General features: G+C 37.2%; 1 protein-coding gene across 1 annotated transcript; it reads left to right on the top strand.

The window, feature by feature from the left end:
• The first annotated feature begins 37,610 nt into the window (after positions 1-37,610).
• On the top strand, positions 37,611-51,509 carry LOC131041887 (BTB/POZ domain-containing protein At1g03010). The gene is made up of 2 exons (XM_057975118.2): positions 37,611-38,388; positions 50,327-51,509. Exons 1-2 carry the CDS (start codon positions 37,784-37,786, stop codon positions 51,309-51,311), a joined length of 1,590 nt encoding a protein of 529 aa, XP_057831101.1. The 5' UTR covers positions 37,611-37,783; the 3' UTR covers positions 51,312-51,509.
• Positions 51,510-72,089: the final 20,580 nt, after the last annotated feature.

Below are 72,089 nucleotides of genomic sequence, written 5' to 3'. Positions count from 1 at the left end.
AAACAACATTGTTGAATATGAAGCCCTCATCACATGTCTTCGCCTTGATATCTAATGGAAAATTACATATCTGCATGTGTATGGTGATTCATGATTGGTCATTAAACAAGTCATGATGAGTATCAAACCAAGAATAAATTTCTTCCCTATCATCACATGGTGGAATACTTCAAAAAATATTTCACTTCTATTCAATTTGAGAAGATCCCTCGAGCAAAAAATAAATCTATTGATGCTATGGCTACTATTGGCTCTCTCCTGTAGATGCCCGACAATAGTCATAAGTGTGAATTCTTGATTGAGCATCTTCTTATTCTAGCATATGTTGTGTCCAAATCCGAAATAGTATGTGCAATTATTGGTCCTGATTCCCCTTAATATCACGATATCTATATTTACCTCTATAACAACATCGTACTACCTAATCTCGCTAAAACCCAACAACAATCCTTCATCTTTCACACCATTCTTAGAGATACCCTATATCAGAGGCTCTTTGATGGAAACCTATTGCAATTTTTAGAAAAGGAAGAAGTTGAATGAAGACTTCGTGAGCTACATGAAGGTATCTGTTGTCACAAAAGTTTGAACCATTGATGACCAAAGAAACCTTAATCATCAACCTTGTGAAACATTGAATAAACATCTCAAGTGTGGGGCCTTGTGAAATGTGAGGTTGAATCTTTGGAGAAGGTCGTCTTCCTTTCAATTTGATGCAAAGTGTTGGACCAACCCAACACATGAAAGTTTAATCTACTGATCTGACAAGGAAAGGGGAGGGATATTGAAAGAGGGGAAAGTGGGTTTGCACCCAGACTAAAAACTGTGATCTTCCTGCCTATAACTGCACAAAAGACAAATGAAACCATCCAAGATATGCATAGACTTCTACCCTAATTAGCCACCTAAGTGCAAGTGAAGGTTGGAATCTATGAAAAGAGGAGAGGAACCAAGCTTAGTTCACAGTCAACATTCACAGAGGGGATCAACACAAACACCTACAATGAAGGAAAACAAACAAGAATGTATTCAAACAATGAGGTAAGAGAAATACACACATTATAACAATTGAAATCAAGCAAAAAAGTAAATTTCATTAATGAGGAGGAAAAGCAAATTTTTACAAGTGCAGAGAGACATAAGCCTTCTGTAGAAGAAAAAGAAGAGAAGATCCAAACAATATGTTACAATTTTTCCTTTATAGATTAGACATAACTCAGATGGTTTCATTTGAGAAAACAATAACCCCACCTGAGTTAGGTTTCAAAAATATTAGAGGATCGAAAAAGATCCAATCGACAGATCTAATGGCATGGTGAAATAGCTCTTAGAGCGTCCTTTGCCTTTGAAGAAACAAAAATCCCTGCAAATCAGGGAAAACCCTACATCTGAATGCGTCTGGGGGTACCTACAAAGAAAAAAGTCTCTGAATGACATTAAAGAGGGCATGGGTGGCATCTGGAATCAGCTGCAAGCGTCATGTCTAGAGTGAAGGTGAGCAAATCTAGTGGTTGGAGTGAGATCGGGTCCAAAATCGGGCACCGACTGAGCAAAGAACATCCTCGACCATCGAGTCAACAACCACCCTGCATAGAGCATTCAAAACTCAACGACCACCATGAAATCAAAAGTCCACCGTCGATCTAAGATATTTGCACGAAGATGGATGCGCGAGATCTCTCCACATAAGCATCCAACAGGTCCAATAGATGATTAAAACATGGCCATCGGATCAGGCCTTATGAAGATCTGACGGTCATTGACATCTGATGTGGCACCTTGCGTCCACATTTTCCTTACTGTGTTTGATCGCTAAACGGTCCTACATACTATGCAGGATAAGAACCCTAGCTTCTACTTTGTTTGCTTATCCTGAGGCCCTTTTGCACTCTTTGTTGTACTCTGCAAGATAAGGGTTTCTTTGTTTATGCTTTGTTTCTTATCCTGCAGGTCCCTCATAACCTCAATTTTACCTCATGGAATAAGATTCCTTGAGTTTACCCTTATTTCGTTAGCCTGCGGGAATGCGCAGGATAAGGAAGTCCTTCGTTCCCTTTATTCTCTTATCCCGCGACATCACCTATCTCCACTTTTAACCCTATGGGACAAGGGAAAAATCCTATCAATCATGTGACCCTTTCCTCATCATGTGTTATCCTTACAGGATAAGCCTTCTTGTTTCTGCCTCGCCTTCTTATCCTGCGGGCCTTGTTGAGCCTTTATTCCACTCCGCGAGACAAGGGTTTCTTTGTTTTTGCTTTGTTTCTTATCCCGCGGGTCCGTTGATGCCTTTGTTTTACCTCATGGGATAAGAGAGGTTGACCCTCTACTTACTTGGATCTTATCCCATGTGGCTTCCCTTGTCTGAAGATGTCAACTGAGACCCACCTTTGACTTTTCCTATCCTGCGCGATCTGTCTATTGCCTTTGGAACTTCACGGGATAAGCCAAGAGCCCCTTTTGCTCCTTGTTGCCCTTATCTTGTGCGACCACATGACTACTTCCAATGTGTTGTGGGATAAGGGAGTAACCCTTAGCCAACTGAAATCCTTATCTCGCGCTCCGCTAAGATTGGCACATAAATTGCCAACAATATCTATGGAGCATAATCAAATGGTTCAACTTTATCTAAGAAGGTCCTATGTACAAGATACTACTAGCCTATAATGGAGCAAGAGGCTTATCGCTTTGTGAAGAAACGCTTGTCGTGTCAACAACATGGAGACTTAATTTACGCACCTTCACAATAATTGCAACCTATCATTACTCCTTGGCCCTTCTCCTAGTGGGGGATTGATCGCATTAGCAAAATCCATCCCACCTCCTCTAATGACCATAAATTCATTATTACTACAACTGAATATTTTACTAAATGGGTTGAATCTATTCCCCTCACCTACACAATTGGTAAGGAAGTAGTTAAATTTATCCTAAATTATCTCATATGCCCTTATGGTATTCCAAGGACTATTATCACCGATAATGGACAACCTTTCAAAAATCAAGATGTAAAATAACTTTGCTAGAAATTTGACATCTAACAGTTGATGAATACTAATAGGGGGGGTGAATTAGTATGCCAAAAATCTTTGCACTAAAACACTTACACAGTCTAAAGATAAACCGGTAAAGCAGTCTGACAGTCAAACCGGTTACCACACATATAAACCAAAATGCGAATAAAACATTCACCCACAAGAGAAATACAACCATAACACAAGATATTTGACCTAGAAACCCAACTGGGAAAAACCACAGTGAGATGGAACTCACGAGTCACTATCTGCAGAATAGAAACCAGACCGGTTAAGGTCTTACAATGTTCTTCACTAGAATAGATCCTGTTAGGAATCTCAATCTCTGTTAGGAGATAAGTCCGATTAAAGACTACCTTGTTAGAGGATTTTAGATTCACATGTGTGAACCACCTTGTTAGAGGATTTTACAAAGGCTTTGAGGCCTACCCGGTTAGGGGCTACTGACTTGTTAAAGATATGAGTAATCAACAAGTGTTTGATCTATCTAATAGCACAAACTGCTTGGTTAGATCCAGTATTGCTCACAGCTAATGTATTCCAGCATTACTTCAGTCTTCTCTATCTCTCTCTCAGTTACAACTTGATCTTCTCAGATAAGATCGCTCTTCCAACAACTCAACATCCACCTTAAACCCTAGCTCAACATTAACCCTTTTTCGCAACAACCTAAAACCCTAGACATGATGTCCTTTTAAAGGAATATGATTTCATGTCGGTCCAATAGGATTTCTTTACAATTTCCTAGGTTCAATGAACCTAGACATACTTAGTAACACGACATAGGAATCACCGTTAATGTGTCGGCACTGTCAAACAATCGGTGGATTGGTAACTCATCACAAAATGTTGGTTGGTAACTCATCACAGAGTATTACCGATTCATACAAAATACCAGTTGCCGGTTTGACAAAAATGAAGACTGGTAAGAATGTGTTGTGCTGCTTTGCTCCCTCATACCGATTGCGATCTGCGAACCGCTTGGGGTCATCATGCCGCTTCAAACCGGGAAACACATTCTGCAAAATCATTACTAGTCTAAAGACTAGAATACAACATACCGGTTGGAACAAATACTGGTTGAGCATGAGCTCATACATATAAAGGGGATCTCAATACAAGTGTGTGTCCATCAATGACAATCACAACATAAACATCAAAAATGCCAACAATCTCCCCCTTTGGCATTGATGGCAACACTTAGGAAAATAAAATTTTGACATCTAAGTGTTTTACAACAAAAAACTTGCCATTAACAAAATTGCTCCCCCTAAGCATATACACTATCCCTTAGTCAACAGAGTGAATAGCAATTTTGCATTCAAAGCATAATCATCAGAGCATATAGCATATATCACAGCATATATCAAAATTTCAAAACAGATACTTCTCCCTCTAATATACTTCTCCCCTGATATATCAAAATTTTAAAATTTTAAAACCATATACTTCTCCCCCTTTGCCAACAATGACAAAGTACCACTGAAAAACCTGTTTCCATATATATATCTAAGAGTTTATGACAATAATGAATAATACTTGTCAAAAACCACTTTATAGTCCTGCAAAAATTGTTTCATGGAAAGAGACTAGGACTCAAGTAAGGAGGTCACCACTTCCTTCTTTGTCTGCATTTGTGATACCTGTTACTCCATGGCATCTATTGTGCTCAATTCTTGTGTGACTGTCAGAGCATCCAGGTTCAGATAGTATTTCTGGAGAATTTGCAGTCATGGAAGCAATACCAGTTGAAGCTCTTCCAAATCCCTGGACCTTGTGCTGATCTCTTGCTCTATCTTGGCTGACTGGATTTGGAACTGGTGAACGGTTTGCCCATATGTTGCAAAGGAGTTGTAAGGAGTCTTGAATGTGCTCAAGTAGGACTATAAGTTTGTTTGAAGTTGTTGCTTCTTGGCTAGCACATCATCACAGAACAGATGAGGTTGATAGATTTTGCTGAGTAGCAAGTTTCCCTCATCCAAGGCACTCCTTATGTCCTTTTGATCCTTTAGCAGTTCAGTCCTAAGCTCATTTAGTTTCTTCAAGAGAGCAACATTAAGAGCCTTTTGGTGCTCTTTCTTTACATTGGCCTCTGCTGCTTCTTCTAGACCTTGCACCTGATCATCCACTAAAGTACACAGAAGTTTGAGTTGTGCTAGTGATGAATCAGTGTCAGGAAGATTAGTACATGGGATTAAACCGGTAAGTGTGTCTACAGCTGCCTGAATGATGTCCTGTTCCTTTTTCCTGTGAATGATCTCAAGGCGCTCTTGAGCAACCTTGATGCTCTGCATAAGCTCCGACTCACTTGCAGATTGGAGATCAATAGGACTAGAGAGATCAACCGGTGAGGGTTGACTTTCGGTTGCCTTCGAAGTCTCCACCTGAGAGCTTTTTGCCGCTTATCGTTCCTTGGCATCTTTAGCTTTCTTCTTTTCCGCTTCTCTTCTCTTCTCTTCTTCCTTGTCTTCCTCTGCCTTTTTCCTCTCCTTTGCTCTCCTCTTCTGCTCTTCATTTTCTTCTTCTTCCCTCTTCTTCTTCTCTTCCTCTTCCTTTTTCTTGTTTTCTTCCTCTTCCTTCTTCTTCTCTTCCTCTTCCTTCTTCTTCTTCTCCTCTTCTTTCTTCTTCTTTTCTTCCTCTTCCTTCTTTCTCTTTTCTTCTTCTTCCTTCTTCTTCTTTTCTTCCTTGTCCTCTTCTTCTTTCTTCTTCCTTTCTTCTTCTTGCTTCTTCTTCTCTTCATCTTTTCTTTTCTCCTCTTCCGCTTCTCTCTTCTCTTCCTCTTTTTTTTGTTTCTCATCTTCATCCTTCTTCTTTTTCTCTTCCTATTCTTTTACCGCTTGCTATGTGTCCACAACTTGTTCACCACCCTGATCAGCCTGTTGCCCCTGTTCAGCTCCCTCAGAAGGTATGTCCTGAGTAACATCTTCTATATCTAGGGCATCGACATCTATGGTGTCAATTGGTTCCTCCACCAGGTTTCCTTCCTCATCAAAAACCTCATCCGGTTTGGAAATAACCGGTTCCTTTTCCGCTTGGAGGTTGGCCATTCGAGCTTTATGAAAGTTGATAGCATGGGCCATGTGTTGATGTGTATCCTTTTCTACATCATCAACTCTCCCCTCCAACACCCAGAGTCTTCTTCTCCTTGTGAAGAAGAGACCTTTATTTTGATCCAATACATCAAATAATTCTGAATTTGAGAGTTCGGGGAAGTACTGTGCAAAAACTTTCTCCCTAATCTCTTGTTCCTTTTCAATGGCAATGCGCCATTTGTTATCCAATGCTTTAAATAATGAATCCGGTGTCCGAGATTTAATCTCTGATGGTGATCGGTCATTTTTACATAAATAAAGAATGATTTCCTGCAATATTTCATCTTTTTCTTCACTATTGAATTCATTATAATAATCTATTAAATCATGAAGTAACTTTCTCCTGATATTCTTTACTGTTCTTTGACAATGTGTCAAAGGTTTGTAAGAGGAAATATCTATATTTACCGGTGCGGATGTTGCCGGTTCATTCTTCTTCATCTTCTTGGTCTCTCTAGCCTTCTTTGGCTGTTCATCAGACTCGGTTTCTTCAGAGTCCAGTTCATTTGCCTTAGTCTTCCTCTTTCTTTCGAAGACTTTAGCCAGTGTTACCTCTGGTTTCTTCTTTGCTGGTGACCGCTTGGTCACTCTTGGAGTCGTAGTGGTAGCTGGTGCTGATGTTGCAGGCACTGCCTTAGCTTTCTTAGTTGCCACTTCTTTTCCCTTCTTCATCGATGGTTCTTCAACTAGTGCAATCCTCTCCAAGTAGGTTCCGGTTCACTTAGCCTTTGGATCAAGAGGCGAGGCAATAAGGGTTGAAGCATACCCTTCCAACATGTCAAACATGACCTCATAGCCCATAGGCTCCACTTCCTCCATTCTAGTCTCAACAGCCTCCATCAGACATTTGTCCACCTAAACAGTGAAACAGATGTCATCTTCATACTTCTTCACTATGTCACCTGAGATTCATACCCTCTGACTCATCTTTCTTCTGAACTCATCAAAGTATTTGTTCAGTACCTCAGGGTAGCCAGTTCCAATGGCTTGCACACTTTCCTTTATCTGCTTGGTTACCGGTTGGTCAAGGGACCACTGGACATCTCCCACACCCAGAAAGTAGCCTTGGAAATAGAAAAACAACCCTACCATTAGCTGTCCAAACTTAAATCTTAGTGAATTGTCCTTTTTGATTTCCTTAAGATTTAACATAAGTTGCCTCTACATACCGGTGCATATGTCAAATGATTTATCCTCTATAATCATTCGGTAAGCGGCATTTACCGCTGCAGCAGATACAAAATTAATCCTGCTAGTTGAGAATGTTTTGTAGCCTATCACCATGCAGATGTATTTTACCAGTTCATCCTTGATAGGATTAACTGTCATACCTCGTGAATCACTTGTCGAACCAGTGAGCTTGGTCATTTCTGTTTTGCTTACCGTTCTCAGAGCTGGCACTTCCCCTTGTTGCAGAAACCGGTGACTGCATGAATTGCCTCAGGCGTGATATTATGCGTTCTCTCTAGGTACATCTTGTCACCATGCACCCTGCTCAAGATGATCTTGATGTGATCCTCTGTGAAGTCTTCCAGAAAATATATCACATTATGGAGTTTCTTCTTCTCTAAGATACTGAACTTCGGTTTGATCCTTTTGTCCTTTCTGCAAAATAGACCTAATTGAGTATGAATGGCTAGGGACCCTAGGTCTTCTATCTTGCAATCAATATAATCTAAAATTCCTTCTTCGACTATGACTCCAGCTGGAACTTGTGACAAAGCATTATACTTGGACTTCCTCTGAATGAAACTTTCTGACTCAATGGATGTGCTTGAACTGGTATGAGATGCAGAAGCCATTGAAGAGTATTTCAAGAACATGAAAAATACCTTTCAAATGCGGATTTAGGGCTTCCTGATTCTGCTTTGCTTCGCTCTCCGTCGAATGCCAAATCACCGCTTTGAGTTCTCCACTACCGCTTGCAAACTAGATTTGAATCCCTTTCAAAGTTATCCAATTTTTTGAAATCTAAGCTCAAATCGCCTTTTCTTCGCTCAAAAATAGATACTAAGAAATGATTTGAAAAATGCATTTATACATGTCTCTCACCTACCATCATTAATGCTCCTCTATTAGGTCGTAAACCCTAATTTGCCTTTTTACCGTTTCCGATCTTCTGCCAATCGATAGGTATAGCATACCGGTTAAGGTCTTTTACCGGTGTTAACCAGGGGTTTGAAAGCATTTCGCTATTTGCTCCCCCTAAGCCTTTGAGGCTTAGTTTGCCGGTTCCGATATTTCCACACTAGGTGCAGAAACCGGTTCCTCTTCTGACATTATTGGTTTCTTCTTCCATGTTTTCTTCATGTCTCCTTGAACTTTTTCAACATATATTTCTCCTTCCTGAGTGACCGGTATATCATCAGATATAGTTTTTCTGCTTCTGCAGAATCTTGCAATGTGACCCGGTTTGTTGCAGTGATAGCAAACAAGTCCAGGTGCTCTCCAAGGTCCATTGTACATGTTTCCAATCTTCCTTCTACATGTTGCAGCAGTGTGACCATGACCATGACAGATCATACAATTTTCTCTCCATCCGGTTGTCGCTTGATGACCACCGCTTCTTGACTGATGATTGAAGTCATTAAACCGGTTGTGGTTCCGGTTCATAAAAGATTCAGGACCAGTTCCTTGAGTCCTCTGAGGATATCTTCCAGTATTATCCACTACAGACCTGCATTCAAATGCTCTATGCCCAAACTTGTTGCATGCATAACAATGACCATTGAACTTATTGAATCTAGGTACATTGTTGATAAAATAAGGAAAATTATTGTAGGCTTTGCTCCTACATACATTGGCAGTGTGTCCTTCTTTAAGACAGTTAAAGCAAACAGGTTTAAATTTTTGCTTACCTTTTCCTTTGAGTGTCGGTTGCTTCTTTGATGCTTCAGCATTTGTTCCTGAGGATTCTCCTTCCTCATGTCCAGAAAAACCAAGACCATTGGTATTCTTTGCCGGTCTAGATGACTCAAGCTTTTGCTCTAGCTTGACTGTACTTTTGCCAAACTTAGCAAGTATTTCCTTTGACTCAAAGAGTTCTTTGGAAATAGCAGTGTTTGTCTCCATAAGACTTGCATTTTCAGAGATGGCAATGTTCAGTTCTCCTTGCATGTCTTCTTTTTCCATTCTACTCTCATGAAGGCGAGCAGTTAGTGCATGTTTCAACTTGGAGATCTCATGATCTCTGTCTTTTACCAGATCTTCACCTTTTCTTTGGTTCTCAAGCTCTTGACTGAACCGAATAGTTAGTCCTTCCAACTCCTTTCTCAGATTGGAGTTTGAATCATTCAGCTTATTTACTTCAGCAATCATAGCTTCCATGTTAGCTTCATCTTCAGAACTACTTTCAGATAGTTCCATCAGCTTTTCTGCATGTTCTCTTCTTTTTGCTTGAGATGCCTTGTATTTGACCATAAGATCATCATAGGCTTGCTCAGACTTAGTGAGCCATTCTGTAAGTTCCCTCAAGGTGTATTCCCCCATATCTCTTTCCAAGTGGTTAAACTTATAGAAAGGTTGGCTCTGATACCAATTGATGAATACTAAGAGGGGGGGTGAATTAGTATGCCAAAAATCTTTGCACTAAAACACTTACACAGTCTAAAGATAAACCGGTAAAGCAGTCTGACAGTCAAACCAATTACCACACATATAAACCAAAATGCGAATAAAACATTCACCCACAAGAGCAATACAACCATAACACAAGATATTTGACATGGAAACCCAACTGGGAAAAACCACAATGAGATGGAACTCACAAGTCACTATCTGCAAAATAGAAACCAGACCGGTTAAGGTCTTACAATGTTCTTCACTAGAACAGATCCTGTTAGGAATCTCAATCTCTGTTAGGAGATAAGTCCAATTAAAGACTACCTTGTTAGAGGATTTTAGATTCACATGTGTGAACCACCTTGTTAGAGGATTTTACAAAGGCTTTGAGGCCTACCCGGTTAGGGGCTACTGACTTGTTAAAGATGTGAGTAATCAACGAGTGTTTGATCTATCTAATAGCACAAACTGCTTGGTTAGATCCAATATTGCTCACAGCTAATGTATTCCAGCATTACTTCAGTCTTCTCTATCTCTCTCTCAGTTACAACTTGATCTTCTCAGATAAGATCGCTCTTCCAACAACTCAACATCCACCTTAAACCCTAGCTCAACATTAACCCTTTTTCGCAACAACCTAAAACCCTAGACATGATGTCCTTTTAAAGGAATCTGATTTCATGTCGGTCCAATAGAATTTCTTTACAATTTCCTAGGTTCAATGAACCTAGACATACTTAGTAACATGACACAGGAATCACCGTTAATGTGTCGACACCGTCAAACAATCGGTGGATTGGTAACTCATCACAAAATGTCGGTTGGTAACTCATCACAGAGTATTACCGATTCATACAAAATACCGGTTGCTGGTTTGACAAAAATAAAGACTAGTAAGAATGTGTTGTGTCACTTTGCTCCCTCATATTGGTTGTGATCTGCGAACTGCTTGGGGTCGTCATGTCGCTTCAGACCAGGAAACACATTCTGCAAAATCACTACTAGTCTAAAGACTAGAATACAACATACCGGTTGGAACAAATACCGGTTGAGCATGAGCTCATACATATAAAGGGGATCTCAATAAAAGTGTGTGTCCATCAATGAAAATCACAACATAAACATAAAAAATGCCAACAATAGTGTTTCTCCACCCCTTATTACCCACAAGGTAACCATCAAGTTGAGGTTTCTAATAAGACCCTTATCAAAATCCTTAAGAAAATAGTTAATGATGTTGGTTGTGACTAACACCTCCCACTTAGTCCAGCCCTTTGGGCCTATCGTACCAGCATCCACACACCTACAGGTGCCACTCCATACTCCTTTGTCTTTGATTTTGAAGCGGTCTTGTCAAGTGAGAATGAGCTTCCCAAGTGTTAAGGATTTCATTGCAAAACACATGAACGATGCCTCCATGCCTTGAATCATCTTCATGCTTACAAAAATCTCCTTCGTATTTAGTATGAAAAGAAAGCCAAAAATCGTGAATTTGAGGTTGGTAATCCAGTGCTTAAAGAAAAGCAGAGGAATCTTCAAGACTGTGACAAGAAAGGCAAGTTTGAGCCAAATTGGTTAGGCCCTTATATTATCACTGCCAAGTATGAGTTTGGGGCATATAAGTTAGATACACTAGAAGGAGAACCCTTGGATGAGCTTCTGAACATCATCCATATTAAGAGGTTATATGATTAATCCTCAAGGTATCCCCATTTTCAAAAAAATTGAAAAAAATCAAAAGGGTCAAAAAATCCAAAAAAAATTGAAAAAATTGAAATTAGGCAAAATAGTCAAGAAAAATAATTTCATCCACTTGTGAAAACCACTCAGTGGCACTATATATGGAGAAGTACCATGGTGAAAACGTGTTTACAGGTGTCATGTGTAGCTAGTTGGATCCATCATATATAATGAATTTGTTTCCACACATCTCCCCTTTTATCCTTACGCAATTGTCATTTCTTCTCGTCTATCATGAATCTTGAGTCCCAATTATTTCCCCACCTTCTGTGTTCGAGTTCATGCCTTTCCCCTCTTTATTTTCCACCTCTAATCCCCAAACCTCCCTTATTAATGATGAATTTGACCTTAGTCATGAATAAGAATCCACCCCGTACGTTGAGCTTAGCACTTAGCATGTCACATGCATTCAAATTATCATCAATCACTTCACAACACTAACATTTTATGAAGCATGTTGAGATGGTCTAACTAAGCTTACTCAAATGTCATATATTTATCATGCAATTTTGTCATCACAAAAGAGCACTCGGTTTTTATGAAGCAAGCTCGTGAATTAGTTTGTCAACTTAATGATCACAACCTAAAATGAACCTAAATCTAAAACTAATTGCCAAATGATGTTATGAAATCATGTATCTTACCAACAACCTACCTTATGATATGACTAAAAATATTTGCACTTCATCCCATCACAATAAGCTTTCATCCCATCACACTGAGTTTCTTTCCCATCATATTGATCTTCCCACCAACCCGAGCTTATTAGACTCGTGCATAATCCAAACACCTATTAGCCATATATCTCACAAATTAGACTTGCGATATCTTTGCTTGCATTTCTCAATAATCAATCGAATAATTCTTCACCATTTATCATATTCTCATCCTCATGCCCATCGCGATGTCTCCTTCCCATGCTTAGCAATTTTCATTAAATCCTTGTCCTACCTCTTGGCAAGAAATGTCTATTGGTCAAGAGTAATGTTTGCATGGTTAATCTCTTATTTTGACTTTATCCATTGTCCTATGACTATCCCTACTCTAGGCCACCTCAATCATTACATATCTTGGCATGTCTTGATTTTGGGTATAATTGGGCATGATCTATGTTGTATGGTGTGTCTATTGGTTTTCTTATGTATGATCCAACGAGTTTGCTATAATTATGAATATGTTGGCATGATCATGATGGTCCTTCTTTGCATATATCTACCAAGTCTTGTCACAGACTTGTGTGCACAAGGGTATCATCTTTCCCCCATACCTCATATATACCATCATCATTATATGTGAGCTTGCATGTATTATCTAACTTTTTTTTTGAAGAGTCTAGTCCACAAATTGGGAAATTCATGGCATCTTAGCTATTATAGCTACTGGTGTTGATATCCCTCTGCAAAATAAAAAAACTAGGATTACTCTCCATATAATTACACAACAACCCCATCTCCATCCCTCGTCTTTCATTTTGTTCCCTCTTTTTCCTATAATCCCATCATTTTCTTTAGCTGCCTATTTGCCCTACCTTGAGACTCCAATTTATTCCCATGCTGCCACCTATTTCTTCCTAAGTTCTATGTACTATGGTTGACACACACATAAAAACACATTTGCATACATATGTTTCCTTATACATATTGATGTAAGCAATTAATTCACCTCCCTTATTTTCTCATTGCATTCACCGCATGCATATAGGTTACATTTCAACGAGCAGAATATGCAGAAAACTCTAATATTATCTAGGAGCGCCTTGTTCTTTTTTCTTATGTTAACAACTTTGACGACATAGCACATAACTCCAAAAATCTATATGGTTGGTTTGTGAGGCATTTGCTTGTTCCAGCTAGGGTTTGTACTATGTTTCCTTGAGACCTACATGTGTCTAGCTGTGACTCAAGTCTTACTTCCATATTAAACTATAAACACACGATTCAATATTCATTTTCCCATATTGGATGAGGATTGGTTACGATGACCTTACATTACTTTTTGCATGTAATATGTCACTATCTTAGCTTCTTGTGCTCCGTTTGTACCTTTTCACTCAAGGATTTGGCCTTTGTTAATTTTTTATTTATAACCATACTCTCAGTGATTCGTCTCCCTCAACAAGTCAAGTAAATAATAATCATGGATATTAGTGTTGTACATTCGCTCCACCATTGATCCCACAAGTCTATGCCTTTTGGGACCAAATTCCTATGGCATATCTTTCAGTCCTCTCCTTTTACATATTCTTTTACATTTCATTCATATTAGTTGCATTGTTCTATGATTTTTTCCCTAGGCATAATCATCATATTCACATGATAAATTTTCCCATTGCCGCACCAACGACAACACACCCATATGTTCTACATCATCACACTTGTCAATAACATCATATAGATCCATCCACCTGCATTGGCATATGTTAGTAACCTCAAAAATATCATATAGATATCCATGCATCACCATCCATATATTTCACATGCATACATAACAACATATACATCCTACATCATATCATGAAAGACCCATATAAATCACATCACATAGGTCTCCATCCCACATCATCACATATGTCAGTGTAGCATCATAAATTGTCATTGAGCCAATTGATGCCTCATGTTTGTGCCCCTAATTTAGCGTGTCCTGGCATCATCACCTATCTAGGTTAATTTTGTGCTCATTCTCTAGTTCTAATACCATGAACACCCGTTAATGGTTTCCTTGTGGGGTACCCTTTTGCTTGAGACTTCATTTTGGTCCCTTTTTTAGAAGGACCACGATGCCTAGTGCCATGGTCCCTCTTGGTGGGGCCCAAATTTGAATTGGGATAGGGGTCCTATCTCTCTGGTCAAAATTCATCTTCGTGGCTCCCCATGACCGTTGGAGGTTGGCCTAATTGGTAAATTGCCTAGATATCACTATATAAAGGAATTTAATCAACCTAATTTCACCTAATCCATTCTATCCAATCTAAGCACCCCTGCATCCCTGAAGTGTTCATTATCAAGCATTTTTAGAGGTCTTCAAGGTTGCATATTCTTCATTCAACCATTATGGAGAAAAATTACATCATTCATATGCAAGCATGTGTGTGTGATTGGGGTTTTATCATATTCATTCTATTTCATAAAACATATGTGATTACATTCAAAGAAGCAAAGCATCATCATCAACAATTCTAGATATGAGGCATATCTTTCTAGTGTTTATTTTAGTATTTGCCTTTATTCATTCAAGGTTAATTTCTAAACTAGGGTTTGACTTAGGCAAACCCCTATTGCCAACCATTTTTCCCCTTTTCACTATATGCACCAAAAAGTACAGAGATGTGTTTTGAAGGAACAACATGATTCACAAAGACGAATAGGTTCCCTTTTGGACGACAAAAAGTTAGGAGGACCATGGGGACCACCACCACGGTCCTAAAAATTTAGGTTGAAATTTGGGGAGCAGATCCAAATCATAATCCTTTGACCAAATATAGGTTTTTGGCTTTGTGTGATGACTATGGCTCACTATTTAAAATCAATCTCTTCAATATCCACATATTTACCATAATTCCAACATCTTCAACAACACAATTCACTTCAATCTCAAGGGAAAGAAGAGCCCCATCTAAAAGGGCCTGTAATTTGATTAGAATCTTGGTCTATTAGGCTCGGATCTACCAAATTCTTATCTTTCACTAATGTAGTGGTAATTAATCAAAATTAGTGGTTTTATCACATTTAATGGTGAAAACCCTAATTTTCACCACTCTATAGCTAGTCACATCATAATCACAACATGTCATAATAACATCATACATGATCATTATCCACATCATTATAAGCAAATCATGATAATATCTAACACAATATCCATACAACACAATGCATAACCACTATCAATACTCATGTCATATATAAATATGTGTCACATCATGGTACATAGTACAATAGTCCCTGTAGGTTTATCAAAAAATTGGTTGTGCCCATCATCAAACCCTATCGTGTGCTCTCTCTATCTGAGGAGGTAGGGCTTCCTCATCCTGAGATTGAACCCAATGGTGGTGGTGGTGCCCTCATAGACACTAATTCACCTAACACATGTGACCTGGTTCTCCTTGACTGTGCACTCTCTACATAGGATGAATATATTTGCTTTGCTGGCAAAACTTGCTTGTATAAGGTCTTATAGTATTGTGCATCTCATGCTACCTACTCTACATGTGCCTACATCACCATGCCATCGCATAATACCTGTGCTAGCCCCTGTGGTGCTAACATTTGTTGAGTTGTGTCCCTCTCCCCTCTCAGACGTGCTATATCCACCTAGGCTCTCTCCATCTTAGCCTTTATCCCATCCCTATCCGGCTGTATCTCCTCTAGCCTTGTCACCATCTACCCTCTCTAGATCTCCTTAATGGACTCTGCATAAGAATCACACTTAGTCCTGTAGACATCCCTCTCCTTATCACTGTATCCAACACCACCTATAGGTTGTCCCTCTTTTCTTGCAGCTGCTCATCCCTCCCTCTCTCCCTATCCACTTCCATTGTAAGATCACTTATCGAGCTCATTCTATGTCCAACTTGGTCAATAGGCTAGCTAACCACGCCCTCTCTTGATCTAAGTACCCTGCAAATTGATTTCGTGTTGCTTGCACTCGATCAAACTTTGTCGCACTAATCACTAGTGCACCTACTAGCCTCTTCCTCGGCCCCACTCTCTGACTTCCTTTCTCCTCTTATCCCTATACCTGTTGTGGCACCTATGGCTCTGCCTATCCTTGTACTTATGTCGGTTCATGTTGTGACACTTGTACCTGTGCCCTTAGGGCAAGCCCTCGTCTTTCTTATGTTGTCTTGACAATGGTGCCTGGGGTACTCTGTAACTATAACCCCAGTCTACTATTGTTGCTCCTAACTCCCCTCCATCTCCTCCCTCCCCTCCATCTCCACCATCTCCCCCATCGTCTCCATCCCCACCCACTACCTTATCCACTACCACCACTCTCTCATCTGCCTCCAACATCTTGGGAATATTGAGTCACACTAGTCGGTGTTGCTCCCACCATGCTACATAAGCCTCTATAGTCCCTACATCTACCACATCTAGCCATTAATGCCATGGTACTGAGGTCGTCTCTAGGAATCTCGACTTGTCCCACATAATATCCACCCCATCTGCCCATATGCCTATCTCATGACTAATCCCCAGGTTTGTTAGCTCCTCACTCAACTAGTCCTTATGAATCCCAAACTATCTTAGGACCCTGTGTGGATAGTACTGATCAATCATATAAACAATGTGTACCACCAGCCAACACCGTGTCTAAATAAATGAGATGATATGCATCCCCCTCCCATGTCTCACATGTCCTATATGGGCGCCATGTGAAATCCTACATCTCATATAGGTGTCACCTCTAGTAGCCTAGTGCTCCTACCCGTGTGCACTGCAAAAAGCCTCTGTATCGATGAACATATGCTTGTTCATGCTCCTCATCTCACACTCCTAGTGGTCAGTGTCGTGCCTGTGAAGTGTGATACATGCAGCTACAACACAAAACACTCAATAGAAAATTACAAGCATGGTTAGCAAATAATAAGAAAATGAAGATGAACCATGATAAAGCGACCTATCGCCTCCTAAGAGATGCGAGTATGGATTTACTCTCAGATCTGGATAAGCAATCCCAATGACTTGACCACACCTAGACGAAGGATTTGAAATGATAATGATATGCAAAGATGAGATTGATTATGCTAGATTGATCCAAGAGACTAATTAAGCTAATGATATGCATAATTAAGCTATGATGATGATGCAATTAAGATAGAAGAGAGACTGATTAAGCTACATGATTCAATAATTATGCTAGAAAATGATCAAATTAAACTAAATCTAAGATGCAATTTCTTAAAACAACAATGCTCAAATAATATGCCTATAGTAACAATGCATAAGATGAAAATGAGATGGGATCCTTATTGCTCCAAAATGGGGGATATTTATAGGATTTCCAAGGTCGGGGGTGAGGTGGCAGGAATCAACGGTCAAGATTGAGTCTGAAGATATCAAGGGTGAAATTGGAGGAGGTTGGAGAAGAGGTTGGAGGAAGAGACACTTGTCATCTCTATTGTGACAAGTGTCAAGGAGCTTTGCTCATAAAAGGGCAAGTGTCTAAGAGAGGAGACATGTGGCCAAAGTGCCATGTGTCTCAAGAAGAAAATATCCACATCATAGGAGGTTAGAATGTGCAAGATAAAATAGGGTTAGGAAAACCCAAGGTTAGGTGGAATGGGTTAGGTTAGAGGGATGGTTAGGTTAGGTGGTTATAAGTTAGGAGGCATGTGGGTAATTTGAATTTAAAAATTCAAATAATAGAAAAAGACTAATTAATTCTCAACAGCTCATAAATTGATTTGTTTTAATTAATTAGAGGATTAAAAGAATTGATTGAAGTGGGGGGAGGATTAATTAATTTGAATGAATTAATCAAAGGGGACTGTGGAAATGAACCTATTAAATAAATCCTTAGATTTATTAATAAGTAGATGAAAGGGAGAATTTAATCAAATTGCCTAATGAATTTAATTAAATTAGGAAGGGGGATTAATTAAATAATTTCTTATTTAATTAACTATCTTCAGAACATTTTTAGGTGTATACAATCATCATATTGCTATGTGCCCAATGCCCATATGTGTAACAACGTCACCCCTGACCCCAAGCTCTTGTACCCATGATACACACACATGTGTATATCATGGTACAACTGCCCTAACATAACATATCCTCAATGATATGTGATGTTGTCCTCCAACATCATATATAGATATCTTTCCCATCCAATAAAAAACCCATGAGCACTCAGATCTAACATCAAGCACCATTGATAAACCCAACCAAATATAATGCTAATCGCAACATCTATTGATGCCTCGCCATCGTTGGCTCTAGATTCATCCTCCGTTGATCCATCAATAGGTTATCTGTATAAAATACCAACACATATACTCCTCTCTATGATCCAAAATGTACTTTTGAATCACCACTCAAATCAGTATGCGTAAAATCCTCCATACATCCTCCAACGTGATGGTTGCCTCTCTTATTAGTAGAAGAAAGGTCGACGTCTCACTATGTCATCACTCTAGCAATGTCATCATAAAATTGTGTGCTTGCACACACAACCATCTCTCAACATGCTCCATGCCCACTGTATGTAGCACCATTTGCTTTGTTTTCCCCAATTGGTCCTGCAATCACATCATTTGAGGCCAATACTCCTACGACTCAATCAATCCTAGTTCCACTTGCACCCATTCTTGCATTAGGTCAGTCTTTCTTTATCCATGGCAAAGATGTCATTTCTCACGTGTCTGAATTGATCAACACAAATGTTGAAACCATAATGGAGATGCTCAAATTCAGGCGTATGTGTTGATCAGTGCAAATACCATTTCTCTTCCTTCACTATCCCGTTCCTCCATGCCCTCAGACATAGACACCAATATGCTGAACAACGCCTACGCATGTGGTTCATGTCGCTATGGAGAAACAGATGGCACTCGATGGGTGGAGACACCAAACTAGCGATTAATGTCTCTACCTCAATTTCTTTCCCCTCCCACATGCATGTCATAATAAACTACCTACCAAATTAACTAGTCGGTTTATGGTACTTATCGGGTCTTTGTACTTAGGTGGCTGCTAGCATCTTCGCACTCACTCACCTTGTTGCTCGTGTCATGGGATGTTCATCATTTTTTCTTGCCTCATTGCTTTGGGCTCCTTATTACTACTATAATTGGGAGTGCATAAATGACCCTCTATAGGCCCTCCATAGCCTACATATAGCCCTTCTATTTCTCTTTGTCCAATCCTCCCTCTTTCTTCCTTTCCTTGCCTCTCAACATCGCATCAAAGAGGGGCAAAATGTAGACACCTAAAAAATTAATTAAATTTTATTTATTTAATTATCCTTATAACATAAATATTTTTTTATTAATTATGTTAACCTCATTAGCCTTTCTAACGGAGAAGGGTGCTTCCATTCCTAGCTCAATCTAGGGAGTACCAAAGGTATAAGTTTAGTTTGGATTTGATTTGAGTGTTTAACTATTGTTTAGAATTAACCTTTTTGTTGCTTTCAATTATATTACAATGTTGTAACAAAATAATTATTTAGTTGTGGTACATCTAGGGGATGTGGTTGACTATAGTAGGTAATTATTTGGGGATCACTTACATTGAGTTATTATTTTATGTGTGGGACACATAGGATAATTAATCACTATTAGGAGAAATATTTAATTAAATGAAAACTTAGTACCCAATATTAAATGAGAGGTCAATGGTTTTGGGGAACATGATTTTATCTTACCACTTGCTTGTATTTGTGTGAGTCTAAGTCTATTAAATCAAGCACATATTTAGTGGTTAAGGTTGGTTGGGTGAGTAGGCTTCCATATTATCGAGTCTTCCTAAGGAGTTCATATGTGAAGGATGGCATGAGATGTGTGGATTCATGCTTGGACACATGGGGATGCATTGGAGAGGTTTGATGTTTTAAAAGTATTCATCATAATTGTGTAAGTGTATGTATTGTTTGATGTTGAATAGATGGAGTTTGAATGCTTTTGGAGGCTAGGTTAGTCCCTCTTGAGGGTTTTCTTAGGATATACCATGTGTTATCTTTTTTCTTGTATATTTGATAAATGCATTATGGTTATTCTATAAAATTGTATCCATGCTTTTTTCTCATGGAATTATGTACGAAATTGATTAAATGAACTGGGGTTTGAATATAATATTTCCTAACAAATCTCACTTCAAAAAGTTATTTAAAATATGAAACATAAATGTATGAAAATATATGTATGAACTAGATATTGGTGTTAAAAATCTATGTAAAACTTCATAAATTTATCATTTCTACAGATATATTTACGCTTTATGAAAGTAATGTCATTTAAAAAAAATATTATTAAATACAAAACTAAGTTATTAAAATTTACATATAAAACCTCACAGATCATTTCTTTATTTTAACAAACAAAATCTAAAAACCCACTAATTCACATCATCTTCAAAATTTTAACAGTTTAATTAATATAGGTGTTAGGAAGCAAAAAATTGGTTCAAAATACTAATTTCAATGTCCTACTTAAGCCAAAAAGGGGGACACATTATTATGGGATCACCCCCTTTCCATTATGTTTGTGAAAGTCTGTTGCGTGTAGGTTTGGACAAACAAAATATAAAAAAACAATAATTCACATCATCTTCAAATTCTTAATAGTTAAATTGTTATAGGTGTTAGAAAGTGAAATTTTAGTTCAAAATGCTAATTTCAATGTCCTTCTTGGTCAAAAAGTGGGAGACACTATTATGGGACCACCCCTTTTACATCCACGTGTTTATGAAAGTATGTTGTTTGCAGGTTTGAAAACCTCAAAAAAATATTGAAAAATGTTAAAAACAACCCTAGTCATTGCAAGAAAACTCAGCACAATTTGTTGATGAAGAGTCCACCATTTTAACAACAAATTTCTATGGCATTTTGAGAAAAAAACATCATGCTTTACATAAAAAATGGTTGCACTATTTTTCTCATCTTATGGTGCAATTCATAGATAAGATAATTGGAATTATTCAAAAATACAAATCCCTGATTTTTCACATAAAAATGAGCATGATTTTCATACAAACAATAATCTATGATTCATTTTTTTCGATGCTTGTGATTCTTTAAATGTCTAATGAGATAAAAAATAAAGAAGCCACAAGATTCCTACTTGTAAACCCTTGTAATTTATAATTGAAAGAATATCCATGATTTCTACATCCAAATTCTTTATATCACTTTGATAAAACTCTATTTTATATGACCCCTACTTCGATATCATATTGTAAAAATCAATATAATACAAAATAAAATTAAACTATTAAATATGAAGATAAAAATTACAATGAGGTTTATCTTCTTATATAGAGTTGTAGAAGATAAAACCAAATAAACATGCAACTAGTTAAACATGACACAACTAACAACTAAAATTAACAAACTTACTTAAATCACTAAGATGATTTTATAACAAGGATAAGCTTTATCTTCTAAGAATTATTTAATATTATTCTAGGTAATATCATCCTATCAATAAAGTTAAAACTAAATAAAATTGCATAAATATATAATTTCACCATTAAAAATAGATGAAGACTCGATAATGAACTCTAAATCCATTCTCCCATGCAACTTAGCAGCTTGATCAGTGTTCCCATGAAAGTTTTTAATAATCCAGAAAAAATAATAGTTTGAATTTTTTCTTATGTTAATGGAGAAACTACTCTTTAGAAATTGAAATTATGTTGTGGAAATTAAGATATGTTGAATTAAGCAACCATTAGTAGTGACAAAAATGTCAAAAAGCTTTACAAATATTTTCTCCTATTTTAATATTTGTTTCCAGATTTTAATTACACAAATTGTTATTAATACTTCTTGTTGCTACTTCTACTTTAGATTATGTGTCATGATTATATCAACATATAAGATCACACTCTCTCAAATGACTCAAGGAGCAGAAAATTAGAGTATTGTAGATCCATGATGGCTAAAAAGAGGTGGGATAGGAGGAGAGTGCACACCAAAAGAGTGGAGATGAAAAATAATTTTAATAAACAATAGATAAAAATGCAATAAGAAAAAGAGAGAGAAGATTAAAGAGACAACAATCACAAATAAAAGAATTTGATAAAATATAACACCTTCAATACTAAATACAAAGACTAATAATACTATTTAATCTAGTATATAAAAATACGAAAAAAAGAAGTTAGATATATGATAGCAATAATTTTAAAAAAATGATATTAGAAAGAGATCAAATATAAAATATTAAAAAAGAAATGAAATTAATACATTTTAAATAAAATAATGATACTATATATTATATATGACTATCTCTAATAAATCAATTTAAAAGAAAAAAAGACTTGAAATTAAATGACAAAAGATTTGCTAATATAAGAATATTAATAATTTATTATTAATACTAATTTGGTGATAATCATTATATCTATTATTACCAATATTATTAATAAGCAACAACTTTAATTAGGAACTGTTCCAGTTCCTGGTTGATGACTGGGCAGGGCTCATGCTCTCTAAGCACAAGGGTGCTGATAATTAGGTTGTATGGTTGGTTTCTTGCCTTCTTGCTTTAGTTTTTGTCATTGGAACATTTGTTTCCATGGTAATATTGCTACTTTTAACAGTTTTTATAGTAATGACATTATGATGGTTTACTGCTAGTTATGGCGCTTGTTGGACGAGATTGGTGTCAATCTCGGGTTATCCAATAGCGGCAGGCAATTTTTGTTTTTGATTATTAGAGTAGGGATTGGCTGATAACTTAATGATGAACAAATAGTACCAAACCGGTACTGAGAGGGGGGGGTGAATCAGTATAGGCAAAAACTGGTTTGACAACAGACACTTCAAATGACTGATAGACAGTGACACCGGTTTGAAACAGAGTGCAACCGGTAAAGCTAAGAATGTCTGAGACAAGCATTAACCGATTACTCACTTAGCTTTTCACTCAACTCGAGACTACACTACCATTTCACCCTTATGCATAAACAGGTAATCTATCATCAGATTATAATAACAACTAGTTCAACATGTTTTATTGACAAGCATAAAACACATAACCATCATATGCTTGACAGACAATAGCAAAGCATTACAAGATAAAAGCATCACGCATGACACACATATTTTTCACGTGGAAACCCAACTGGGAAAAACTACAGTGGGGATGAATACCCACAAGCTTGTTTTTGAACTCTTTGGAAGTCCGCTCTGTTAGGAGCCTTGTCCGGTTAAAGACAGATACAATAGGTTCTGTTAGGAACCGATCCTGTTAGGGATCACCTGGTTAAGGGTTAAACCCTGTTAAGGGTACCTTGTTAGAGGATTTCAAGAACTCAATAGCTAAAGGATACCAATGAATCAGTAGCTTCGAGTTACCCTGTTAGAGGATTTTCAACAAGCCGATTAAGGCTACCCTGTTAGGAGATTTCACAACTGTTGAAGTGGTTAAAGATCAACAGGTATATTAATGACCTAATAATAGCACTCAATGCCAATGTAGATCCGCTTAAGCTCCTCTTCACCTTCTGCACTTACACTCTGCAGATATGACTTCTCTCCTCTGGTCTGGCAAGAATCACATATCTCTTCTCTTGGATACACACACACAACTTTTTCCAACCATCTCTGAAAGAATCACACCATCAACCTTATAGGACAATAGACAAGTCGGTATCATAAACCCTAAACCCTAGACCTGTTAGGTTAAGGAATTCAAACGGTTGAATCCTGACTGTTGATCATACTATATTGAATGCAATAGTCTGATCCAATCTCAAGACATTCTCCATCGTTCATTTTCCATCGATTTCATAGCGGTTGATAACCCATCAAACGTTATCACCGTTTACAGACTTTGCACATTCCCGAGGTAGATAGGAACACTCTTCTTTATGCAAGATCCTTCACGCGCACAAGGCTTACGTGGCAACACTATCTGTTCTTCGTTATCATGCTAACTTCATCACATAAAGTCACTGATTGAGTCACACAGGCTTGAGGTACTCCAACCAGAAATCCTGAAGTGGAAACTACCTACCAACCGGTAGTCATACAATGCTTCCATGTGTCGGTTCCCATGACTACATGCCGGTTCACCTTGTCATGCCGGTTCACCTTGAGCAAATATACCGCTTTACTTTGGCATATATACCGGTTCTCACATATGCTGGTTCTCTCTGCATATCACATATTGACATCAATGACAACATACAATATCATTATGTCCTCATACCGGTTCACATAATGCCTACAATCTCCCCCTTTGGCATTGATGGCAATATACAAAGATATCTCTCTGCTAACTCATCTTCTCCCCAATTTCTGCAGATATCTTCTCTGCTACACTTCTTCTCCCCCTTTGACAACAATGCCAAAGTGGAGGCACAAACATCCCTGTTCCATTATGCTACTCCCCCTGAGGAGTAGCATCCTTCAACACATCAATCAACAAAAAAATGACTATTCAATACCTGACTGATATGGAACAAATAGTTTTAATTTACCTACTGAAGGGGCAATACCCCCAATTCACCTCTTAAATACACAAATTTAGTCTTTGGGAGAGGCTTGGTGAATATGTCTGCTAACTACTCCTTACTGGAAACATGTTCCAGTGCAATCTCTTTATTCTGAACCTTTTCCCTCAAGAAATGATACTTAAGCTCAAAATGCTTGGTTCTAGAATGTAAAACTGGATTCTTTGAAATATTGATAGCACTTGTGTTATCACAGAATATACTTACCGGTTCAAATACAGGGATTTTGAAGCCATCTAATACATGCTTCATCCAGATTGTCTGAGTGCAGTTCATGAAAGCTGCAACATACTCCGCTTCCGCTGTAGACTGAGAGATATAGCTCTACTTCTTACTCATCCATGAGACCAGTCTACCACCGAGAAAGAATGCACCACCGGTTGTGCTTTTCTGATCATCCACATTACCTGCCCAATCAACATCTGTGAATACTTTCAGGTTGAAATCATTGTTGTATGGGTACCACAATCCATAGTCAACTGTTCCCTTCAGATACCTAAGAATCTGCTTGACTGCAACCAAGTGGGATTCTCTTGGACTTTTCTGGAACCTTGTAGTAATGCCAACTGCATGTGTAATATCTGGTTTGCTATGCATTACATAATGCAACTTACCAATCATTGATCGGTATTCCTTCTCATCAACCAATGCAGAATCATCCTCTTTTGATAATTTGCAACCAGTCACCATCGGTGTACCAACCAGTTTGCTATCTTCCATGCCAAAGGTCTTCAACACCTCTTTGACATATTTGGAGTGAGTGATAAAGATTCCATCTTTCATATGTTGGATCTGCAATCCAATGAAGAACTTAATCTCCCCTATGAGTGACATCTCAAACTCTTTCTTCATCTCATCAACAAACTCATGACTCATCTTGTCATCTCCACCAAAGATAATGTCATCAACAAAAACCTCACTGATCAGGATTTGATCTCCTTCAGTCTTCAAGTAGATATTCCTATCTTCACTTTTCTCTCAAATCCAATCTTCACAAGATGGAAATGTAGACGTTCATACCATGCTCTAGGTGCCTGCTTTAGACCATATAAGGCTTTATGTAGCCTGCACACCATATCATTATCTTCAGATAGGGAAAACCCATTTGGTTGTTCTATATACACCTCCTCTTCAAGTACACCATTTAGGAATGCAGATTTTACATCCATTTGATATACCTTGAATCCTTTAAAAGCTGCATATGCAAGAAGCATACGAACTCCTTCCAATCTGGCTACAGGAGCAAAGGTTTCTCCATAGTCTTCTCCTTCTTCTTGAGCATATCCTTTGCACACCAATCTGGCTTTGTTCCTAATCATTGTGCCATCCTCATTCAGCTTGTTTCTGAACACCCATTTGGTGCCAATGACATTTTTATGCTTCGATCTGGGTACCAAGGACCATGTACCATTTTTCTCTATTTGGTCAAGTTCCTCTTCCATTGCCTTTATCCAGTCTTCATCTTTATGAGCCTCTTTGAATGATTTAGGCTCAAGTTCAGAGATCATACATGAGTTTTCACTGATCTTTCTTCTTGTAAGGATTCATGCATCCTTATCTCCTATGATCTGCTTAGGATCATGATTCGGTTTGACATACCGAGGAATGGTCTTGACTGGTTCTTCTTGCTTTTCCTCTTCATCCTCATCTTCATCAGTATCAGCATTCACCGGTTTAGGAACACTATTACTGGTACTTGGTTGACTGACAACCGATTCCCAAAAGGTTGCAATCGGTTCATTTACAGCTTGCTCACTGCCGGTTTCTCAGAGGTTTCATCAACTCTCACATTGATACTTTCCATAATTCTCTGAGTCCTATTGTTGAAACACTTGAGAGCTTTACTCTTGGTGGAATATCCTAGGAATATTCCCTCATCACTTCTAGCTTCAAATTTGCCCTGATGTTCACTCCTCTTGATGTAACATTTGCTACCAAATACCCTAAAGTAACTAACCACGAGTGTCTTACCGGTCCAATACTCATAAGGAGTTTTGTCCTTACCTTTCTTGATGAGTACCCGGTTCATTGTGTAGACTGCAGTGCTTACCGCTTCTCTCCAAAAGGTGTGAGCTACCTTTCCTTGAATCAACATGGTTCTAGCTGCTTCAACCACAGTCTGATTATTCCTCTCTACTAGGCCATTTTGTTGTGGAGTCCGGGGGGCAGATAGTTGCCTCTTGATGCCAAATTCTTCACAATACTTGTTGAATTCACCAGAAGTGAATTCCCCTCCTTGATCAGTTCTGAGGCATTTGATCCTTTTACTACTTTCCTTCTCAACTAATGCTCTAAAAGCTTTGAACTTCACAAAGGCTTCAGACTTGTCTTTCAAGAATGTGACCCACATCATTCTTGAGCAGTCATCAGTGAGAATCATGAAGTACCTATCACCTTGCACACTTCTAGTTTTCATAAGACCACACAAATCAGTATGCACAAGATCAAGCAAGTTGTCAGCAGTGAAAGATTTACCTTTAAAGGTTGAGGAAGACATTTTCCCCAATTGACACTCTCTGCACAAGGTATTATCCAGTTTGCTTAGCACCGGCAACCCTCTAACTGCCTTGATCTTACTAGCCTTGGCAATGTTATCAAAGTTTACATGACAAAGTCTCCTATGCCATATCCAACTATCATCAAATTTAGCCATAAGACATGTACTTATATTTGCATTCAGCTGAAATAGGTTACCTTTAGTCTGCATACCGGTAGCCACAATTTTGCCATTCTTTCCTTTGATTCTGCACACTCCATTCTTGAATTCCAGAGTGAGAGCACTGTCATTCAGCTAGGCAACACTCAGAAGGTTGTGTTTGAGACCATCAACCCAATATACATTGTCAACACTACTCTTTTCATTTAGAGAGATGGACCCTCTGCCTTTGACCATGCATGGTGCATCATTTCCAAAGTGAACCACACCACCATCATACTCTTCCAAGGATAGAAACTTGCTCCGGTCACCAGTCATATGGTGAGAACAACCACTGTCAATGATCCACTCATTGGAATTATCAAAGCGGGAGACAAGAGCCTTCTTGTTTGACACATCTTCCTTTACAACAACAAACACAATGTCTTCATTCTCTTCATCTTCTAATTCCTCATCCGTGACACCTTCATCAATTGCAACAAAACAGTTTCTCCAGTTTCCTTCTTTGAATTTCTTGAATCTTTCTGGTTATCCTTGTTGTCACTATTAGGACAGTTCATAGCAATATGTCCTATCTAGTTACAAGAAAAACATTTCAAAGGGAGCTTACCTCTGTATTTACCGGTTCCTTTTCGAAATTTCCTGGCAAGAAGAGCTTCAAATTCCATCAGAAACTCCTCACCACTAGTGCTTGCTTCTTTTCCTTTTCTGGATGGTACAACAGAAGCTCTAAAAGTTGATTCAGTCTTTTGAACACTGCCATCAAAACTATTTAGCTCATATGTTGTCAACTTTGCAATGATGGAATCCAGGGATACCCTAGTCTTGTCTATTGATCTCAACTCCTGAATAGCAGCAACTCTTATTGCATAGACCGACAATAGGGATCTCAGGACTTTGCTTACCACAGTGGAATCTTCCATTTTACCACCTGCACTCTTGATATCTCCAACAACAGTTTTTATTCTAATACCATACTATTGAATGGTTTCACCTTCAACCATTCGCATGTCTTCAAACTTTCCTCTAAGGCTTTCTTCCTTAGCTTGTTTTACATGCTCATCACCTCCATAGATATTTTCAAGAGCATCACATACTTCTTTGGGATTTACCTTATTTTGGACATCAATGAACTCAATATCAGACAAACTACTGATTAGGGCTTCCATGACTTGCCCATTCTCCTGAATCTCTCTCTTTTGATCATCGGTGAGAGTACCGGTAGGGGCAACATAGGGATTCTCAACATAGCTCCAGTGTTGAGCACCCATGCTTATGATGTATATCTTCATTCTGTCTTTCCATATACTGAAATTTTCTTTGTTAAACTTTGGACCTTCCCTCTTCATCATTACAATAGGATCTTTCCCTCAAGCGGTTAAGCTTGCAACACAGAGGACCTAGAGGATGCTCTGATACCAATTGATAACTTAATGATGAACAAATAGTACCAAAGCGGTACTGAGAGGGGGGGGTGAATCAGTACAGGCAAAAATAGTCCAAAACCGGTTTGACAACAGACACTTCAAATGACTGGTAGACAATGACACCGGTTTGAAACATAGTGCAACCGGAAAAGCTAAGAATGTCTGAGACAAGCATTAACCGGTTACTCACTTAGCTTTTCACTCAACTCGAGACTACACTACCATTTCACCCTTATGCATAAACAGGTAATCTATCATCAGATTATAATAACAGCTAGTTCAACATGTTTTATTGACAGACATAAAACACAAAACCATCATATGCTTGACAGACAATAGCAAAGCATTACAAGATAAAAGCATCACACATGACACACATATTTTTCACGTGGAAACCCAATTGGAAAAAATCACAGTGGGGATGAATACCCACAAGCTTGTTTTTGAACTCTTTGGAAGTCTGGTCTGTTAGGAGCCTTGTCCGGTTAAAGACAAATACAATAGGTTCTGTTAGGAACCGATCCTGTTAGGGATCACCCGATTAAGGGATGGCTACAATACTCGGTTAAGGGTTAAACCCTGTTAAGGGTACCTTGTTAGAGGATTTCAAGAACTCAATAGCTAAAGGATACCAATGACTCAGTAGCTTCGAGTTACCCTATTAGAGGATTTTCAACAAGCCGGTTAAGGCTACCCTGTTAGGGGATTTCACAACTGTTGAAGTGGTTAAAGATCAACAAGTATATCAATGACCTGATAATAGCACTCAATGCCAATGCAGATCCGCTTAAGCTCCTCTTCACCTTCTGCACTTACACTCTGCAGATATGACTTCTCTCCTCTGGTCTGGCAAGAATCACGTATCTCTTCTCTTGGATACACACACAACTTTTGCCAACCATCTCTGAAAGAATCACACCATCAACCTTATAGGACAACAGACAGGTCGGTAGCATAAACCCTAAACCCTAGACCTGTTAGGTTAAGGAATTCAAACGGTTCAATCGTGACTGTTGATCATACTGTATTGAATGCAACAGTCTTGATCCAATCTCAAGACATTCTCCATCGTTCGTTTTCCACAGATTTCATGGTGGCTGATAACCCATCAAATGTTATCACCGTTTACAGACTTCACACATTCCTGAGGTAGATAGGAACACTCTTCTTTATGCAAGATCCTTCACGCGCACAAGGCTTACGTGGAAACACTATCTGTTCTTCGTTATCATGCTAACTTCATCACATAAAGTCACCGATTGAGTCACATAGGCTTGAGGTACTCCAACCGGAAATCTTGAAGTGGAAACTACCTACCAACTGGTAGTCATACAATGCTTCCATGTGCCGGTTCCCATGACTACATGCCGGTTCACCTTGTCATGCCGGTTCACCTTGAGCAAATATACCGCTTTACTTTGGCATATATACCGGTTTTCACATATGTCGGTTCTCTCTGCATATCACATATTGACATCAATGACAACATACAATATCATTATGTCCTCATACCGGTTCACATAATGCCAACATTGGCTCACTACCGCGTGTCTACGGTGCATGTGCTGGTAATGGTTTGTCTGTTTCTTTCGGGTCAGCCCCCGGTTTTGGCTGCTTTTTAATCAAAAACTACTTTAATGAACACAACCAATATATAATAAACCTAACCAACAAAAACAAAAACAAAAACAAAGAGGCAAGCTCCTATCAAAGACTTGAAAAAAAACTAACAAATAGAAATGAAAAATAATATATTAAATAAAAGACACTAATAACAAGAGTACTGTACAACCTGAGTTGGCCTAGTGTTGAAGAACTTGTGCTCTTGAAATAGAGGTCACAAGTTCAAATCTCATAAAGGGGGTAGGGTATGTACGAAAAATAATATATTAAATAAAAGACACTAATAACAAGAGTACTGTACAACCTGAGTTGGCCTAGTGGTGAAGAACTTGTGCTCTTGAAATAGAGGTCACAAGTTCAAATCTCATAAAGGGGTTAGGGTATGTACACCGTATCGGCTTCGACCCATTACCTATAAAAAAAAAACAAAAAAAAAACAAGAGTACTAAAATTTCAAAGAACTATTTACATAATAAAGAAAGAGGATTAACATAACAAAAAAATTATATATTATTATATTATATTAATATAAAAATGGGAAGTAATAATAAAATATTACTATAATTTTTGTATATAATAATAAATTACATACATATATATAGTCATAGGAGATCAAATTTCATTAATGATGGTACACAAAAAATCAAGAAGATCTGAATAAGACACCAAAATAGCTACTAATTATGACATTGCTCCAAGTTTGGAGTGGGAGTGTAGATGCATGTTAAACATAACCTCATTCTTTTTCTTTTTCCTCTGTACCATAGTCTACTAATCCTTTGATGATCAACACCAACCATCTCTTCTAACTTCTCTAGAGAATTTCCTATTCTCTCTAAAGCCAAAATTTCAGAACTCCTCGTTAGATCTATCACCACCTCATAGGCCAAAGAATCAAAAGCAATCCATGAGATAACCCTCCACAAAATCTTTTGTTTTCTTTTTTCTTTTTAATAGCAGCAATCATGGGAGTTTCCCTTGGTTATTTACCTCCTCTATTGAATAGTGATGGGGGAAGGCATCCTTCCATTAAGAGTGTAGTGCCCCTACCCTAGTCAGCTTTGTACAACCGGTTTGACCTTGGTTGACTCTTTACGTGACATTCTTGGATGGTTGATTTACCATTATGTAATGTTGTAGTAAGATATTATGATTATTGTGTGTACCTGTTAACGTGCTTTCACATCGATTCTTATGTAAGTTTAATTGTTCTCTTGATTCTTGTTATTAATCTCGAGCTAACACCTTCATTAAATATATATATGTGTGTGTGTGTGTGTGTGTGTGTGTGTGTGTGTGTGTGTGTGTGTGCGCGCGCGTGTGTGCGTGCGTGCGTGTGTGTGTGTCTTCTGGTTGCAGGAGATTACAGGTACAGTACCGCCTAGGTGCGAGGTTCGTCTTCATCTGGATTCACAGGGTTGAGTATACCTCTTTCATCCTTAGAATTTGGATTAGGTGGTTGTAAAACCCTCATTTTATCCTAGTCATGCTCAAGTGAGCATCGTCTGTGGTTCGTCAATTTCCCTTTTCGTTTGGGTTTGCAGGTCGTGTATTTGGTTGGCTTTCTTGGGTTGCGTGCTTTGCGTGTGGTAAAATTGAGTATTTCATCCCAAGTATTTAATTTGATTTAATGTGTTCATTTACGCATTAGTAATTGAGGAATTAAAATAAATAGGTTTCTTTTATGTGATTAATCATTAATTAAAAAGATCGCTCTATTTATGTGTGTAGCAAGTTTAATTTAATGGTTAATTTTAAATCATGAATTTATTTAGTTTATGCATTTTGAAAGGAAAGATTTAAATTTATTCGAAATAGAAATAATTTAATCTCTTTTGCATTTTGGAATAGAAAGGTTAATTTTAATTATTTAAGAAAATCAATTTTAATTAGAAAAACAAGTTTAATTTATATATATTTGATATAGTGTGAAAGATTGATTTTGGGATTTTATGTTAATTATAAATATTTTACCCTCATTAATATTGTGAAATATAAATGTTAGCTTTGTTAATATTGAGAAAATTAAATTAAATGAGGGAGAGAAACATTTTGATTTTTAATTAGAAAAACAAGTTTAGAATATTGAATAGTTGAAAAGAATGATTTTTCATTCTTATTTAAAAGATGTTTAAATTCAAAAATAGGGGATTAGGTCAATGATTCTTCCATTTACCCTAGGGTTTGAAAATATTTTTGGGGATTATTTTTGGAGAGCATTTTTTTTTTTCAAAATATTTTTGGAGAAGGATTTTTGAGGAGATTTGGGCATTTTGGGAAGAGAGGATTTCTTGAGTTGCAGGTTGGGCTCTTCATCAGATCTTGCCAGGAATGAGAAATGAGGTAGGATTCTTAATTGTTTCCTTTGTTGAAAAAAAAATAAAAATGAAAATAAAATCTCTGGTTGGTTTTGAAAGAAATTGCTTGATTGAAATGGGGGTTGGGTTTTAAATCTATGCATTTTAGTTTAAAGTTTGACAATTTGGTGGGTTCATTGTTTGAAAAATGATCTTCTTTATGCCCAAAATTTGCTTATTTAGATTAGTTATTCAACCAAGTTTGTGTTTTTGGAAAACCAAGGTTATGCTGGAAATTTTTTCAATATTTTTGTTATTGGTCATTCTGGAAAATATTATAGACTGTGAATAAAAGAAAATTGGGGGTTTTAAGTTTATTTATATTTATATTTAATGGTGTTGATTTAATTTAAGATCAAATTGATTATATTAAAAAAAATGAAAAATTATTTGGGGCTAGGGTTTGGCGGACAGAGGAGTCGAGGCTCGACTCACACTGCCTCCCTTCCCCTCCTCCTGCGGGTTCCGCAGTGCCCACGACCTCACGGTGGCCGCAAGAAACCCTGCGACCACAAAGGCCGCAAGGACTTGCGCCCACGACAGTCGTAGGGGCCCTTGCGAGTGGTGGCCGCAGGGGAGGCTGCGGTGGCTTCCACCACTCTCGTGATGGGAGGTGGGCCCCGCAGCGACTCCCCACTTTCCTTTGTTTTTAAAAGTTTTTTTTTTAAACTTATTTTATATGAAGCATGTTTTAATAGTTTTAATTATTATTAATTATTATTAATATATATTTTATTAATGAAGATTAATAAATATATATTAATTAATAATTAATTGAAATCTGTGTATTATTCAATTATTATTAATATATATTTTATTAATGAAGATTAATATATATACATATATATTAATTAATATTTAATTTGAAATTGTGTATCATTAAATTATTAATTGTTTATATTTTATTATCCAGGGGTTAATAAATATATAATGATTAATATTTAATTTGGGTATCTGTCTTCATGAGGAAGTATCCTTTGGGAATAGCTAAAATATTATTTTTATTGGAAATTTTTGAAATAAAATATATTTATTATTTGGTGATTTTTAAATAATATATTATTCAGGAATATATTATTTTTCGATTTGAATGATATAGGTCATCTGAGAATTTTAGAAATGGAATACTAAAGTATATGAGTAATTGAAAAAATGAAATATTTATCATTGGATATTTTAAAAATTTAAATGATATGCTATTAGAATTATTGGAAATTTAATAATGTATCGATTGGAAAACTGGCAAGTTAATGATATCTTCATTTAGTAAAATAAATGGTCTAGTTATATTCTTCCTCTGTATTGTGAAATAGACAAATGGCATTATTGCAATTGTGGTATTGTATTCACCTTGTAATGGTGATTTTTCTGTTAATGTATTTTTGAAAACTTAGATCATTTAGAAAACTTGATCGACTTTTATTGTTTAAACCAATAGGAAAGAAGATTGTCCTTTCCCGGTTATTGCCTATGCAAGTTTAATTTTTGTATTCGCTTTTGTTTAAAGTAATGGCAAGGCCTTGATATGTTTGTTTGGACCCTGTCTTTTGGTTGATTTGGGGGTACCTGTTTATGTCTTTGGTCTCTAGTTTGGTTGTTGCCTTGTGATGGTGTTATAACTGGTTTTGTCCTTAATGCTGCTATTGAGTGTTGATTTGTGGTTGACCATAGTTGATTAGGTCTCTAGTTAGAGTACTGTCAGGCAATGGACCTTTACATTTGCTTTTACTATGTTCAGTTGGATCCATTTCTATGTAGGGATCATTTATGTATTTATTGACCGATGTGGTCGTTTGTATATTGGTTATGTTCGCCTTGATGGCAGGATTGTAAATGATTTGAACCTTATGTATCCTTAACTTATTTAAATGATCAGAGGGGTCTTGCAGTTGAGCAGACCCGGAGATGTAGCCCTTTAGGGGTGAACTCCGATATCAATTTGGTGTTATGTGATGCTTTTGTTCTTATGTTTCATGTTTAGCATTAGCATGTATGGATGGCATGTTGGTAGAATGTATAAGTGGATTAGGTGAGATGTATCGTAAATGCATGCATGCAGTCGTCTCTTAATGTAGTAATGTGGATTAGGAAAGAGTGTAGTTTTTTTGATTAGCAGAATGTATTCTGTTATCGTTAATGTAAATAAGTATGCATGAAAAGATCTCACTTATTATGATGAAATTATAGTGCATTTTGGAACAAGATGCATGGCATGTGTTTAATGTAAAATTGAACGCAATGAATGGTTAAAAATTAATGGATGAACTCATTTGGTTATTTACATTTTAACCTTAATAAATGAACTTCATCATATTAGCTATATTTTAACTATAATGGATGAACTCATTTGGTTATCTACATTTTAACCTTAATAAATGTACTTCATCATATTAGCTATATTTTAACTATAATGGATGAACTCATTTGGTTATCTACATTTTATCCTTAATAAATGAACTTCATCATATTAGCTATATTTTAACTATAATGGATGAACTCATTTGGTTATCTACATTTTATTCTTAATAAATGAACTTCATCATATTAGCTATATTTTAACTGTAATGGATGAACTCATTTGGTTATTTACATTTTAACCTTAATAAATGAACTTCATCATATTAGCTATATTTTAACTAAAATGGATGAACTCATCAAGTTAACTATATTTTAACTTAATGGATGAATTCATATGTTATCTATGTTTTAACTTCAATGGGTAAATTTCCTCATGTTAGACTCATCTTCAACCATAATGGATGAGCGCGTCCTATTATCTATAATGAACAAATTATATATTATTATTACACAATATATAAGTGAACACACTTTAACTTGTAAAGTTTCACTTATAAGAAGTGTTATAAATGAAAATTTATTCATTTTTTAATAAAATTTATAAATGAAGATTTATTTCTTTATAAAATTTATTCAATTTTATAAAATTAAATTTTAAACTTTATTAAATGTACAAGTAAAAATTTATAAGTGAAAGTTTATTCATTTTTGAATTATAATAAACTTTATTAAAAATAAAAGAAATCTAATATAAATAAAATATATTAAAAATTAACTAAAATTATAATTAAAATTTATTAAATAAAATATATAAAATTTAAAATATAAATAAAATTTATTAAAAACTTGCTAAAAACAATATTAAAAATTTATTAAATGAAATATAATAAATATTAAATAAAATATATTAGAAAATTAACACATTGCATGATTAGAGAGACTTTCCGGCTAGAAAGGGAGGCAGACACAGGGTGCACGATGGTCGAAACTGCAGTCACCGTATACGGGAGGCAGGCACGGAAGACAAAAGGAGAGATAAAAAAGTAGGGGGCTATGGGTGCTGTTTACATTGCTGCATAGCCAGTGCCTTACAAAGAGGCCTGGAAAATCACTTTTGCATTTTGAATAATGTGCAACAGTATGACTCGTATTGAAACATCTACAACAACAAAGGGTAGGTCCTCATAATTTAAAAATTGGATCCATCCTCTATCAATGATTTTTAAACACATACCCACTAGAAGATCTTTGGTAATATCCAACTCTACCAAATATATAGGTGAAGGTGGTATGAAAATAATTTGAAGAGCCCTCATCGACCCTAGAAATTTCCCCAATGGATTGTTAATTGCTTCAAAACCGAAATTGTAATGGAAGATCGGGGAGTCTTACCTAGATTGGAGTAGCATTGAAAGATTTGGTAGTACTTGGTTGAATGAGGGGTGCCACGGTTTCAACAAAAACAAATGTTGCTCTAAACTCCACTAATAGTCATATAGAATCATATGTCTATCCCAAACACTATTAAACACCACCACAAAAAACTCTATATAGAGGGGTAAATTTGTATAACGCCTTCTAAAATGGGTTGCCATGCATTTAAGATCCAATTGTGCAATTTAAGGATGCTCAATCAAAACCCTTGAAACCTTTCAACCATACCTAATTTTATAAAATATTTTTCATTGGCCATCACTTCTTTTAATTTTCTCATCGAAAAGCCATAGTTGGGGAAGTACTGACATAAAGGAGAGGTTGTAACAAAGGGAGGGAGCCAAATGTCCACACACTAGAGTCCCACGTCCATGGAATATCTGCACATGATTTCCTTTGTCTGAATGTTGCTGCAAGAGTCATTGGATAAAAACTTAACATCTATAAAATTGTGCACAAATCACATCTCGAGAGTTTATATGTAATATTTTATAAATAAAGTTATATTTATTAATCTAATAAGTATGAAAATTATATTTATTATTATAATAATAAATAATAATATAAAGAAAAAAGTTGAGCAAAAGGAAGAGAGACACATACATAATTGAGTAAGACAATGAGAAGACTATCTTGAGGGAGAGGGGAGATACGAAATTGAGGGGTGAAAAGGACAAATAATTAATATAAATTTAAGATAACTTTTATAAATAAGTTTTTTTTTTTATGAGACCAAGACAAATAATTACTAAATATTTAATATATTGTAGAAACAAAGAGATGCTGAAATAAGCAACAATTAATATTGGAAAAACATGTCACATGACTTTACAATTTTTTTTAATTTTTTAAAATTTGTTTCCAATTTATTTTCAAATTTTAACAATACAAATTATTATTAATACCATTAATAAAAATTTAAGATAATCTTTAAAAATAATAATAAAATTAAATATTTATGAAACCAACAGCTTAAGGAGCATAATGAAACCCTACCTAATCATCTTTATAATTTCTCTTATCTATCTAATATATTGAATATCCATTTAAATTTAAGTATTATTTAATTGTTAAATTTCAAATTTCAATTATGTAACCAGTCCGGTCAAGACGTATACTGAATAGACGTTGCCCCGACTTCCCTTGTTGGGAACATAAACCATTCAATAATCAATAAAGAAGCCTCCAACTACGTGTACACACCGATCTAACGACGTGGCATCTACTGATAAACAAAAGATACCGTTGCTCATCATCTTCTGCTGCATCAAAGTGTGGGCCTACTGTGATTTCCAAAGCACATTCCCAATCAAGTGGCTACAGATTCTTGGAGAATTGTAATGGAGTACCCAAATTAATAAGAAGTAGGGGACACAATGTCTACGAAAGTAGGGGAGCCCTTCAATGGGTGGTTGCAGAGAGTGAGAAGAAGTGGGGAGTTCAGTGATGTTACGGTCATAGTAAATGGCCAGGAATTTCAACTTCACAGTCTTCCCCTTGTTAATGCTAGTACTTATTTTAGAAACATCTTGTGCTCCTCAACCCAGGTAAAAATAATAGAGCTGACAGATTTGGCAGGAGGAGCAGCAGCAGAAGCTTTCTCTTTGGCTGCAAATTTCTGCTATCTGTTAAAACCAGAGTATACTTTTCACAATGTGGGTCACATTAGAAAAGTTGCAGAGTTTCTGGGCATGCCTGACCTAGTAGACGGTACTAAGAAATTTTTGTATGCCAATGTTTTCAGCAACTGGAGTTTGTCTGCAGATTTTTTGGGGCAATACCAGAGGGTGGGAGATGTGGCAGTGGATGAATACATTGAGACAAGATGTGTAAGGGCCATTGTTAATGGGTGTACAAAGGCATTTGTTGAAACGAAGCAGCTGCGCGTACAAAAGGCCATGTTGTCAGCATTGACTCCATCTCCATGCCCATCTCAGCAGCTCACTGAGATTTTGGTGACAGTGGCCCAGCTACCGGACCGGTACTGTAACATGAAAATCCTTAAACCTTCACCATCTTGCTGTGCATTGCATCTTGTATATTTAGTAATTGAAAAACACTTATTTTTTTTTCATGTTTTCTTTGTTATTTGTGTGGCCTCAGATTAAGAGGCTGTACTGGGTTGAAATGGCACTATATGTTGAAGTTTGATCCCTACATGATGTGATCCGAAAAGTTTTGAAACCACCAAACATTTTTTTTAATTCCATTATTAAAACCTATAACTTGGTACTGGTGGATATGATCTTCAACCTGAAGATCCAATCAGGGTCTTTATCAAGATAGCTGCTTTCGTTAGTATTCATGATATACATTTTAAATAAAGAAATAATAAAAAATATATAATCTATTGTAGAAAGTACATAAATTACCTCAAAACTCATATAATTGCTGTATGACATTTTATTTATTTGCAGCTACATGTGATATCGGAAATGCGTACACTCATTGCGATGCCTTTACTTAGGCCCTTCAAACCCCTTCTGAACCCTTCAAGCACCTCTTTGCGCCCATCAGGGTCTGTATTGAGCTATTTCTTTGACGTGGCACTGTTTACTGTTTAAGTACCGGTTTCTATTCATGTTATTCCCCACTTCTATCATAGGTTATTGATTATTTTAGATGAGTTTCTTGATCAACTGCCTGGTAGGCTTCATTTTTCAAGCCACCTCACTCATATTTGAGTATCGTGTCTCTGAAGATGAAGGTTGCAGCTAACTTGAAACGTTGGAACAAAAAAGCTAACGCAATTTGATCCAGAATATTTATCTAAAATGTTGTCCTGCCAAAACCTCTGGTCTATATTTGTCTTGATTGTTTAGAGTTTAGTTGCTTCTGCACGTATGTGCATAGTGGATCCATCACGTCTAACCTCCCATCGATGCACTTTTATCTAACTGAAAAGAAACTATTCTCGTGAATTCTGTTAATTCTTATATATAGGTCATATTTATATAGATAATAGCAGATGTTCTAGTATATATTTTCTATTTGGTGAGTCAAAAGAATTCACAGAAGAATATCCGCTGTATGAAGGATATTTTCTATTTACTTAATTGTTCTTAGTTTTAGTTGATCAATTCTTTACAGCTGCTCAAGATAGCTCATCGCATTGAAAAGGCAGGTTCTTGTAGATTTTGTATAGCAAGTGTCTGATGCTGTTGCAGTGTTAGCATAATCCATCTTTCAAGAGTTTTGATTTGTATGAATTCAAATCTCAACGATATTTATTTCAATTTTCAGCTTATCCACGGTTGAGGTTTTGTAGTGGTATTGACTCTGACTTAATGTTCTCTTTGTATCGTGGAATTTTGCTTTATCTCATGAAGGATTCTCTAATGCTACAGAATATTTATCTTCAGGTAGTTAGTAAACACTATTCTCTATTGAGAAGAGAGATTTTCTTTTGGCTATCCACCCTATATTTTTTCCAAACTTTTTTCCCAAACTTTAATGATTGACGCCTAACATATTTACTGTTTTTTCCAAAAATTTTTTATTTCTTTTCTTATTTGTAAGATAAGAGTATTTGTTTCACTTTGACATTTTGATAAGCATTTGTAAATTATTATTTTCTATTGGTAAGGTAAGTTTTATTATCTACAAGGCAAACTTATACAACTTTAAATAAGCAGGGATTTCATGAAAGCTGTCTAAAGAGAAGGCTCATGACAAGCTCCATGTTGTTAACTATTAGGCCTTTAAAAAACGTGATAGGCTGCTGTGCTGTCTAGAATCAACCCAAGCATAACGTGAGTGAGTTACAACTAGTATAGCACATGCATTGTACCCTTGCTAGTGGCATTGACTTAATACTCTTGCTCTTTTGAGAAAAGCTAGCTAAGCAATGGAGGACCTGCTTGATCACTCTCTTTGCATGGAAGAAGAATGTTGTGGATGGTGGCAAAATGATTGTGTTATTCGAGTTGCACTTGTACGCACGCTCACTTTTTGAGGGAGGATCTCTTGATGGCAGACTATTTTGTGTATGGATTGGGATGGAGTTTGTTGTTGTTAGGTGAATCATTGAAGTGGTTCTATTGTCGTTATTCTTATGTGGATAGGAGGTTCACTAGCTCTAATCCTATTTAACATGTTTGCGACAAAAAGAGGAAATGTGTTCAGCCTTCGTTCGTCTAGCTCTGACAGCTTTTCAATTGTGAGAATTTGCCAAGATCTAGAGGCAATGAAAAGCACAAATAAGAGAGAACAAAATGTGAAGAATAAACTATATTCCTATCAATGATGCAAAATACTGATCAACTGGATCATCAAAAGTTGTTACATAAAATGTAGGATAAGTCTGCTTATAGAGACAAGGCTAAGAGACGAGAGCACACAATGATGACATGTGGCTCAATGAGATGCAAGGGTAGGTAGGGGTAGGTAGGAGAAATAGAAAAATATTCCACATGAGGTGGATCACCCACCGAAGGTGGAATGTAACAACAAGATCACACCATAAAAGGTGGAAATTCTCCTACATACACACTCTCAATGCATGTACCTAAATAAACTTAAGTGTAATTATATCCAAGATGAATAAATAATTACACCAGCATCTATAGTGCAAGTTCCCTTGGAGAGAACTCTTCCCTTGCCTGCCTTTACTACTTAGCTTGTTGGATTTCATTAGTATCTTTGTTTTTTGTTAGACTTGGTCTTCGATAGACGTTTCTTAGATTGGCAAGTTCTCTTTGATCTCACTCACCAGTACCTTAATCCAATCTTACTTTATACCTTGACACATCAAGTGAAAAATTCCGAGTGAGGAAAAGGGGAGATCAAAAGAGGTGTGGGTTTGATCTGTACGTTTGTTTATTTGATTGTTGAGCTGCTTGATTTATTTTTGCATTCTTATACGTATTTTGACTTTTGGTTGGGTGCCTTGTGATGTTATTGAGGAATTTTGCTTTTTTTGTTGATTTTTTGGTTCAAGTTTGTCTAAATGAACTAACTTGTATGAATGTAGGAGTAAATCTACTTTATATTTTTGATTTTTTTTGCAAATCAAATGTTTTCTAATTAATCTACTTGGGAGGAAAGAAATATTTTCTTATATTGAATGCAACTAAATGGTTTTTCCGAAATGCAATTTCTCTATTTTTCATTTTGCTTGCATTTTCTTGTGAGATTAATGGAATCTCTCATTCTTTTTGCTTAGATTTGACAAGAGTTTTTGAATCTCTTGGTTTTCATTTTTATCTTGATGAGGGTGTTGGAATATCTTTATTTTTGTGTTTGTGATATAATCTAAGAAAATAAATATAAAGCAATTAATTTAAATCTAAATCTACTAAAACAAATGAAACATTCCCTAAATATAAACCACGAAACCATAACAAATGTTACTTCTCTTGGACAATTTTGATTGTCTATTCACTAATTAAGCTACTTGACTTTTCAAAAGAAATTTAATTTCAAAAAAAGAACCTAGGAAATGCAGAAGATTCAAAGAAGCTTTAAAGAAGCCTTGTTTTGTTGGTGCACGTCCATAGAAGATCCAACGTCTCTCTCTTCTGCAGCAAAAGGGTACTCCTGGATGACAGTGGTATATATGGAAAGCTAGATCAATGTAAAATTGAATAATGACTTGGGAATATAGAGAGAAGCTTTGAAGCTTCTAAGGCTTTCTAGTATGGAATTGTAAGTGCCCAAAATTGCTTGGGCCAACATAGCAGTCCAATGATGACCTGGTAGTCTAACACATGACCCACACGGCATAAAATATATCTTCTTAGCATTTTTGAACTTGATGGCCGTCTTTGCTAGCGTCTTTTCCATCTTGTTCAGCCACCAGCTTGACTTCCAAGCTTCCATGTCTTTTTGAAACCCTTTTGAAGACCTATAACCAAAGGGTTACTCGAGAGACCCTAGGGTCACCCAAGTAACTTGGTTTAAGTCATACAGTCACCTAGGCTATCTGCCCTTGCAAAAGGGGTGACCTAGATCCCTAAAAGTGGCAACCCTATCGTTCTTGGAGGCCACATGGTTGGTTTAATTCGAGCTATGCTTCTAGTTGTGAGTTGTTTCCAGCCCTAACTAAACCTTATCTTCCCACTACTGATTCTACTCTCCCTTTGACTCACAATCATCTCTTCAATTGTTTCCCAGTCACCTCCTCTTGATCGTGGAGCTTCTTACTTCAAATGCTCCCCCTGCAATTGGCATCTGGGAGGTTGTTCATTTTCTGAATTTGTAGCCAGCTCTTTGCTAGAAGCTTTCATTCCATTCCCTCTCTCTCACAGAGGACTGCAAATCACATTTAGAAGAGTAGGCTATCCTTGCACAACAAGCCCCATCCACAGTATTGAATATTCTTGTGCTCTCTACAGGACTTCTATGCCTATTTTCTGTTTTCCTTGGTTAAATTTTATATAATTTATAAAATTGTCTATCAAGCTGGTCACATTAAGAGATCAGCAATGAGTCCAAAGGGAGGGTCATGAAATAGAGAAAGACCCCTGATACAATTTGTAGTTTTGGACAGTGACAAAGAAATCTGGTGTACTAATGACCTATGCATTTTTTTATTGAAGATTTTGACTTGAATGGCATGGTCATTTTGAGGGAGTCTGTGACAGCTCTAAAACACTATGTTACTGGGTGTAGCTAGTAAAGCTTGTGTCCTGGTATGGGTACATTTTAGGTATGGCTACGGTTCAGGTATGAGTTGGGTTCTTCCTGGGTGCCTGGGTTCGTTGTGGGCCCTTCTATGTGAAGGACCCACAACAAACTGGGCACCTAGGAAGTACCAAGGGATGAAGATCATTGCCTTAGCGTGTTGACCTATATTGGGTCTCGGTTGATCTAGGTTATGAACCGACTTAATTTAACGTGTGGATTAGACCTCTCGATGTGTTTCCGGGATGTCTTATTTGTTGGATATTATTTGTTTGGTCTAAGACCGACATGTTTTGTAATTATGTAATTGGTTTATTGTTTGGTGGCCGACTTGATTGTTTATGGTCGAGGGTTTGTATATATATGATGTAAGATCTCATTGTAGATCATCATGGGAATTAGGATATAGGAATGGGATATGGATGTGTAATGTGCGAATAATGTAATATCATTCAGGCAAAGGATTTGGTCGATCATTGGAGATCGAATTGGGTTTATGTAAGAGGATTTAGTCCTCTTGTATTGAGCTTAACCGGAACTGTACTCAGGTATAGGAGATGCTATCTTTGCAGTTCATTCCTTCTTCCGAATTGTAGTCTGGATTTCTATGTAGTCAGTGAGACTCCTTTTGTGATGAGCAGTGCGCTTTAGACTGTTGGCCTTCCTGCAAGTGCAGGCCCCTCATTTGTAATTCACATACTTACTGCAGAAGTATTTATCTGACTGTGGGTAGGCTTCCCATCGTGGTTTTTCTCTTTACCGGGTTTTCCACGTATAAATCTTGGTGTCATGTGGATGGTATTTATTCTTTGATTATTGTTTATGCTTAATTGGTTTAACTGCTATTCCGGTATTACTTTTTGGGTTCCGGTATTAAAGATTTAATTGCTAAATGTTTTGGTAATCTGTGACAATTGATTCACCCCCCCCTCTCAGTTGTCTTCCAGTGATTTGAACTGTCTAATACTTGTCACCCCGAACCTGAAACTCGATATCCTTCTCTCGCCTCCCTTTCATTCCTTCGGTCTTTCGAACTCCGGAGTTCCCGACTCCTCATCCTTAGCAATGTTTTCCTAAAGGCCCGATGTTTGATCTCCGATGATAAACAACACTTTCGGATGGCATGATCAACACTCAAGGATTTTAATGCCTAACCAGCTCCTACAACTTGTCTACTTTTATTCATGTAACTATAGGGGCACATTTATTGTATTTTGCAAGTTACCATAAGTGGAGTCCAAGGCCATGCCTATTTATGGTTGCTTGATGGGTTTCATGTCAAGTCTGCATACTCCAACCTTGGATTGTCAGACAATCAACCTTCTAGAAGTACTTTTCTTCTTGGGATTGTCTTGTTAGGGTATGGTTTGGTTTCTTGCACGCACACTTTTGTTAAGTCCGACCACTTCCCATCTTCCTAGGCTGACATTCTCCTGTACACGTTAGAGTCAAATTTTCCCTTCCTTGATCGCTGGTTTCTTCTCTGTGATTAGTTTTCTATAAATAGGCTGCTAAGCCTCATTGTAAATGGTTCTCTCCTTGCTAGCTTGAACTACTTTTGGCTCTTTCACTTCTCTTGAGGATTTGTATATTTTTCTACATTTCTGCAATTATAAGTTAGGTCGTTGGCTTGTGAATGAATTGAAATCATCATTCTTGCTTCTCTTCGACTATGCATGTTTTGTATGTCTTCTTACCTTCATGTTAGGTGTGTATTTTGTAGCTTTCTCTCACACATATGCTGTGTTAACTTGTTTCTAAGTGTGATTTGTGGAAAATCTTCTTCCCTTTTGGCATTCAACAAACCCCAATCTCCATACATGCGTTCGGTGTCATTTATACAATCGAAGTTTGTGCATCTCCATAGTATTTTGGTTGGTTCCTTGGGTCATTTTGGGGCAAGGAGAGAGACATCTCTTATCTTGGTGCATCACCTCTATACTTTTTACATTTTCTCACCTCTTTTCTTCTACAAGCTGTTAGAGTAGGTTTAGGAGTAGAATTTGAAGTGTTGAGTTGGTTCAACACCTGCAACTGGACAAGGAAGGAAGTTGGCCTTCTCTAGAGATTCAACCCTCTTGTGTGAGGTCCCACACTTCGGGATTGTTTCCATGTTTCACAAGGTTGTTGGGTTGATAGCTCAACAAGGGTGCAAACTTTTGTGACAACAGCAACACAAATCTTTTATCCACATGATGTTGAGAGAGTCGAGGAACTTGTAGAACAAGTTATCTTTAAAAGTAATTCTCACTCTGTTTCTAATTCTGATATGCCTGCAATGTCATATCAGGATCCTTTTCTTGTTCATATAACTGAAGCAGCAAGCAGAGGTGGTGGTGGGAATTCAGTAAAACTGTAAAAGCCATAACACAATAGGGTGATCAAGGGGCATCTTCTTGATCACACCCCATCATTATTGAGAAGCTAGAGGCAGTAAATGTGTAAGAAATGATGGTGATGACAATGATCCAAATGGAAGAAAGTGGATAGCCAAGATGACTCCTTGTCAACTAAAGGAGACTAGAAAAGAAGACAAAGGAGAAAGAAGAGCCACCTAATGATGATCAATTTCTGTTGTCAGCCATACCAATGCTAGAGCCAATTGATCTCAGAAAGATCAATTGTTTGATTGATTGATTAATATTTTGTGTAGGCAGCATTGTAAAGGAGGCAATTTCCAAAATTCAATCCTGATTTGTCTGATACAATTCATGCTCAGTAAGAAATTGCAAAGGCTGGCCCTACAATGTAGGTATGATTTAACTCTCCTAAAGATCAAAATGTATTCGATACTGCTGTTCTAAAAGGGTATGTAACTTTGGACAATGCTAGAGGAGAAGATTTCAAGATACAAGTCATTTTCTCCCCCAAATTGATCAATGAGATGTTCTCTACATGGTGGATCAAGTAGTCAAGTTTGGTAACATGCAATTCAGAAAATTCCTAGAAAGGGTGGTGTAGTTAAAAGCGGAGAAACAAACCCTTGTAGAATATATTGACAAGGTCTATGCAAGGGTGACTACTCAAGCTCCTATTGCAGATGCCTGTTACTTTTAGTAAGCATCATGGAAAACTTGCTTGTGAATGAATGGAGTACTTATGGAACTACATTTAAAAGAATATCATCGATAATTCCTATTCAGCATAGGAGTTGCTTTTGTCTCTGTGGAATTGAGCACAAAACCTGCAAGGCTATGCATGTAGGTTGAAATTAACACATTAGGAATTCCTCCAGAATCTAAGAGCTTGGAGCCAAGTGATAGAATCTTTGCAACAAATAGTAGATTCGAATAATCACGTCTTTCACAAAAACCATGTGGGAGTCAGTCTTGAAGCAACATTGGAATGGTTCTTAACTCTTCAACACCGTTGCAACATTTGGAAGGATCATGCCAATCTTTTATTGAATATACCAATGAGGCTCACCAGATCTTGAAAGAAATTGTTTTAGCTTTTTCGAAGGTAAGGTATGGTATTTCCTCTTCTAATATTGATGTATGGGATATTTTTAATCCTTAGGAACACTAAGATTCAGTTTTCTCATAGGTTAGCAAAAGGATAAAGAGGTTCATTACCCCTCAAGCTGAAGCAATTATTGATAAAACATTCATCAAGGAGGCATGTGATCTCTCTATTGACATTCTCAGCTTGCAAAACCAAGTGGAGAAAGTTGGAAGCAAGAAAGTACAAATTGATTGTTGCCTCCTTCAACAGAGTTTGCACCCGGAGGGTTTAGGCCATTGGATCTCTTTATCATCAGCATGGTCATTGAAAAGTGGAATTTTCCTGCTATAGGACCTTCCTCTCTCTAGGGAATTAAAGTCATTGTTGAGCTGGATAAAGAATGATGGTTTTGTATGAAATGTTTTTCGGCTGTCTTAATAAGTTTCAATGATATGATATATTTTTAAAGTCACCTTTGAGTTCATGAAAAAAAGACCTTTGACTTTATTAGTTTCAGTTGTTTGAGGGTTTCAAATGTATTCAAAATAGTTATAAGGTAGTTTCAAGTTAATTATGACTTGTAACTTCTAAGCTGATCATGAAAGGGTATCCCCCTTCACTTTTATATATCTTTCCATACATTAACAACAAGGAAGCATAGAAGAGAGTGTTTGATACACATGTAAAGACATTGTAAGTGATTGTGAGACTTCTTGCAAAGTTTTTAGGCCTTGAAGGGCCTTGAAGATTTTGACATTGAGAAGCAAATTCTCTGCTTAATTTCTGCAAGACATCACATTTTGGTAAAAGGAATTGGTCATCCACAGTTAGTTCTTGTTCTATTCCAAGTGGGTTCACATTTTCTTACAGATTAGCACTATTGGATAAAATTTGATTTCAATTTGTCTAAGTGGTGTAGTTTTCTTTAAGTATGCAGTTTGAATGATTGATCTCTTTGAAAAGCAAAATTGTATATATGTGAATATGCTTGTATATTCCATCATGTGTGATATTTACACAAGTTTTTAACAAAATGAAACCTTCCCTCACAATAGAGTTGGGTTTTAGTCCTGTAGGCTGCCTCTTCTAATAAATTTTAGGGATAACAAAACCAAAACCAAGTATTCTTGAGGGCAGAATTCAGAGATGGATTATATAGTGTTGACAATGTATCATATAAGGCGTCGTCTTTGCCATGTTCAACATGATAGAAATTGGGCAGTTTAGAGTTAGAGTCTTTAATATTTATGTCAATTACAAGACAGTTCTGTTGCAAGAACTGTTAAAGTGTCAATCAGTTTGGGTGCCCAAGCTGATCATTGGCAGGTTGATGTGTCATGAACTCTCTAGGTGTCAAAGATGCTGCATGATCCTTTATTTGAACATTTCCTTTGGTGACTCGGCTTTGTCTTCTTGTGCATATGAAACCTGAGGAAGTGGCATGCACTTTGCAGTTTGATTGCAGGTATTGTGAAATGGTAATTATGGTATGCTGTAAGTCTTACAGGGAGTGTTCATAGGGCTACAAATCCAATCTGGATGGGTTTGGATCAGTCTTTGTAGCTCTCTATGACCCCTAAAATGTTTTGTAATTCCCACATTACTTTTGTAACTGCGAGTGGCGTCTAAGATGCTTTACAATGCCATCATTACTTTGCAACTGCCCTTGACACCTAAGCAGTTCCATAACTCGTTACTTTTAATCTTAGTTACTGACTTGGTAAAAAAATTAGGCAGATTACAGGTACCAAATGTCCCGGAAATGGATTCTGCATAGAATCAGCACAGAATTGGTGCAGGTTTGGAATTTTGTGGCTGAATGGTATTGAGGTTTTGAAATATTCCGAAAAAACCTCGGCTTGCATCACAGAATGGTATCCACTATCTTTATCTCTGCTGCAACAACTGCATTCATTTGGTCAGTCGGATCTACTGCATTTGGAAGATGGCGAACGAAATTTGATTGATTTCTATGGGTGGGGCCCATCATGATTGGATTCGCTCAGCAAAGGTTCGAGTTTTAAAACCCTCCTCCCATGCAACAGTGCCATAGATTCACTCATAAGCCTTCCTTCGTTGAAGAAAGAAATAAGCACCCATCAGAGGCTATTGGGATGAATAACAGCTTGAAATATCAAGCAATTGATTTTTTATATTAATTATCTATTATTATAATGTTAAATTGTATATGAAATGTTTAAAATTTTATAATTTAAAATAATTTAATAATCAATAATAAAATAGTTTTAAATTTAACCTAGTATATTAGTATATTGTTTATTAAATTTATAATTTAATATTAATAATAATACAAAATTAAATTATAAATTAAACACTTTAATATATGTTTTTGTACAGATGTACCTAAACATACAAAGCCCTCCAAAAATTTATTCTGTACCGGTGTACAATACCCACAAACCTGTACCAGAATTTGATTCTGATTCAACAACTTAGCCTTTAGTAGCTTCTATGCTGATATTTTTTGTAACACCTCCAGTATGATATGTATGAGAAGATTCTTTGTATCTCCTGTCATTCTGATGACATGTTGATGTCTTTGACCTATGACTCATTTAATGTATGAGATCTAATGCAAATAAACAAAAACTTCAGTTTTTAACCTAGAGCCTAATTACAATCTAGATCCGTAATGGTGACTTTGTTTTGCACACCTTCTGAAAATGCTATTCAAACTATGGTATGTATAATTCTATTTTAAGTATTCTCAATTTTTGCATGTTTTTCTAGAGGTTTCTGATTTCAATAGTAGAAATTAAAAGGAAAATAGTATCAGATTTTCTTTCCAGAATTTCTACTCTTTCTGTTGTAGTTGGCTTCCATTTTTTATCTGTTAAAACATAAGAAGTTGGATATTCACATGCTAACAATGGTATCAGAACTTTTTTTTTGCTGATGATTCACCTCAAGAAGTCTCCTTTGACTTTGCCTTTTTCTTCTACTGCTCCCCATTAGTTTCCTTTGTTGGATTCCTACAAGGGACTTGCTATTTTTCTTTTCATTTACCTTTTCTGATTCTCTGCTTACTTTGAGCCTCTTCTTTTTGATGGACTACTCTCCTTAAATATTGCTTAGGGATTCAATGATGACTGGTCTGGTCTCACGTTGACCTTCCACAGTCAATACTAAAAGACATAACACCGCAACTTTGAAAAAATATCAGCTTTGCAATTGTGTAGAAAACCATAGCTTTGGGACAACAGGTTTCAAGACAATGATGCCTCGCCAAATTTGAATAGAAGGGGCTATCATTAGCTTTAAAAGCTGACAAATATTATGTTAAGATATGCTGATGACCCCCATGTTATGTTGAATTGATTCTCATGGTCAAAAACTTATAATAAAAAGTAGCTTAAAAGATGGTGAATGGAAATTGCATAAACACCACATCTTCTTTAATTGCATATTCTAATCCCATTATTTATTTAGTGTTCATACTGTGTTTTTCCATGGCCTACAGTTGATTTCCATGTCAAATGTATAATTAGCTATTTAATATGCTAATGTATTCTTATGTCAGAGTCACATGTCATCTTTCTTGATGAGAGAACTGGTTTTTATTTTCATAATATTAAGATTGAGTTGTGTTTTCTCTCAATCATTCATCATTCATCAAAGATTTGAATTATTTTGATATAATTTCTCTCCGTAGTAAATAACCTTACAGTGGAATTCATGTGAATGTAATTTTAAATTATTGTTTTTCTTCTGCCCATTGCCAGGATATAACTAATTTTGTTTAGGTCAGGGGATTACTATTTTAGGTCATATTCATTTGTTCATTACATGGTAATGATCACTTTCACTTTGTTTTGATTGGTCTCTAACAGGTATGTCCAGGATGTGATTGATGCTCTTGTCAAGTGCCATCTTAATTTGCATATAAAGTGCCGACAAGGTAGAAATGTCCGGGGTTGGGTTGACTCTCTAATACATGAAGAATGCAAAACCAACAGAAGCAGGTTTTGGGTCATTGTCTGTCTTTCAAGAATGCTGCAGAAGAGTTGCTCTACTGATCGCCCGTGGCTGGAACTCTCCTCTCAGTATTGGTGCAGTCTTTTAGAAAATGCAGATCTGTTGGCAGAAAAGGGGGATTTGGAGGAGGAGATGCAAGAAAAGCTAATCAATATTAAATCATTCCTTGAGTATAGGATTGGAGGAAGCTTGAATGAGCTTGATGAATACCTGCATTGTTACAGGTTTAGTACACAAACATTAGTTAGTTTGGTATCGCATTTTAAAGATAAAGATGTTGGAGAAAGAGAAAGAGAAGAAGTTTCCAAGGAAGTTGACAGTTGTTTGTGGAGTTATGTGGACTGTGGTTCTATCTCCCCCTCTGATTTTTCATTCATATTTGAGTCATTTCCTCATTCATTCCGACAAAGCCATGACTTTCTTTATACAGCCATTCAAAAACTGGTGGAAAAGCATGGGTTATGTATTGAGGATGCACAAATGCTATGGAGGCTTGTTGATATATCTAAACTCTCCCCAGAAATATATGACAAAGCTTTGAAGAATACAGCCTTTCTGTGCCAGCCGCATGTACTTGAAAAAGTATTGCAGAGACATAACCAAGAGCTTGAACAGATGGGAGATGGGGAGGACAACACAAACAGAGATAGAAACAAAAACAATTTAACACATATAATGGAAAAAGTCATTAAAGCAAGCCTTAAACTCCTTGAGGAGAATTCTCGGCGTTCTAGAGAGATTTTAGAACTCCAAAAACAGTATGCCTCTCTAATTGAAGGTAGAATTGGAATTCTGAGAGAGGAATGTGAAGCCAGCCCAGACATGTTCAAGCCTGTGTGAAAGAAGCTGTATCAGCCATGCAAGAATGGCTACAAGTTGATAATTCAGAATTAGAAACTCAAACAGCTACTTAAGCAATGCATTGTAATCTCCAATCCACTCTGATTCTTGTATTGTATGTATAATTTACATTGCTCGTTTATTAACTACCATGGTTTCCTTGTTGTAAATACAGGAACAGTTATAATTCTTGGTTTCTTTTCCTCTTCTTAATCTGAAATAAATTCAATTGAATGAAAATTTGGTAAATCTCATCAGTTTCCATTTGTTTAAGAAATGAGAAAATCATGGCAATTTGGAAGTACAAAGCTTTACAACAGAGTCCCAGACTTTATAATATTAGACCATTTAATCATAATTGGCAAGTCCAATTCTTTTATTTATCTTTAACTTTCTGTAATTGTTTAACTAATGTTTAATTATACAAAAAGAAAACTCACAGTTTGGTCTTCTTTGTGATGCATTTTTCTTGAAACATCTTTCAAGCAACAAGCTTGGGAATTTTTTATTTTTACTTCATCCTCCCCTGATACATCTTTAACTCATAAATGCTTCAAATTGATAATATGTTCTTGAATGACTGCTTTTTGGTTTCTTTTTCTTCACATCTGTAAGTGACATGTTTTAATGTCAACCTTCCTTTTCAATCTAACATGAAGTGTAGTATGTGTTCATTTCAGTTTTCTTATGAACTCCAATCTGAAGTTAGTATATGTAATGTCCCCTTCTAGCTAGACTTCAGTTGTCAGCAGGATTAGCATATCAGTTGACCCCCGTAGGCTAATGGGATTGGATAGAGGGTCCCTTGTGGCAGAGACCTAGTCAGTGAATGGTTTATTTCTTCTCCAGAGTTTAGTAGATTCAGGCTTGGCCTTTGCAGAGGTTTTAGGGCTCAGTTTCTCATATTTACTATTTATAGTAAGTCCTTGGGGTCATGAGAGTCCAGAGTTACTATTTATAGCAGGGCACCTGAATGTATTATGATTGGCAGTGTCGATCCTGTTGTTCAGTTGGTTTGGTGAAATATGGACTTTTGCATAAGTTATAACATTTAATTATTATTAAAGGTGACTTTAATAATAATTATTATCATAAAGTTATATTTTAATGTTATATTTGCACTTCATAACTCAAGGGTCCATTTATCATGAAAAGGGGGATACCGAGGAGATTATTATTAAATATTAAAGTGCAAACTTATAACATATTAAATGCAAATTAAATGGCTCTTTGGAGGGATCGACTTCTTAAAGAAATATATATTAAGGCTGCCAAGAGAAAATCGATTTCATTCTATTGAGCATTTGATAATTTCTAAGTTACCGGTACTTCATGTTTTGCCCCCAAATCCGGATACGATATGTATCGGATTCGGATTCGCCCTGGAATCCCTGTGGATTCGGACAGGGTACTGATTTTTACCTCCTGAAACGTATCCGTTTTTGGAGTCACGATTCCAGACGCATCCGGTGTATACGTGGCGATTCTATAGGGTTTTTTTGACGAATCCGCATCGGTCACAAATTTCGAGGGTTTTTTCACGGGTCAAATCATGTCTTTTAACGTTTTAAACCCTAAAGCAAAGCTAAAAGTTAAAAAACGCGAAACCATTCCACGCCACACACAGTGAAAAAGGAAAACCGAAAAATGTAGGTGAGAGGAGGCGCGACGACGACACAGAGGAGGCGAGACGGGAGGTGCCAGGGCAGGAGGGCGACGGCCGACGACCAACCCCCATTCTTTCCGGCGCATCCTCCATTTTTTCGAGCTTCCTTGCAGGTTTTCAATTATAAATTTTATTATAGTTTGTTAAGAAAATTATCATAGTTTGTTAAATAATTAAATTTTATTATAGTTTTTAAAAAAATTTATTGGTTTGTTAAATTTTATTATAGTTTATTTAATAGTTTATATAAAATTAAATTTAATAATTTATTTAAAATGAAAGTAATTAAATTTAAATTTTTAATTACAAAATTTATTATAAACTATAGTTTGTTTAATAGTTTGTTAAATGAAAACAAACAAACTATTAAAAATATAATTTTTCATTTTTAAATAATAAAACCATTTTCAATTTTGCTAGTTAATAATAATTACTATTATTCATATTTATAATAATAATAATTATTAACTAGCAAAATTGAAAATAGTTTTATTATTTAAAAATGAAAAATTATATTTTTAATAGTTTGTTTGTTTTCATTTAACAAACAATTTAACAAACTATTAAACAAACTATAGTCTATAATAAATTTTGTAATTAAAAATTTAAATTTAATTACTTTCATTTTAAATAAATTATTAAATTTAATTTTATATATTTAACATTTAGAATCTATTGTTTACTATTAATTTATTAAATATTAATAATTATTTTTTAATTTGTTGTAGAAATCATAATGGCAACGACTACTAGCTCTACTCCTCAAAGCTCTACTCCTCAATGGACTTTCAAAACTGACCCAAATTCACCTTTATGGAAATATGTCAAAATAATAGACCAAGTAAAAGGTGGTGGAACATTTTTATGGATATGCAACTTCTGTAGTACGAAAAAAACTAGCTCCTATAGTCGTGTCAAAGCCCATTTTTGTGCCATTCCCCAACAAGGAATCAAACCATGTCTAGGAAAGGATGGAAATGGGATGTCACCTCAAGAAATAGCAGGATATATTAGAGAGCAAGAGGAAGCAGATGCAAGAGTTGGTCGTGCCTCAAACCATCATTTGTTGACAGGAAGAGGAAGTAGATCAAAGAGGCCCCCTACTTCTCCATCTTATAGCGATTTTCCTGATATCGTGGTAGAGAGCCACCCATTCTTGGACCCAATTAGTGAAGAACCTGTTATTGTGAAGAGAAGCAGGGGACCATTAGAGAGAGCATTTAAGAATGATGCTAGAGAGATTGCAGATCAATCCGTTGGAAGATGTCTATATGCAAACGGTTTGTCATTTAATGTGGTACGATCACCATATTGGCAGGATATGTTGAGAAAGGTAAATGAGGCTCCACAAGGGTACACAGGGCTAGGTTATGAGAAGGTGCGTAGCACCTTACTAGCAAAGGAGGTAAAAAATATAGACAATGCATTGGCTCCCATTAGAAATTCATGGAAACAAACAGGGGTGTCCATCATTTCAGATGGATGGAAGGATACCAAAAATCGGCCATTAATTAATGTAATTGCAGTGTGCCCTAAAGGGGCAATGTTTCTGAAAGCTGTGGATTGTGAGGGACAGGTGAAGGATGCACAATTTATTGCTAACATCCTTATACAATGCATTCAGGATGTGGGACCTCAAAATGTTGTCCAAGTAATAACGGACAATGCAAAGAATTGTAGAGCTGCAGGTATGTTGATTGAGACACGGTTTGAACACATATTTTGGACACCTTGTGCTGTCCACTCTCTCAACCTCATGCTACAAAAGATAGGCAGGAAAATACATTGGATCAAACAAATTTATGTTGAGGCTGAAGAGATCCAAATTTTCATCACAAACCATAACATGTCATAGGCCATTTTCAGATCATTTTCACAGTTGGAGTTGCTAAAGGTAATTGAAACACTTCAATTTTTAAAATCTACATTTCACTTTGATGGTTACTTAATTTTTATTTTTTTATCATGTCTTCTTTGTATTCTAATTTTTATTTTTAATTTTTTAATAGGTTGCTGAGACTCGATTTGCATCCAACACAATCGTCTTGAGGCGACTTGTGAAGGTGTGACAGCCACTTGCTAGCATGGTAATTAGTCAAAGTTGGTCCCTATGGAGGCAATCCAATACTGAAAGGGCAGCAAATGTAAAGCGCATGATCCTAGATGACACTTGGTGGGATCGAGTGGAATATCTTTTGAGTTTCACTGAGCCCATCATGAGTATGATCCGTTATACTGACATGGATCACCCATGTTTGGGAGAGGTATATGATGGCATTGACTCGATGATTGAGAAAATGAAAGCCATCATCAATGCAAAAGAGCAAGATCTCGAAGAAACTTTCTTCAAAGAGGTTCTATCAATTTGTGTTGAGCGGTGGAACAAAATGACCACCCCACTACATCTTCTTGCATTTGCATTGACTCCCAAATTTTATAGTGATGAAATGCTTGCTAAGCCATCAAGGGTACCACCATAGAGAGATTCAGAAGTCAGTGAAGGGTGTAGGACAGCACTTACTAAACTCCTCCCCGATTCTGAAATGGAGGATTTAATGACAAGTGAGTTTGCTGATTTTGTAGCCTCCAATGGTCAAAGTGTTTCCGCTCTCCGTGACAAGTATAAAAAGGATTCTCATGCTTGGTGGTACCTCAATGGCCATACATCACCAAACCTTCAAACTCTTGCAATCAAAGTTTTATCGCAAGTAAGTTTCTTAATTTTTATTGCTCTCTAAATTTAGATTTTTTACTATTTTATAATTGTCACCCTCTCACTTTGTGTCAATTATTCAATAGGTTGCTAGTTCCTCTTCATCTGAGTGAAATTGGAGCACATACTCCTTTATCCACTCAGTGAAATGCAACCGACTGGCAGCAAGTAAGGCAGAAGAGCTCGTTTATGTGCATTCAAACTTGCGCCTTCTTACTCATAAACAAAATGAGTATAAGGATGGGAGCACAAAGTTTTGGGATGTAGATCCAGAGCGAACTGATTTGGATTTTTTGGCTGCCACACAATCTTTACTTTCTGGGGAGTCTGATAGCCAATGTGCTGCTAGTGCAAGTGGCAGTGAGGCTGCATGTGGTTCCAGCACTCTACCTACATCATCTAATGTCAATGATGATGTTGATCTTGATCTTCCTAGTGACCCATATGATGCTATTGCTGATTATTAGTTGTGTTATTTTATTGTTGAACGGTTGAGCCAATGAACAATGAATTCGATATCTATCATAACATTCAAAGTTTGACAAATGGATATTTCATATTAGATTAGACTTATAGTAAATTTGTAAGTTTGTTATAGTTATATCAATATGAATCATATATGATAGTTCCAAGTTTTGTTTAGCATATGGATGATATGTGGGATTCTAAATTTAATTTTTGTTTCTACTTATTAGATTGTATATATGTATATATTTATGATTTTTACATTTTTTTGTATGGACGTACCCATACGTACCCAGCCCCCCCCTTAAAAAATTGCCATACCAGCGTACCCTACCCACGTACCCGTACCCGTGTCCGTACCGGCAACTTAGGATAATTTCTTTTCATGATTTCTTGGCGTTGGGAAGAGAGAAACCAAGGGTTTCTGCATTTCTAGAGCTTTGTGGCATTGGAGAGCGTAGCTGCTTCTTTGCAACAGCAATCTGAGGGTGTGAAATATGCCCTGAAGGTTTGCCTGTGAGTTTGGCTTCACATGGAAGTCAAAATAGAGCAGAATCGTGAAGAATAATCAAAGGGTTTGGAGGCTGAATTTCAGCGTAGGAGGCAGTTTGATTAACAGCAGCTATCACCATTAATGTTGGCTCAGTTACCAAGGCCATATTGCTGTACTTGTAGCAGCCGTATCATTCCAGACAAGGCGTGACAACTTTCAGCTAGAGCGATTGGAATTATGTGCCCGGGATTCCACCATTTAGGGTGTACTTTCTTCTAAAGGCAATGTGAGCATATTACAAGGTGGAGTCGTCATTATATGCATCAGATCGAACTTGTAATTAGTCTCAGCAGCGGCTGCTAGTAATCAGGTTTTGAAAATAAACTTTCCTATCTATTAAGGAATGCACTTAGTCAGTTAAAGCAGTTCATTAAGTTGAATAAAGGATATTTGTTTGCAGCAATAGTTATTTTCTTGTGGTCGAGTATTTCCTAAAGTTTCTTGCATACATGGTAAAGTTGTTTCAAAAAAAAAAAACAAATAAACAAGACACATCTCAAACACATAAAAATCCCAAAAAAACAAAAAAAAAAATACATTTTTAGAAATCTTAGCCAGAGATTCAGAGTTTCAGTTTGGAAGAGCTTGGGGTCTTCACAGTGGTATCAGAGCGGTTTCCTGCCATCCTTTGGGTTAAATCAGATTGTTAATGGGACCCAGTGACAAGGAAAGAAGATATTATCAGAGGGAATTTCGTAAAACTTGGCAACCACCGTAGGTACTGTTGTGACCATTTCACACATCGCCCCATTGCAAATGGGGACCCCCTCTTTTTGCTTGTTTTTTGCTCGCCTTTCGCTTCGTTCTTAGGGTTTTGTTAGTCAGTCAGTTGTCTGGATTTAGGGTCAAGCCTTAGGGTTTTAATTGCCGTCTTTCAGGCCAGAATCCAGTCAATTTTGAGAGCTTTTTGAGCTTCCTTTTGTAGGATGCAATTTTGAATGAAATGAAATCGCCAGAGTGGTCTATTTTCAATTGGAATTTTTGAGTGCTGAGCTTAAATTTGTCTAAGTGTTGATGATGAAATGTGAATTTTTGTCCAATTGAGTAATTTTGACCAAATTTTGGCTTTTTTGATTTTTGATCCCGGGCATTGGGAATGATTTGTCTTCGCCTTGTGAAGTGATTAAATGTGCAAAATCATGATATTTTGGCCTGTAGGAGCAAAATCGCTCCTGTTCCTTAGTGAAGGACCGGAGCTCGTTTTCAAATATCTTACTGTCCCTGCAGAGTCAAGATGAATTTCAAATTGCAAGTGATGAAGAATGGCGTGATCTTTCCGTTGAATATAAATTGAAGAATTTCACGAACACGGAAGTGCCTCCAGGAGTCAAAATCGCTCCTGTCCCTCAGTGAAGGACTGGAGCTACAAATCAAATATTACCTTGTCCTTGCAAGATTTTAACGACTTGACGATTTGAAGAGATCCAAGGAGATGCATTTTATCAAATGAAGATAACTTGAAGTGCTGACATGAAGGAGAATGACCCAGAATGCCAAAATCGCTCCTGTCCCTCAGTCAGGGACTAGGGCGAAGTTCTTTGTAGCTCCCGTCCCTCTCCAAGGGACCAGAGCGAAGTTCTTCATAAGGCACGCACTGGGCAAAGATCAAGTCAGTTTTACGTTCAAAGGCAAGAAAGGAGGTGAGTTGAACCCGTTGAAGATAAATTGAAGATTATGAAACGTCAACAAAGGACCTAAATACCTAAGTTCGCTCCTGTCCCTCAGGCAGGGACCAGAGCGATTTTTACTTTAGATGATTTTCTTGCTCAATTTGAATGGACCCCAAGGCATGGGTAAATGGAATGGAACATTACGAATCCGTTGAAGATAGTTTTCGAAGATGAAAGTGAAATGAAGCCCACAAGGCCAGGATCGCTCCTGTCCCTCTCCAAGGGACCAGAGCGATATAATGATTATATTGCTATTCCTCCAAGTTCAAACCACTTCAAGACGGAGAACAAGGTGGCAAGGACGTCTTAAGGCATCTCCATCAAGCACAAAGCATCAAGGGTCGTCAACATTGAAAGATTTGTACAAAATACCCTAGTTCGCTCCTGTCCCTCAGGAAGGGACCAGAGCGAAATTTGCATAAAGGCATAGATTTCGAAAGTTAAACAAGCATCAAGTGACCAAGAAGGATCAAGGGACTACGTTTTACCCAAGGAAGACGATTGCAAGTTGGAGAACGCAAGCATGAACCCAAAAACTTGAAGTTCGCTCCTGTCCCTCAGGAAGGGACCAGAGCGATATTGAATATATTGACCAATTCATGCAAAAATCAAGTGAAGTTAATGTTTTACAAGGTCGTAAAAGGTTCAAGGCGTCCTTTGAAGGTCATATACCAAAGTGTTGCACGTTAAAATGTTACCAATTTGTACAAAAGGTCTATATCGCTCCTGTCCTTTGGACAAGGACCAAAGCGATTTTTACTAAAACACTCATGTCCTGTCAAAACCAAGACAAGGCAAGGATAGGCAATATCAAGGACGCTATTTCGAAGGCAACGAACGAAGAACCAAGATCAAAAGTTTGCAAATTTGAGCCAAGACACATGGATCGCTCCTGTCCCTCTCCAAGGGACAAGGGCGATGATCCTTCCAACGTTTAAATGTCTTGTGGAATTCAAGCGAAATGAGCATGGAATGAAAGAATAGCATTGTTTGTCCTTCACAAAGATGATTGAGGCTCGAATTTACAAAGGTCAAGGAGAAATTATGAGGATCGCTCCTGTCCCTCTCCAAGGGACCAGGGCGATATTTGCCAAAACACCTATTATCCTTCGAAGATCATAACAAAACAAGTTGCAAAGGGTCTAAACGCCATTTGGAAGGCAATGAACGAAGAGTTAGAATCAAAAACGATGAATTTCAAGCTAGAAGACAAGGATCGCTCCTGTCCCTCTCCAAGGGACCAGGGCGATATCACATTTAAAGACATTCCTTCGCACAAACAAGTCAATCAAACTCGAAGGACCCAGCTAAAATGTCGATTTGAACGTGGAGATGAAGAATTTGGACGTCAAAAATGCAAAGATCAAGACCAAATTGATGGATCGCTCCTGTCCCTTAGTCAGGGACCAGGGCGATGAGGTATGTATATTTCATTTTCAAATTTTGGCGCCCAAAACAAACATTTTTTTAAATTTATTTAAATGCTAAAATTCGATAAAGTTTGAAAATCCAATTTAAATGGCATTTAAATATTGCGCTTAGTATTAATTAATTATTTTGCCTTGTAAGGAAATCGAATTAATTAATTTAAAAACGTTGGCAAATAATTAATTAATTATTTTGATAAAAATTAAATATAGCGCTTGGTATTTATTTGTTTTATGGAGGTCGGCCCTTGTATTTAATTAAAAATCGTTTTAAATTGCCTTATTTAATCACCAAGTCGGCCTATATGGTAATTGAGAGGTAAGCGCTATAAAAGGAGGGTGAAAATCTTCATTTTCACATTATCATTTTTTGCCATTTCACATGCGATTTGGAAGGCAAAGGGAGAAGTGCGAAATTGAGTTCAAGTGCGAATTTCATTTCAAGTTAGGGGGTGCGAATTCATATCCAAAGGAAGGCGCAAACATCATCCAAGGGGGTGCGAACTTGGTTTTCACTTGAGCGAATTGATAAAGGATTGATCATTTAAAGGAGATCACGTCAAGGGCATATCAAAGGTGGCGAAGTTGATATTTTGAAGAAGAAATCACATCAAAGCTATCTAACGTCAATTTTGCCTAGGCGAATTTTATTCATTTGCATTCTAGAGTTAGCTCTCTATTGAGGTATGGCGATTTTTGCTTTATTGTTTTAATTTTGATCGTTGATCGTCATAGCCTAGATTTTGAAATTTTGAATTTTGAATTCCTAGCTCAATCGTCATTTTCAGGAAATGATAACTCAGAGACTTATCATGAAGTTTCCTAAAATCTATTCTCTAATCTATGTTATTTATTGCAAAATCTAGCTTCTCATTATGAAATGTTGTGTAGGTATGGCGACCCCGAAGGCGGGAGCATCCACCAGTCGTTCAACTCTCATGAAAGAAGATCAGAAGACCGAAGAAGTGGAGACCAAGATCGTGTCGAAGTGGAGCAACATTGGAGATACTAACTTAGGCAACTTTAGCACGAAGAAATTTCGAGAGGTCCCTTACATTGGCAAACCATCACCTGTCGCCTGGAGGATAATTGAAAGTGGCATCATTAAGGCGGCCGGCTTTCCTCCAGCTGTTCAGTGCCATGAGTTGATGATCGAGTGTGCTCGTCATTATGATCCACAGTCCAGGACGATCGTGTCCAATGAGGGAAACACTTTGGCGTACCTTTCAGAGGAAGCTATAAGTGAAGCTTTCCATCTTCCAGAGCACAGGGACATGATATACAAGAGCATAGAAGGAGCCAGGTCAATGTACGAAGATGATCCAGATGCTTGTCTAAGCATAATCAATAAGAACTGGTTACTCAAGAGTCGTCCCCGTCTGAGCAAGATCCCGAACACACCGCACAGGATTGATTTTCAGGAGGAGTACAGAGATTTGATTACCATGCTCAATCGAGTTATAGGAGCCCCTCACGCCTTCTATTTTGAGAAGTGGATGTTCTACTTCATCCAGGTGATCGTTCAAGGGAAAGGTACGATACATTGGGCTAGGATGATTAGCCATTGCTTGGACGTACAGTTGAGGAGACTCAAGGCTACTAAGTCCTTCCACATGAGTTCATATGTCATCTATGCCTTGATTAGGAGTGTTGAGTACGCAGGACTACCTCACAGAGGAGTGATTGGAAGAGGACCCGGCGAGGTCAGAGCTTGTGATTCCTATGCCTACTTGCATCATCCGCCAGGAAGCAACTACAAGTTAGTTAATGATACCTTCACGATGAACATCACAAGGTCGTTGCAAGGTGGAATTCACAACAGGTTATCTCAGGATGCACAAGAATTCATAAAGAGGTACGGTGCTTGGTTCATTCAGTTTCCCAAGTTCACTTATATTAGGGTGCATGGATGTCCTTTACCTCCATACATGTTGCCGAGATATCCGACAGACAGAATTGTGTTACTTGAAGTAACAAGACAGTTGGCAGCATATGCGAAGGCATTCAGACACAGACATCAGAATGGAGTTCTAGTACCTATCATTTTGGGCAATTCAGTTGAGGTATGTCCTAATGCTTTAGCCATGGATGACGCAGAGAAGGAGTTAGCCTTGTATTCTTTTTCATCTTTTGCTTTGAGAGAAAGCTTTGATCCACATGGACATTTAGAGGAGACAGTCGGCAGAAAGTTTAAACATGAGTACCAAATTGAAGATTTTATGATGAATCTCTTAGATGATCTTGAAGTGAAACGGAAAATGTATTCTAGATTGCCTTTGGATTTCATCAGGAAATGCAGGATTTATAGAGTGGCCGATCAAGCTCAAGACAGTGGCAGACATATCCAGTCTTCCTATGATCGAGAAAGCAAAACAATAAGGTTGGATTGGAATGAGCCCGAGGTAGTGGATTTAGATACTTTGATGGCACCAGTCTTGTCTTGTACTCGCAGATGGGTTGACGTACAGCATCAGAAGTTGAGGGAACAAGGCATAGCTATGTCTTTCACTTTGGAAGAGAAACCAGCCGAAGGTGGAGCCAGTGTGAGTGAAGGCAATCCTAATCCTAGAAATTCAGGAGAAGGTAACCTTCGATGTGCCAGTGAGGGCAATCTCCATCCAAGGGGTTCGAAGAGAAAAGAAAGGTCAGAAAAGAAAGAGTCTTCCAAGAGGAAACAAGAGGCCAACCGAGATCGATCATCCGGCACATCTTCTAGACCGGAGAAGAGGACACTTCAAGTGGAAGAATCTATGGAGTCGATGGTACAGAATGACAGGCAGGAAGAAGGACAGGCACAGCATGGTTCACCAAATGGATCTCTCCAAGATTATGATTTAGATGAAGGTAAAGAAGACAATGAAATGACATCTCCTCCCAGACAAGAAGAAATAGTGCACAAAGAGATTCAAGTTCAGGAAACAAGATCGATTATCCCAGATTGGTTGAAGGAAAGATTAACCAAGGTGATCGTGGTAGAGGATGAGGACAATGCTATTGATTTAGAGAGCCTTGTTGGACGTTCACACGAAGTAACAGAAAAGAGAAAGGCTACCAAGATGTCCAAGATGATTCGAGATGAGACTGGATCCAGAAAACTGCAGATAGCTACACCGGCAGCAGACAAATATGAAGGTGAGATCCTAGCAGAGGAATATGATATACAGACATTTGAGTTAGGACCATCTACAGCAGAGCAGACTTTAGATGATGCTACCGACTCATTTGAGGCATTGAAGGACAAGCTTAGAGAAGAAATGGAGAAGAATAGAAAGCTTGAGAGAGAGGTCGGTGCATGGAGGACATATTTCACTCACATCAACGAACCTTTGGGACGTCAGGATCCAGCTAGATCACCAGTGCAAGCACTTCCACTTCAATCAATCAATGAAGCAGAAAGATTCAGGAACATGGTCCAACGTACAAGTAATTGGATGGATAGATCTCATACAGTGGCCATAGAGTTTGTAACAAGGATGATGAAGATTATTCATCAAGCTATCCAAGTTCTTGAGATAATCCACAATTTGATGATAACAGTAGCTGCATTTGCCCATACCAAAGATGTCGTCATTCCTGTCTTGAAGGTAATAAGACACACATCAAGGAAAGTTTTAGCGCAAGAGAAGATTTTGGATGGAGAATCTCACAGTTTGTTTCAGTGGTCAACCTTACTCCATATGAAGAGTGTTTTCTTCGAGGACATCAGTGTTAGATGTGGCCAAGTTGAAGAGGTGATCAATCCGATCCAGGACAGAGTATTTGAGGTACTTCATACCATTCTTGGCAGAAGGATCGAGGTCGAGACAGATGTAGATATGCAGGAATTAGAGGATAGAATCAAGGTCATCTTTTGCAAGGACGCAAATGTTACAGATGAGCAATATGATCAAATGTTTGCCACCATGCTCCTGATTGAAAGAACAAAGGAACTTGAATCTACTTGGGACGCAACTCTTCTAGATGCATTCGATCAGGTCATCCACTTGGAAGAGAGTATGAAGAATTTTCCCGAGATTCCAATTGCAGAAATCGAAGGAATCGTGACAAGATTCATTGCATATGCCAAAAAAGAACATTGGAAAGGGAATAAGATTCTAGATGAAAGGTTGTTATAGATGACATGGCATCTTATTTGTCATTGGTTTATGTCTCCTAGGTTTTTGTGCCAAATTTAATATTTGGCTATGCATTTAATATTGTTCAGTAAAAAGGAGGCCATTTGTAACAAACCCTAATTAGGGTTTAGGTGTCATGATCTTGACCGTATCTGGATTGATTGGTACTCATCAAGAGTCATCTTATAGGAATATTGGATAGGTTGCAGGTATGGATGACAGAAGGGAAAATATTCCACCACAGGATGATGTCATCATCGGGGAAGTGAGAGACCTTGAGAGGCATACAGGCCAGACAACAACATGTAGTTGATGTACTACAACAACTTACTGTAGCTATATAGTAGATGAATAATCCCAGAAGACAGAACCACGAGTAGGATGACAATAGGAGTGTGGTTGGGACTCCCAAGACACAAAGAGCACCTACTCGTACCACTGATACTTTTCTGAGGAATGAACCAAAAGAAGAAAATGTTGGGGAAGAGGAAGATATTTCATTTGCTGATAATGTTATGACCTTGCATGATGAGTGGGATTTACTCACCCCAGAAGTAAAGGAACATTTAAACTTTGACCGATTCATGAGTCAAAAGAGAGAGCACAACAGGTCAAGGCAAGATAGAAGACTGTGAAATCAAAACAGGGACCTTCAATATGCTACTAGTAAACTTACCTTACCAATGTTTGATGGCAGCGGAAAGGTCATAGCTCGATCGTGGATCCATAAGTTGGATACTTTCTTAACTCTTTAGCCTATGACAGAGGGGGATGCAACCAAGTATGCAACATTGCACCTGGATGGGGTGGCTCATGATTGGTGGCATAATGGGATGGTCACCTTGCAGCATAACTTCATTACTTCATACCAGGAGTTCACTGATAGGTTGATTGAACACTTCGATAAGAAGGATCCAAAACTATATTTTAGAGATCTAGCTCAGCTTAAGCAGGTTGGGAGTTTGGAGGGTTACATTGATGATTTTCAGAAGCTATCTATTATGGTTCCCAATAATTTGGAGCAAAGATTAGTTCTGCTATTTATTGAGAGCCTATTGGAACCTTTGAGAGGGTGGATAAAAGCTTTTGACCCATCGACACTGCACGAGGCAATCAAAAAAGCTAGAAGTATGGAACTTGCAGCCCCACAAAGCAAGTTCTCGTCCAAGGGATCTTCTTCATACAGGGATAGCGAGTCTTTCTATAAGACTCATGTGTTGAAGGCCATCAGAGATAGTAGTTTCAGGATGATATCCTTTGGAAGGATGGTGAGACTCATGTGCCACGACATGGTTGAGTGGGCAGTAGAATGTATGTTGATGCCATCACAGGAGGGACAGCAAAAACCAATTTATCATCCGGATATATAGGAGCTGAGAATTAAGCACGCTAAGGTGTTCAGTGAGATTCCACTAGGTAGACCTCCAGACAGAGGGATTGAACACATAATAGAATTGGAGGAGGGTGCCATACCCATGATGATCACTCCTTATAGGCACCCAAAGCGACTGAAAGATGAAATTGAAAAGACAATAAAGGAGTTGCTTGCTATGGGGCACATTAGACCTAGCAAATCCCCTTTTGCTTCATCAATAGTTTTGGTGAAGAAAAGGATGGTATGCTTTAGATGTGCATTGATTATAGGGTCTTGAATAAGAGGACAATTAAGAATAGGTACCCCATCCCACGGATATGTCGAAGTTGATTGATGAACTTCACAGTGCTTGCTACTTTCGAAAATAGATTTGAGATCGGGGTATCACCAGATCAGAGTCAGAGAGCAGAACATTGAGAAGACAACATTTAGATGCCATAGTGGACATTTCGAGTTTGTGGTTATGCCATTTGGGCTAACCAATGCCCCTGCTACATTCCAGGCCACTATGAATAGGGTTTTTCAGTCACAATTGTGGAAATTTGTACTTGTCTTCTTCGATGACATTTTGGTGTATAGCAAAACGTGGGAGGAGCACCTTGCCCATTTGGATACAGTGTTGGGTATTCTTGATAGGGAGTCCTTATATGCCAAGGAATCCAAATGTGATTTTGGTATGAAGGAGTTGTTGTACTTAGGCCATATTATTAGTGCAGAGGGTGTGCGGATGGATCTTGACAAGGTTCGAGCTATCATTGAGTGGCCCACTCCAGAGAACCTCACTTAGCTCCGAGGATTTTTGGGTTTGTGTGGCTTCTATTGCCGATTTGTCAGTGGGTATTCACGACATGCAGCTCCACTTACCGATTTGATGAAGGGGGCATTTATTTGGACTCCTAAGGCATAGGAGTGTGTTGAGAAATTCAAATGTTTGATGACTACATGTCCAGTCCTTGCGTTACCTGATTTCACTAAGCCCTTTTGAGCTTCAGTGTGATGCCTCGAGTGAGGGCATTGGTGCAGTGCTTAAGCACCCTATTGCATTTGAAAGTAGAAAATTTAGAGGACTAGAAAGGAGCTTGAGCATTTATGACAAGGAGATATTGGCCATCATGCATGCGCTGGCCAAATTCAGGTAGTGCCTTGTGTTGGGTCTCAAATCAACAGATTGGATAGGTTCTAAGGAAATGCCAACTCCTATGATCAAACCCTCCAATTGACTTGGCCAACTTATAGAGTGAACCTATTTGGTTACTAACTCTCTCACTTTAGGCTCTGCAGGACCTAGGCGGGTATACCCACTCACTAGTTGTTCCTTCAACTAATGCTTTTTATAGCAGATTTAGTGTCTTAATCTGATATCTCCTAGTCTCAGAATGGCATAAGTTTCTTAAACAGATTGATTTCAGATGTGTGTATTGATCTATGTATCTTACAAAAGTATATATGTTACACTTTGGCTAAATTGCCTACTATACCTACTCTACTAATCCTAATGCTTAAAGGTAAAGGGTAACTGGTATGGTTAAAGGGTTTGTTTACAAATGATCAGTGCCTTTCCTCCTATTTGGGCTACAGAGTCTTATATTTCTTCAGGACTTATTGTGTAAACTTATGAGACAGTTTTTAATCCCACCACCTCTCGATGAGTCTGTCAGTTACTGTTTCTTCTGAGCTCTACTTCAATGTCTATATTGTAAACTGCTTGAATGAATTTAACCCTAACTTTTAAGAGACCATCCAAGGAAGAAATACAAGGAACAATTACAATTCGCGAGTAAATCTTTTTGATCCAAATCTACAATATAAAACACAAAATTTTACTGGAAGAACACGAATAACCTTATCCACTTTTAGATAATATCATAAGCAACTGCCTTCTAAAAATATGTTAACTCTCAACACATATGAGAAAGAAAATGCAACTGGTTATTTTTGATAAAAAGTTTAAAAGTACAAAATTGCCTCCACCTCTTCTCTCTCTATCCTCTGTTTTTCTTCTCTCTTTACATTTTACATCACACATATATATGTGTTTGAATGGTTTTCATACCCCTTTGGGTGAAAAGACACCTCCCTTTTAAATAAAAATAATTCCAAATCCCGAAATTGCCTTAGTTTATGTAATTAATTGTCACTTTACAAGTTGTTTAGGCATATTAGAGGTATTTTAAGGCTATTTTATGGGTATATAATGGATAAATGGTCTTTAAATGATGTAAATACCCCCTTTGGTGCTTCACATTCCATTTTTTATGCCCATTATTGTGTTTATGTTATGGTTTCATATTGTGCAACAAATATAAAATATATTACTTGTACCTATTCAACATATATATATATTTAGAATTTTTCTTGCTCCTTGTCTTGGAATTTGGAATTCTAAAAATTGCAAATTTTAGGGTTCCAACAGTGGCTTTGTCTGGGGATGGATGCCCCTTGTGGGCATAGCAAGAATTCAGATCTCTGGTAGAGTAGACCATGTGCCTAATTCATTGACCTGTTTTGGTGGCCTCAAGCCCAAAAACTGAACACCAATTCTTTCCTCTATCAAACATCTGATTCTCATCATGAAGTAGTATAAAAACTTTGAAATTAGTGATATCACCTAATTGGCAATTCCTATCATAAGATGCATTATCCATCCTTATTTTATAAGGATTTTTTATTTCACCTGGATTACCATTATCCCCTATTCCATAGGAAATGATATTTATACTTTTACAAAAGTTTGCTTCTTGTGGCATCCGCATATTCTTCATCTCTATTTTATTGGAATGCTGCATATTATCTAACTGGTACTTCTTTTCACCTTTTATTTTATCTCTATGTGATGTACCTTCCTTTTGTAACTCTCTTATTTTTGTGGTCCTTTTATCACGTGACTTAGTCATATTATTACCCATGTTGTCTTGACACATGTTTGTATTGTCTATACTGTCTGAAATTTTTTCTTCTTCATCATATAAAGGATTTGAGAATACATGAAAATCCTTTTCACACATGCTATGGCAGTAGGGAATATGATTTTCCTCTATCACTTCATCACATAAGGGGTTTGAAAATATTTGAAAGCCATTTTCAAATTTGCATACCTCCTCTTTATCAATTGTGTCATCAAGGTACTCAGGTATGGATTCACTCTCCTCATGACTGGTACAATATTCTTCATCAATGTTAGCAACAATTTCTTCAGGTTCTGACTTGTACTCACAAACATCATCAATTGCTTCTTCATTAGATGGGACTTCCAAAGGGATAACTGATTCTTCTATATAATCATCTTCATTTGCATCTCTTATGTTGATGTTACTCGTCTCACGCAAATCATATATTTTTTTATTCAATTCTTCAAGAATTGAACATGCTGATTCCAAACTGTTAGACCCACATTCTCTCACGATCAATTCCTCCAGTGTAGCTGAATTAAGTTGTATATTATCAGGCATTTGAAAATAAGTCACCATTATTCTGCCAATCAATTTTTCTATAGATTCACCTTCCTTTCTTCTTATGTTGTAGATTGCATTGCCACAATCATAATCCGATTGAATCTGATGTTGGTATGGAGAACCAATTGAAGGGCTAGCGGCTAAAGTGTTGTCCTCGATTACACCATAGAATTCTTCCATGAACCACCACTCAAGTTCTTCCCATGATGAGATACTTTGTGGGGGTAACAAGCTGAATGACTGCTCTGCAACATCCTCCAATGTTAGCACAAACCATTTCATGATCGTTTCTTCTGAGTAGATTCTGAAGGTCTCAATAAACCAATAAAATGATTTTAGATGCCCAATTGGTGATTCCCTTTCATCTCCATGGAACCTCGGCATACAGATCTTCAACTCACAGGGAAATGCATATGGATACTCAAGGATGTTACCGAAATCCAATGGCTTAAATCTTCCTGGAATATTCCTGTCTCTTTGTGGCTGTGGTTGCCACTGTGCATATTTTTCTGAAGATGCTTCTCCATAAAAATATGGATATTGAAACATACTGAATGCTGCTGATCTTTTTCATTTAATTTTCCTTTTTACAGAGTCGCCACCTCTTTCCTAGAGGACATAAGTTATTTATTTCTTCTGAGTTCTCTCCCACAACAGAGTCTTAATAATTCTTCCCCAGCAGAGTCGCCAATCTGTTGGGTCTCAAATCAACAGATTGGATAGGTTCTAAGGAAATGCCAACTCCTATGATCAAACCCTCCAATTGACTTGGCCAACTTATAGAGTGAACCTATTTGGTTACTAACTCTCTCACTTTAGGCTCTGCAGGACCTAGGCGGGTATACCTACTCACTAGTTGTTCCTTCAACTAATGCTTTTTATAGCAGATTTAGTGTCTTAATCTGATATCTCCTAGTCTCAGAATGGCATAAGTTTCTTAAACAGATTGATTTCAGATGTGTGTATTGATCTATGTATCTTACAAAAGTATATATGTTACACTTTGGCTAAATTGCCTACTATACCTACTCTACTAATCCTAATGCTTAAAGGTAAAGGGTAACTGGTATGGTTAAAGGGTTTGTTTACAAATGATCAGTGCCTTTCCTCCTATTTGGGCTACAGAGTCTTATATTTCTTCAGGACTTATTGTGTAAACTTATGAGACAGTTTTTAATCCCACCACCTCTCGATGAGTCTGTCAGTTACTGTTTCTTATGAGCTCTACTTCAATGTCTATATTGTAAACTGCTTGAATGAATTTAACCCTAACTTTTAAGAGACCATCCAAGGAAGAAATACAAGGAACAATTACAATTCGCAAGTAAATCTTTTTGATCCAAATCTACAATATAAAACACAAAATTTTACTGGAAGAACACGAATAACCTTATCCACTTTTAGATAATATCATAAGCAACTGCCTTCTAAAAATATGTTAACTCTCAACACATGAGAAAGAAAATGCAACTGGTTATTTTTGATAAAAAGTTTAAAAGTACAAAATTGCCTCCACCTCTTCTCTCTCTATCCTCTGTTTTTCTTCTCTCTTTACATTTTACATCACACATATATATGTGTTTGAATGGTTTTCATACCCCTTTGGGTGAAAAGACACCTCCCTTTTAAATAAAAATAATTCCAAATCTCGAAATTGCCTTAGTTTATGTAATTAATTGTCACTTTACAAGTTGTTTAGGCATATTTGAGGTATTTTAAGGCTATTTTATGGGTATATAATGGATAAATGGTCTTTAAATGATGTAAATACCCCCTTTGGTGCTTCACACTCCATTTTTTATGCCCATTATTGTGTTTATGTTATGGTTTCATATTGTGCAACAAATATAAAATATATTACTTGTACCTATTCAATATATATATATGTATATATATATTTAGAATTTTTCTTGCTCCTTGTCTTGGAATTTGGAATTCTAAAAATTGCAAATTTTAGGGTTCCAACACCTTGTTGGCAGTAAATTTAACATTAAGACTAATCATAACAGCTTGAGACATTTCTTAGGACAGCGAGATCTCAATGATCGTTAGCAAAAGTGGGTTAGTAAGTTATAGTCATATGATTTTGACATTGTCTATGTAAAAGGGCCATAGAATGTTGTTGCTGATGCTTTATCTTGCCGACCTCATTTGAGTTCCATGGTTGAGATTTCAGAGGACTGGAGACATCTGATTATAACAGAGTATGCCAAAGACACTTGGGCTTTTGGCATTGTTGAGGGTTCAGTTCAGGACAGCAGATACACAGTTGTAAATGAGCTTATCATTTACAAAGGGAGAGTTTTCTTGACCCCAAGATTGGAAATGAAGAACAAAGTGTTGAGGGCCTTTCACGATTTACCTATGGCTGGTCATCCTGGTTATTTTAAGACTTATAGGTAGATACGGGAGCGTTTCACTTGGAAAGGTCTTCAATCAAATGTTCTTCGATATGTTAGAGAGTACCAGTGTTCCACGGGCGTTCGGGACGGGGGGACGGGGGGACGAGGGGGACGCGTCTCGGGGACGGGGGGACCAAGGGCCTAAATTTGGGGACGGCGGGGGGGACGGCGGCGGGGGGGTGGCGGGGTGGTGGTGCTCATATATATATATATAGTACTTGAAAAACTAGTTTTGAAAAGATGTATAACAGTATAACAGTATAAGAATTAGATTTCAAATGAAACTATAGGAAATACCAAGATTACTTAGATTAGTGATACGTAACTAATTGCTAATTGCTAAAACTAAAAGTAAATAAAATTTGACAAATGAAATTGTCAAATTGGAGATTTCTCATTTCTATCATATGAATATCGAAAAAGGAAAACGAAAAATATGAATATCTGATGCCATTGCAAAGTCTATAATAATAAAGATGATTACATGATTCATCATTACAATGAGTAGCCAAATACAAATACGTGTAGCAATAGCATTACAAAAGAGACGAGTCAAATACAAAATGACAAAACTGAAAAGTGAAAACTCAAACTGTAGCTAATGGAGGCCTCTAATCATCTGCAAACTCCTCCTCACTGGAACTGCTGGACTCCTGAGGATCAAGGTCCCTCAAGCTCACACCAACTAGCCCTGCATCTGAAGTGGTAGGATCATCCTCATCAATCTGTGAAGGCTCCTCTGGCTCTACATCCCATCGTGCCGCTGGACTCTCCTTGTACATAAGTGTCTTGCGGTCAATGAGACGCAAAGCACTATGTACAGCCACAAGCTTCTCTGCTCTCTTAGAGGTAAGTCTGTTCCTCTTAAGAGAGTGGATGAAGCTATATGTAGACCAGTTCCTCTCAGCAGCTGAAGAACTGGAAACCTGGGATAGCAGAC

Source organism: Cryptomeria japonica, chromosome 7, assembly GCF_030272615.1.
Source record: "Cryptomeria japonica chromosome 7, Sugi_1.0, whole genome shotgun sequence".
Lineage (NCBI taxonomy): Eukaryota > Viridiplantae > Streptophyta > Pinopsida > Cupressales > Cupressaceae > Cryptomeria > Cryptomeria japonica.
This window is presented reverse-complemented; position numbering and strand designations above follow the sequence as displayed.

Excerpts from the sequence above, each read along its gene's own strand:
- LOC131041887 (XM_057975118.2), top strand. The coding sequence starts at position 37,784 with ATGTCTACGAAAGTAGGGGAGCCCTTCAATGGGTGGTTGCAGAGAGTG. Across the intron at positions 38,389-50,326 it reads GTGGCCCAGCTACCGGACCG|GTATGTCCAGGATGTGATTG; the intron begins GTACTGTAACAT and ends GGTCTCTAACAG.